Here is a 72,089-nt window from a genome sequence, read left to right on the forward strand (position 1 = left end):
CGGACAAACAGATTTCACACGCACAGATCAAAATACACATGCACAGATTTCTATACGCATTTGTGGATCTGTTTACACACACAGATCAAAATACGGACAAACAGATTTCACACGCACAGATCAAATACACATGCACAGATTTCTATACGCATTTGTGGATCTGTTTACACACACAGATCAAAATACGCACACAGATTTCACACGCACAGATCAAATACACATGCACAGATTTCTATACGCATTTGTGGATCTGTTTACACACGCACAGATCAAAATACGGACAAACAGATTTCACACGCACAGATCAAAATACACATGCACAGATTTCTATACGCATTTGTGGATCTGTTTACACACGCACAGATCAAAATACGGACAAACAGATTTCACACGCACAGATCAAAATACACATGCACAGATTTCTATACGCATTTGTGGATCTGTTTACACACACAGATCAAAATACGCACACAGATTTCACACGCACAGATCAAAATACACATGCACAGATTTCTATACGCATTTGTGGATCTGTTTACACACGCACAGATCAAAATACGGACAAACAGATTTCACACGCACAGATCAAAATACACATGCACAGATTTCTATACGCATTTGTGGATCTGTTTACACACACACAGATCAAAATACGGACAAACAGATTTCACACGCACAGATCAAAATACACATGCACAGATTTCTATACGCATTTGTGGATCTGTTTACACACACAGATCAAAATACGCACACAGATTTCACACGCACAGATCAAAATACACATGCACAGATTTCTATACGCATTTGTGGATCTGTTTACACACGCACAGATCAAAATACGGACAAACAGATTTCACACGCACAGATCAAAATACACATGCACAGATTTCTATACGCATTTGTGGATCTGTTTACACACGCACAGATCAAAATACGGACAAACAGATTTCACACGCACAGATCAAAATACACATGCACAGATTTCTATACGCATTTGTGGATCTGTTTACACACACAGATCAAAATACGCACACAGATTTCACACGCACAGATCAAAATACACATGCACAGATTTCTATACGCATTTGTGGATCTGTTTACACACGCACAGATCAAAATACGGACAAACAGATTTCACACGCACAGATCAAAATACACATGCACAGATTTCTATACGCATTTGTGGATCTGTTTACACACACAGATCAAAATACGCACACAGATTTCACACGCACAGATCAAAATACACATGCACAGATTTCTATACGCATTTGTGGATCTGTTTACACACACACAGATCAAAATACGCACACAGATTTCACACGCACAGATCAAAATACACATGCACAGATTTCTATACGCATTTGTGGAGCTGTTTACACACACAGATCAAAATACGCACACAGATTTCACACGCACAGATCAAAATACACATGCACAGATTTCTATACGCATTTGTGGAGCTGTTTACACACACAGATCAAAATACGCACACAGATTTCACACGCACAGATCAAAATACACATGCACAGATTTCTATACGCATTTGTGGAGCTGTTTACACACACAGATCAAAATACGCACACAGATTTCACACGCACAGATCAAAATACACATGCACAGATTTCTATACGCATTTGTGGATCTGTTTACACACAGATCAAAATACGCACACAGATTTCACACGCACAGATCAACATACACATGCACAGATTTCTATACGCATTTGTGGAGCTGTTTACACACACAGATCAAAATACGCACACAGATTTCACACGCACAGATCAAAATACACATGCACAGATTTCTATACGCATTTGTGGAGCTGTTTACACACACAGATCAAAATACGCACACAGATTTCACACGCACAGTTCAAAATACACATGCACAGATTTCTATACGCATTTGTGGAGCTGTTTACACACACAGATCAAAATACGCACACAGATTTCACACGCACAGATTAACATGCACATGCACAGATTTCACACGCACAGTTCAAAATACACATGCACAGATTTCTATACGCATTTGTGGAGCTGTTTACACACATAGATCAAAATACGCACACAGATTTCACACGCACAGATCAAAATACACATGCACAGATTTCTATACGCATTTGTGGATCTGTTTACACACACAGATCAAAATACGCACACAGATTTCACACGCACAGATCAACATACACATGCACAGATTTCACACGCACAGTTCAAAATACACATGCACAGATTTCTATACGCATTTGTGGAGCTGTTTACACACACAGATCAAAATACGCACACAGATTTCACACGCACAGATCAACATACACATGCACAGATTTCACACGCACAGTTCAAAATACACATGCACAGATTTCTATACGCATTTGTGGAGCTGTTTACACACACAGATCAAAATACGCACACAGATTTCACACGCACAGTTCAAAATACACATGCACAGTTTTCTACACGCGTTTGTGGATCTGTTTACACACGCACAGATCAAAATACGCACAAACAGATTTCACACGCACAGATCAAAATACACATGCAGATTTCTATACGCATTTGTGGAGCTGTTTACACACATACAGATCAAAATACACATGCATTTGTGGATCTGGTTACACACGCAGAGATCAAAATACGCATGCACAGATTGCTATACGCATCTGTTTACACATGCACAGATATCACACGCACAGATCAAAATACACATGCACAGATTGCTATACGCATCTGTTTACACACGCACAGATTTCACACGCACAGATCAAAATACGCATGCACAGATTGCTATACGCATCTGTTTACACACGCACAGATATCACACGCACAGATCAAAATACGCACGCACAGATTGCTATACGCATTTGTGGATCTGTTTACACACGCACAGATCAAAATACGCACGCACAGATTTGCTACACGCATTTGTGGATCAAAATACGCATTTGCAAATACTTTTGCTACAATAATGGCCCCATACATGTGACATACAAAGCACCATCAAATGACAAGGATCCACTCAGCCGTTATATAATATTAAATAGCTGATAGTCTGAATAACAATTTTTGGGGCCAACTTTCCTCTGTTGTGAGAAATAAATACAAAGACACTGACATCCACAAAATGTACTTTTGATAGGAAAAAACTGACTTCACTTGCCACTTAGTTTTAGCCTTAATGTAGTCAAAAACAAAACACTAATTTACACGGGGGATGTCTTTATGCCTAAAAATATGGCATAAGTGCTGCAAATATATATGTAGTTTTGAAGCTATAGCTACTGATTCACCATGCCCCGGTTTCCCCTACATCGTGTCACCTACACTTTCATCTAAATTAAAGCACTTTTTGACAGCCATAAAATGTATATATAAAATAAAGCAACTACATTGGGTCATCTTGGTTTTTATACTGCATAGTTCTGTACATTTATCAAATCAAATTTAATAACAGCTTTTAAATCCAGTGCTTTATGGTTTATAAAACAAGTCTTCGCGTGTTCAGCCAATCGGTGATTTCAGATTGCATGACGTCACTGTGTTTACCCGGAAATGAGTACTGCAGAAATCTTCCGAGCTGTGCGTCTCCGTTTTTAAATAGCGCCGACCTTCTGAGAGTTTTTAGGTCATTAACACGAATTTTAGTATGTACACCGGTCTTCTGCCCAAAGGTTTAACAGAAGCGGATCTCAGCCCTGATGAAGAGGAGGAGACGGAGGTGAAAAAGCAGAGCTGTGTTGGAGAAAGGCGTGTTTTTTCGGTGGAGGCTGTCGGTGACTCTGCTGCCTGCAGCCTGCCCGGTGTTTCACAGCAGATGTGGCAGGTAGGTGGGTTTATTTCCCTGTCAGCTCATTTATTAAACTCACACAGTTCCCTCAGCTGTCAGAACATGTGCGAAGTGTAAGTTAAACAACAATCTTCTCGGGCTATAAGCAAAAATAAAGCACATAAACTGTTCGTAGTCTTTTGTTTGTAACCCCTGTGAGATGTGATCAATGTTAAGTATTTAAATATCCCTGTTTGATCCTGCTAGCACTGTTCCAGCACCTCCATATCCCTTAATCTGACAAGTTAGGAAAACCCAAATCAGCAGCAAAGCTGTTTCAGGCCAGCACACTGGGATTTTAACTGCTGATTTTTTATTCTTAACTGTACTCACTGATCTATAACTGCAAAACCCAGCTGACTGTACCACTAACACTACTTACATAAATGGAAATGGTGTATGAAAGCTGTTAATAGTCTTTACTTGCAGAATCTCCCTTGATTGCAAATGATGTATGTGCCAGTGCATATACAGACCCTGAGCTGAATGTAACTTTTAAATATGAAATTCCTAACTTGAAATGTATGCACATTCGTAAAACATTTGTGTTCCTTTTGGTACAGACTCCGGATTAATGTTTCCGAACATTCCTGGGCAGTGTTTAGATTACCTCTGCTAATGCATAGAAGAGAGTGTAGGAAGGGGTGGGGAAAGTTGGCAGGAGTGGTTTTCAAAATAAAGGTACAGTCACTTTATCTACAAGCGACAGAGGCAAAGTGATGACTTGCGATTCATTTTCAAAGTGGGCATTTTGCAGCAGCAAGAGACAGCCGTCGCTCTGCCACCAGCTAAGTAGAGTTAAAATAGATTTGAAGTTTATTTTATGTACTTGTAAATACACAGTAACACGACATGATAATTGTCAATCCGAGTGACTAGAGGGTATGCGCGTAACTTCGTCAAACCCGGAAGCCAGCAGTATACGCCATACTGGATGGTAAACAAAGCGACAGCTGCCATGTTCGCTCGTCTGTAAACTGCACTGTCGGCTGTCACAATGTGGACGATGGGACAGTCCACATGTGACATCATGAATCAAACAGTTTTAGACTGTTTTAAGCCTGTCGGAGCTCTGTGAGGCTGTTTTATTAGTGATTGTTAAAACTGAACCAGTGTATCGTGAATGAAGGTCAGTAAAGGCACAAACTCCCACATTTGTGATAAAACAATCAGAATCATTAAAGCAAGTTACTTTGTTATGAAAAGTATTTAAGATGTATTTTGCCTGTGTGTCTTGATAAGCAAGAGGAAACATTAACAACATAAACCAGTGTGCTGTGCATGCACTGATGGCATGATTTTCCTTGGCACTATGGGAAATAAAAGGTACACAAAGCAACTCACCTTTGACATGATGAGATGATGTCACACACTAATGAACTCATCCCATCTGCTGTTAATCAGTGTAATCACCTGGTGGAGCTGGTTGTTACAAAGAAACCTGCACCCTTTTCCCTTTCTGTAGTCCGGTTGACACCTATGGACTGGTCAGAGACATTATTCTAAAATTCAATTTTTGAACAAGATAAATTTTATATTTTGCTTTCAGTCTTGATTTTGCGTCAGGATGGCTTAGCGGGAACCCTGCCTTTTGGCAGCCCAGTTGATGGAAGAACTTTAATCTCCTTATGTATTTGTGGAAGAGTCCATCGCTGAGGGGAAGGTTATATGCTAGGAATAATGTTTAAAAAGAATTTGCAAGCCAGCCAAAACAAGGGGGCGTGATCGGTTTTGAAAACCCCTGTCAAAGCAAATATCAGCATATTACATGGTAGTAGGAGTTGGGACTACCAGCATTTAGGCTTGGGTATGATTCTGGATGCATATGATTCAGGGTACCTATGTGTCCTTGGACAAGGTGTTTTATCTCTATTGTCCCAGTTCACCCAGCTGTAAATAGTGCCTGACCTTGGCTAGAGAGCAGCCTGTGATGGACTAGTATCTCATACAAATGTATTCATGGACTGTCTTATGCATCATGCTATCTCCTGGGATAAGCATGGCCCCAGCGGGCCATAGGGTCTGTGTAAAGCTACTATTTAAACACATGGCACAAATTAAATGAATGTCGACATTTTTTTGTTGAAGTTCAAACGGAGCATCTTAATTGGGATGAAAGGTAATTTAACTGACTTTGAATGAGACATGATTGCTATATGAGCTGGTTTGAGTATCTACTGGAGTTTGACCCACAACCATCTTTCCAGAAAGCAAATACATTCAATGAGTGGTGGTCCTCTGGGGAAAAAATGTTGCTGGAAAAGTTCAGGAAGGAAGGGTCAGACTTGTTGGATCATTAGAAAGACACCCTTAACTCAAATATCCGTTTGTTATAACCAAGAGATGCAGAAGAGCATCTGTCAGTATATAACATCAAAACAAATGTTAGACATGTCAAATATTGTAGCTGCATTGCAGAATACCACAACAGATGTCACTCCTGTCAGCTAAGAACAGGAAACTGAGGCACTAGTGGGCAGGCACTCACCAAATTGGCATAGTACAAGATTATATATAATGCCTAGTCTGATGATTCTCAACTTCTGCTATGAATTTGAGATAGGAGGGTCAGAATTTGTCATAAACAACAATGAAAGCATAAATCTATCTTGCTTTGCATAAACAATTCAGCCTGCTGTTGGTGGTGTAATGGTTTGGCAACTCTGAAACTCTCAAGTCTTGTCAATATGATATTGTTGATATGGTTTGACCTTGTCCCCTCACCATCTTTGAAAAATTCAAAATCCAGGTGCGATGCTGGCAACACCCTGCGAGGGAAGTAGGCCACCCACTGAACGTTGCGCGAAATCAAGTAATTTTCCTCGCAGTTGCTGTTCATAGGGTGTCACTGCCCTGTGGGATAGGACCCTAAGCAACAGCCATCGGGACAAAGGCTTTTAAGAAGACGTGAAGGTACCACAGGTCACCAAATGGCCACAGGCAATGCCAGACATATATCCAATGTTACCAGGTCAGACCCTGGGCAATCCCAACTCTCCTGGTTGTCAGTAGGACTAGGACCCAACCATATCAACCTCTGTTCTGTTGTCATTTCCTGTACTGTTGCTGTGACTGACACACACAACCCAAAGGTCACTGCAGTGTATGAATCAGTTGTGGGAAACTATTTTGGGAAACTGATGCATTTCATAATTGAGTGTACTATCTGTGTATGTTTAAGAAATTTCAAGATCTGCGGAGAAGGAATGATGAGATGAAGACTACGACTGCAACCAGAAGAAGAAATCGAAAAAGGCAGAAGAAAGGTATTAGTGATCCTTCAATGAAAATTTATTGCAAGATTACTGAACATACACAAGACAATTTCAACCCCTTGCTACCATTTAGCAGTGATTGCTAAATCTCACCTTCAAGTCTCATTTTTGTCTTAACACTTAATTTATAAGGATTTTGCCATCATTGTTTTAATTTAGCCAAATGCTGGAAAATTACAGGATAATAAAACTTTTGCTATTCATTCACATAATTGCAATGGGTGGACACGTACGTATTCAGTAACATTCGGTGATTGGACATTTTACAACCCCTGGCAAAAATTATGGAATCACCGGCCTCTGAGGATGTTCATTCAGTTGTTTAATTTTGTAGAAAAAAAGCAGATCACAGACATGACACAAACTAAAGTCATTTCAAATGGCAACTTTCTGGCTTTAAGAAACACTATAAGAAATCAGGAAAAAAAATTGTGGCAGTCAGTAACGGTTACTTTTTTAGACCAAGCAGAGGGAAAAAAATATGGACTCACTCAATTCTGAGGAATAAATTATGGAATCACCCTGTAAATTTTCATCCCCAAAACTAACACCTGCATCAAATCAGATCTGCTCGTTAGTCTGCATTTAAAAAGGAGTGATCACACCTTGGAGAGCTGTTGCACCAAGTGGACTGACATGAATCATGGGTCCAACACGAGAGATGTCAACTGAAACAAAGGAGAGGATTATCAAACTCTTAAAAGAGGGTAAATCATCACGCAATGTTGCAAAAGAAGTTGGTTGTTCACAGTCAGCCGTGTCTAAACTCTGGACCAAATACAATCAGCATGGGAAGGTTGTTAAAGGCAAACATACTGGTAGACCAGGGAAGACATCAAAGCGTCAAGACAGAAAACTTAAAGCAATATGTCTCAAAAATCGAAAATGCACAACAAAACAAATGAGGAACAAATGGGAGGAAACTGGAGTCAACGTCTGTGACCGAACTGTAAGAAACCGCCTAAAGGAAATGGGATTTACATACAGAAAAGATAAACGAAAGCCTTCATTAACACCTAAACAGAAAAAAACAAGGTTACAATGGGCTAAGGAAAAGCAATCGTGGACTATGGACGACTGGATGAAAGTCATATTCAGTGATGAATCTCGAATCTGCATTGGGCAAGGTGATGATGCTGGAACTTTTGTTTGGTGCCGTTCCAATGAGATTTATAAAGATGACTGCCTGAAGAGAACATGTAAATTTCCACAGTCATTGATGATATGGGGCTGCATGTCAGGTAAAGGCACTGGGGAGATGGTTGTCATTACATCATCAATAAATGCACAAGTTTACGTTGATATTTTGGACACTTATACCATCAATTGAAAGGATGTTTGGGGATGATGAAATCATTTTTCAAGATGATAATGCATCTTGCCATAGAGCAAAAACTGTGAAAACATTCCTTGCAAAAAGACACATAGGGTCAATGTCATGGCCTGCAAATAGTCCGGATCTTAATCCAATTGAAAATCTTTGGTGGAAGTTGAAGAAAATGGTCCATGACAAGGCTCCAACCTGCAAAGCTGATCTGGCAAGAGCAGTCAGAGAAAGTTGGAGCCAGATTGATGAAGAGTACTGTTTGTCACTCATTAAGTCCATGCCTCAGAGACTGCAAGCTGTTATAAAAGCCAGAGGAGGTGCAACAAAATGCTAGTGATGTGTTGGAGCGTTCTTTTGTTTTTCATGATTCCATAATTTTTTCCTCAGAATTGAGTGATCCCATATTTTTTTTCCCTCTGCTTGGTCTAAAAAAGTAACCGTTACTGACTGCCACAATTTTTTTTCCTGATTTCTTACAGTGTTTCTTAAAGCCAGAAAGTTGGCATTTGAAATGACGTTAGTTTTGTGTCATGTCTGTGATATGTTTTTTTTTCTAAAAAATTAAACAACTGAATGAACATCCTCCCAGGCTGGTGATTCCATAATTTTTGCCAGGGGTTGTATAAAAATATTTATTTTCTTTGTATTTAATAATGTGTCAGCCCTCCTGTATCTTCAGAAGCCTTTGAACAAAATATAATAGTATAGTATAAACTGAATCTTTCACATTTACTCTTTGTTGAAGTGACATTATTGAGCAGAAAAGGTAGTTCGGGTTTTTAATAATCAGTGGAAGCTTTTCTTTTGGTTGACTGCCTCTTTGTCCAATAGAATCACTCACTCACTCATTTTCAACTGCTTAGTCCAATTAAGGGTCGCGGGGGAGCTGGAGCCTATCCCAGCAGTCATAGGGTGTGAGGTGGGGTACACCCTGGACAGGACGCCAGTCTGTCGCAGGGCCACAGAAAGTTTGCAATCCACCGAACCTGCATGTCTTTGGATATGGGAGGAAGCCGGAGCGCCCGGAGGGAGAACATGCAAACTCCACATAGCAATAGAAACACATTTAGATCAAAATCTGATTACTGATTATTTAAGCCATTATTTCAGTTTGAAGCTATACACCTTTAAAATGTTGCATTTCAAATTTTATGGCCCATTTATGAACTGTGAAAGTATACTAAATAGGAAAGACAAATTGTATATATACACACACACACACAGGAGCATGCAACAGTTTCTGTGCTTATTAAGCTCTCTGAAACTTGCAGTGAAAATCATCTGTACAGCATGATATAAATTAACTAAAAATATCAATGCCAAAATAATGGCATGCATAATTGTGGGAACCCTTTAGCACAACGCAACTAAATCATCAATTTTACAGGCAGTTTTCTTTTGACAAGTGTGGGGATGGATACATGAAGTCACTGAATATGTCTTTAGTGCTCATACAGAGCCTGCACTGACTGTAGACTTCAAATATGATGTTCATTATTTGGTATGGGTGCATATTCTTGGTCAATTTACCAGGTGGCAGCACAGCACAATGTATCCCTTTACATGTAGACTCCAAACAATGTTGGTCTTTCTAGCTATTCTTTAGTTCTGGTTTTAAGTTCCTATTCTGGTTTATTACGTCTGCCAAGGATGTAATAAAATCATCGCCGTTTATTTATTTAGTTGTCTGTCTGTATGTTAGCAGGATTACTTCAGAACTACTTCACGGATTCTCACCAAATTTGTACCACAGATAGATATTAGGGCATGGAAGACTCCATTGAATTTTGGAGGTGATCCTGATCCAGATTCTGGATCTGGATTTCAATTAGTTTGCTTCACTTTATCAGATTTTGAGGATTACATCAAAAGTACTTCACAGATTTTCACCAACTTTTCACCACAAATTGGTGTTAGGCTTTGATAGACTCCACTAAGGTGATCTGGATCCGGATCTGGATTCTGGATCAGGATTTCACTTTGTAGACTTTTAAGGATTATGTAAAAACTACTTCACGGATATGACATCGCGATGTAAAACCAAGAACAGGAAGACACTATTTTGTTTCAGCTTGTGAACTAAATATCACATTGCAACATCTTGATCAGACGGACCATTCTGGATCAGTATGCAGTTATTGCATTGTGTTGTGGAATCTGGAGCCAGGTAAAGTCTGGGTCACGATGTGAATCACATATCTGTTAATTTGAGTCCTTGTCAACCCCTGGCGGATGTCAGAAATCTCAGATTGCTCTTGTATTTCCACTCCTAATGTCTTCCTTTCCATTTGGACTCTGGAACAGTGTTTGCAAGACAGGTGTTTTAAAGGTTTCACAGTGTTTTGAATCAGTCTTTCAAGTTTGCATTACATTATTTGGAATAACAACGTTTTAACACCGCCCCCAGTCACACATTCAAACTATTCTTTAATTCCAGTTTTATTTTGTTATTATGTTTGATATTTTTGTCTCGTATTGTATTTATCCAAATAATGGGCATCATGTTTCTCTCTGCTGTTGTAAGCTTAACTCTATTTGTTAGCTGATGCTAAAATGATGAGCAGGGAAAACATATCTAAGGTATATTACATAGGCAAAACAAAGTTTGTCTTTGGGATTGATCTAGTCCATCAAAGTTATCCACAGGATAACCACAGGGTTACCAAAGGATAGTGTCTGTTTTTGGGTTTTGATCTACACAAGCTGGCTGGGTTGGACTGTTTTAAGTGCCTGTCACACTATGACAGATTGAGGAAATGTATGAGTAATGTGTATAAAATTTTGATATCTGTTCAGGTCCATTTTAGTTCTGTAGAAGTCCTCTTCTCATTCGTTGTCTTTCCTTGTCAGATGATCTGTGGTGAGTCCAGCACAAAGTTTTGTACAGGCTTAAAACTATGTGCGGACATTATACAGAGCTTTCCCAGTGGTTACATGTTTGATTTCCATGTTGTCCTCTACTTATTTGTTACTTCTACAATAATCATGTGTTCATATCCTGTGGCGGTATGATGCTTCAGACTTGGCTTCTGATTGGACAAAACTTTATGGAATCACCGGCCTCGGAGGATGTTAATTCAGTTGTTTAATTTTGTAGAAAAAAAAGCAGATCACAGACATGACACAAAACTAAAGTCATTTCAAATGGCAACTTTCTGGTTTTAAGAAACACTATAAGAAATCAGGAAAAAAAATTGTGGCAGTCAGTAACGATTACTTTTGTAGACCAAGCAGAGGAAAAAAATATGGAATCACTCAATTCTGAGGAAAAAATTATGGAATCATGATAAACAAAAGAACGCTCCAACACATCACAGTATTTTGTTGCACCACCTCTGGCTTTTATAACAGCTTGCAGTCTCTGAGGCATGGACTTAATGAGTGACAAACAGTACTCTTCATCAATCTGGCTCCAACTTTTTCTGATTGCTGTTGCCAGATCAGCTTTGCAGGTTGGTGTCTTGTCATGGACCATTTTCTTCAACTTCCACCAAAGATTTTCAATTGGATTAAGATCCAGACTATTTGCAGGACATGACATTGACCCTATGTGTCTTTTTGCAAGGAATGTTTTCACAGTTTTTGCTCTATGGCAAGATGCATTATCATCTTGAAAAATGATTTCATCATCTCCAAACATCCTTTCAATTGATGGGATAAGAAAAGTGTCCAAAATATCAACGTAAACTTGTGCATTTATTGATGATGTATTGACAGCCATCTCCCCAGTCCCTTTACCTGACATGCAGCCCCATATCATCAATGACTGTGGAAATTTACATGTTCTCTTCAGGCAGTCATCTTTATAAATCTCATTGGAACGGCACCAAACAAAAATCACCTTGCCCAATGCAGATTCGAGATTCATCACTGAATATGACTTTCATCCAGTCAGCCACAGTCCACGATTGCTTTTCCTTAGCCCATTGTAGCCTTGTTTTTTTCTGTTTAGGTGTTAATGATGGCTTTCGTTTAGCTTTTCTGTATGTAAATCCCATTTCCTTTAGGCGGTTTCTTACAGTTCGGTCACAGACGTTGACTCCAGTTTCCTCCCATTCGTTCCTCATTTGTTTTGTTGTGCATTTTCAATTTTTGAGACATATTGCTTTAAGTTTTCTGTCTTGACGCTTTGATGTCTTCCTTGGTCTACCAGTATGTTTGCCTTTAACAACCTTCCCATGTTGTTTGTATTTGGTCCAGAGTTTAGACACAGCTGACTGTGAACAACCAACATCCTTTGCAACACTGCGTGATGATTAACCCTCTTTTAAGAGTTTGATAATCCTCTCCTTTGTTTCAATTGACATCTCTCTTGAGTGAGTCCATATTTTTTTTCCCTCTGCTTGGTCTAAAAAAGTAACCGTTACTGACTGCCACAATTTTTTTTTCTTGATTCTTATAGTGTTTCTTAAAGCCAGAAAGTTGCCATTTGAAATGACTTCAGTTTTGCGTCATGTCTGTGATCTGCTTTTTTTCTACAAAATTAAACAACTGAATGAGCATCCAAGGCCGGTGATTAAATAATTTTTGCCAGGGGTTGTATGTATATGTATATATATGTATATATATGTATATATGTGTATATATGTATATATATGTATATATATATATATATATATATATATATATATATATATATACACTCAACAAAAATATAAACACAACACTTTTGGTTTTGCTCCCATTTTGTATGAGATGAACTCAAAGATCTAAAACTTTTTCCACATACACAATATCACCATTTCCCTCAAATACTGTTCACAAACCAGTCTAAATCTGTGATAGTGAGCACTTCTCCTTTGCTGAGATAATCCATCCCACCTCACAGGTGTGCCATATCAAGATGCTGATTAGACGCCATGATTAGTGCACAGGTGTGCCTTAGACTGTCCACAATAAAAGGCCACTCTGAAAGGTGCAGTTTTGTTTTATTGGGGGGGGATACCAGTCAGTATCTGGTGTGACCACCATTTGCCTCATGCAGTGCAACACATCTCCTTCGCATAGAGTTGATCAGGTTGTCAATTGTGGCCTGTGGAATGTTGGTCCACTCCTCTTCAATGGCTGTGCGAAGTTGCTGGATATTGGCAGGAACTGGTACACGCTGTCGTATACGCCGGTCCAGAGCATCCCAAACATGATCAATGGGTGACATGTCTGGTGAATATGCCGGCCATGCAAGAACTGGGATATTTCCAGCTTCCAAGAATTGTGTACAGATCCTTGCAACATGGGGCCGTGCATTATCCTGCTGCAACATGAGGTGATGTTCTTGGATGTATGGCACAACAATGGGCCTCAGGATCTCGTCACGGTATCTCTGTGCATTCAAAATGCCATCAATAAAATGCACCTGTGTTCTTCGTCCATAACAGATGCCTGCCCATACCATAACCCCACCGCCACCATGGGCCACTCGATCCACAACACTGACATCAGAAAACCGCTCACCCACACGACGCCACACACGCTGTCTGCCATCTGCCCTGAACAGTGTGAACCGGGATTCATCCGTGAAGAGAACACCTCTCCAACGTGCCAAACGCCAGCGAATGTGAGCATTTGCCCACTCAAGTCAGTTACGACGACGAACTGGAGTCAGGTCCAGACCCTGATGAGGACGACGAGCATGCAGATGAGCTTCCCTGAGACGTTTTCTGACAGTTTGTGCAGAAATTATTTGGTTATGCAAACCGATTGTTTCAGCAGCTGTCCGAGTGGCTGGTCTCAAACGATCTTGGAGGTGAACATGCTGGATGTGGAGGTCCTGGGCTGGTGTGGTTACACATGGTCTGCGATTGTGAGGCTGGTTGGATGTACTGCCAAATTCTCTGAAACGCCTTTGGAGATGGCTTATGGTAGAGAAATGAACATTCAATACACAAGCAACAGCTCTGGTTGACATTCCTGCTGTCAGCATGCCAATTGCACGCTCCCTCAAATCTTGTGACATCTGTGGCATTGTGCTGTGTGATAAAACTGCACCTTTCAGAGTGGCCTTTTATTGTGGGCAGTCTAAGGCACACCTGTGCACTAATCATGGCGTCTAATCAGCATCTTGATATGGCACACCTGTGAGGTGGGATGGATTATCTCAGCAAAGGAGAAGTGCTCACTATCACAGATTTAGACTGGTTTGTGAACAATATTTGAGGGAAATGGTGATATTGTGTATGTGGAAAAAGTTTTAGATCTTTGAGTTCATCTCATACAAAATGGGAGCAAAACCAAAAGTGTTGCATTTATATTTTTGTTGAGTGTGTGTATGTATGTATGTATGTATGTATGTATGTATATATATATATATATATATATATATATATATATATAATTAATTAATTATACAAATAATGGATTGTAAGGAGTCCAACATAGAGAAATATTGGATGAAGAAAAGTTATATTGGATGAGGCGTAGCAAATCCAATATTTCTCTATGTTGGACTCTCTACCATCCATCAGTTGTCAAGTTAAGCAAACAAAGAGTCAAGTAAATTAGATCAATTTATTCCAACATAACCTTCTGGCACCAAGCATGCCAAAATACAGGTAAATGATGGACAGAAAGGCTAATCTGTGATTGGCTATTGCAGTCTGAGTCTGAGAACGTCTTGCTAATCACAGTATCCAGTGCTACTGTTGCTTCTGTATCATGTTGTTGAGAATTACCTTTGCTGTGACTTTAAAATCATGTGATTTTTTTTTTTTTTTTTTTTTTTTAACTAGATGCTATATTTTAAAAGTTGCATGCTGCTCTGCATTTCAAAACATGCTGCACAACCTGAAGTGCTTGTCTTGTGTCATTCCACAGGAAAAGAAAGTACAGAATCTTCACAAAAAAGGTAATCTCTTAATATTTATATTAATTTATAGCAGGTAGGTTAGTGGGATAATACATTGTACTACCAATATGTAGACCTTGGATAGGTTCTTGGTCACTCTGTCTGTGTCCTTGCTGTAAATGGATAGCAGCTTTGGCTGAGGGAGTAACCTGTGTCAGGCTGGCATCCTGTCTAGGGGAAGTCATAGACATCTGCTTCATGCTAAGAAACCTATAGAAAAGCACCTTCTTCTTATTAGTATATAAAACAAAATCCCTCTAAAGCCTAATGTATTTATTTATTTGTAATCATGATTTGAGACAAAAGAAGGATCCAGGTAGGGCTGTCTTTGAGAAGCAAAGATGTGCAGATGATCTCCAATTTGTCAACAAATTCTTGAGAAAACTGTTGAATGGTTTAAAAACAATGTTTGTCAAAGAAAGATTAGCAGGGATTTGCACGTTTCCCCCTCTACAGTGCATAATATCGTTAAATGAAAGAATTTCTGTGCCTAAAGGGCAAGGATGCAAGCCTAAGATGAACTCCTGTGATCGCCAATTCTTCAGAACACACTGCGTCAAGAACCATCTATCCATCCATAGCTGATATAATCACATGGACAATGGATTCATTTGGGAAACCTTTTCAGTCAGTACAGTGTGGAGTTACATTCACAAGTGCCACTTAAATTTGTGCAAGAAACAAGGCTAGCGTTGGCTTCTCTGGGCTTGAAGTTTGTGGGTTGGACCATCACACAGTGGAAACATGCCAAATTAAAGAACCATCAAGACTGTTATAAGCAACAGGTCCTAAAGAAAGATCCTGTCATGGTATGGGGTTGTTTTTACCCTTCCAAAGTAATTCACAATTATTTAATGGCAACATTAATGCTAAAAAGAACATTGAAATTTTAGAGCAACATATGCTGCCTTCAAGACAACATCTTTTCCAGGGACATCTATGCATTTTTGTCAACAAAACAATGTGGGGCACGATAAGAGAGCTTTCTCAATTGTTTTGTCAATTGTGTCACTTGGATGGCCCAGGGAGAGGGTCACCTCTTTGTCTGGTCTGCTTGAGGTTTCTTCCTCAAATCATCAGAGGGAGTTTTTCCTTACCACTGTCACCTGTTTGCTTGCTCTTGGGGTTGGTAAGGTTAGTCCTTACTTGTGTGATGTGCCTTTAGGCAACTTTGTTGTGATTTGGCGCTATATAAATGAAAATGAATTGAAAACCATTTTCTGTACAATTACAAAAAGCAAGGCTGTGAAAGATGTGGTTAGGGTACTGGATTGGCCTGCCTGCAGTCCTGACCTGTCCCCAATAGAGAATTTGCTGACAATTTTGAAATAAAAATGGGACAAAATGACACCTAAAACGATTCATGTCTTGGTATCCTCTATGCTAAAACCTCTTTAAGTGTTGTGTAAAGGAATAGCAAGATTACAAAGTCATAACTGTTTTAGTATCCCAACCTTTGTTGGAATGTGTTGCAGGCCTAATAGTATGTGAACCCTTAAACAACTACATGTCTGAATGTCGGGAATGGGATCAAATTTAAAAGCAAAAGTCTGGCTTCTTTATCTTTAAAATGATATCAAACACAATGTTTTTAACCATTGGACAACATCATGAACATGAGCTTAAACTGATATATGCATCAGTGTCGAAAATGCATTTTTTCCAAAGCGGAACTTAACTTCAACTGCTGATAACTCGATTACAGCTGTGATTCAAGGAGGATTATCATATTAAAATATCGACAGACATGGATGTTTTCAAAAATTCTAAGTAGCCTTTGCCACCACAAGTGGAATTTTGGCCTCTGGCACATGGACTTACCCCCCCCCCCCCCCCCCCCCCCCCGCAAAAGTAAACCTCTGGTCAGATATGAAACTACATTTTGCCCTATTAAGGCCCTGTCACACGGCGATCGCTGAACAAAGTAAATAAAAGTCTAAAAGTCACAAATCATCGAGAAAAAGTGAACGAATGAGCCTGCACTTCTCCCATCACTGAAAAGCCTGCGAGTGCAGAGCGCATAAAAGACCGAAACGAAACCGAAACTAACAAAAGAAAAAAGAATCGAATGGCCTTGATGCTGTGATCATTTGCAGTGAGTCTGTGCTCTCCACAGCCACCTGCAGCTGCGTTGTCTTAACAGGTTTGTCTTCATTCCAGCAACGTGCGCGCGCTGCGCGCATGAACATTGTAGTCAGAGACGGCTGTAACGTGCGCAAATAGTTAAAGTAGTTGATCAAACAGCTCATCGGACCTTTTGTTATTGATCCGTTCAGATATGTCAAGACAATATCCGATAGGTTGGACAACAAACAAACGCAATGCTGGCAGTACGGTAACTAGGCAAACGATTTGGAACCGTCAAGACAGAAAGCAAAATGGAATATGGACGAATTGAGGTTGTTGTCAGGATTCGTTCACATTTTTCAACAGTTTGAAAATTCTGATGAAGCACCACCTACAGGGACAAAACTGGACGACGGTTAAACAATGTCAACGTAAGTCCAGATTTCTTGTTTCGTTTTGGCTTAGGTGTCCTTCGGGGCTTTAAACAGCTACTGTGGCAAATAGAAATGTGCCACACCTTGGATTGTGTGTTGTTCTGTGCCCAGTGGAAGCTATGGCCCAATGAGGGTGTGAATGTGGTTTGTGTGGTTCACATATGGATGATTCTTAGACTACGGCACTTATTATGTCCTTTGATCATATTGTATGAAAAACAGAAAAAAGGGGAAATCCACACTTTTATAGTTATCTTTACAATGAAAGTGTGTTAAGACATTTGTTCTAGTAGTCTATGATGACTTTTTCACATTTTTTCAGCATCATTATATGCAAATATTGCAGTTTTGTGCTTGTCCCACACCCAGACTTTTGATCTTCAATGATAAAAATGAATGGTAAAGAAATGTTTTTTCTAATGTTTTAAAATATCTCTGAATAAAATATCAGTAAAATAATCAAAACATAATTGGGGTATTCAATGTCATACAACCGTTGTGATTTTTTTAAACAAAATGTTGTTGTCCCACACTATTGCTGTAATTTCCACCACAACATGTAATGTCCCTTTAAACAGTTTGTATGAAAGATTGTTTGGGTAGTTTCTATGGAGATAAACAGTGACATCAGAGCACATGTATATAGCGCCAAATCACAACAAACAGTTGCCCCAAGGCGCTTTATATTGTAAGGCAATGGTGTGGTGGAAATTACATTTACAAGGCCAATAGTGCCCGTAGTTAAAGAATCACCCATATACTGAACATTAAAACACATTTTCTCCATCAGCAGAGAACATCAGGAAGAGGGCAAGAAGCCCTGGGATGAGCTTCAGCAGTATTTTGGAGTCAATGATCGATTTCATCCCCCTGCGTTTTCCAAACCCCCTCCAAAGGTAACTAAAACTCCGAGGCTTCAGCCGATCTGCTGAGGTTTAACACTTGTTCTGTTGTAGCTGTTACGAACACATTCAGGTCCTTTTGTATTTCACTGCCAGAGTGTCCTCCCATTGTTTCATGTGATGTGACATGGATTATTTGAATCCTTAACCTGACATTGAGTAGAATATTAAGGATTAATTTCAGCTAAGTTTAGTGATAAGATTAGGATGAATCTCCTTTCTCATGCAGTTGAGATTATAGATGTAGGGCTTTACTCTGTAGGAATCCAAAAGAAAAGCTCAGTTTTGCTTGTCTGAAGGAAAGAAAAGAGTACATGATACAGACATTTAGAGTTCATGGTGAGATTATGAATATGAAGGTGCCGCTTCTGCAGTTTTCATCCCTGAAGTGGCTAAAAGTCAACTTTTGTTCATTCAAGTAGCTTGTTGTGAATTTGTTTTGTGTGGTGGGGGGCATGCAAATTGCACATGAAGCAAAATATTTGCAATACAAATGAAGCATTTGCTAACCCAGTGAATGAGCACTGTTTCCATTTCAGCTGGAAACCCTTATAATGACTGTTTGGACTGTTTTGTGCTTAATTTATCTAACAGCAGCATAAAATTGAGTTTTTACTTAAAACAAAAGTAATTAATTTGTTGAATGACACACAACTTGTCAACAACAAAATGCAACTCATTTACATATATATGTAAGGATTAAACAACTCGAAGCCCTGCATTATACAATTTGAATGCATGACGCGGAGTCTAAAACACAGGAATGTTCACACAGGAACAGGAACGTTCACAGTTCTGGAAATAAGGTTTGCCGATCAGGAATTGTTCAGAGTTCATGAATATCTTCAGAGGTCAGGTGCTGCGCATCTTGTGATGCAGTTTCAATTAAGCAGGACTTCACTTTAGAAACGACTTGGAAAGTTCTTAGTGGTTCACTATCAGAGTTCATACAGTTCTTGGAAAACAGTTTTTATTCATGCACAGTCACAAACAGGAACAGCATAGAACAGGATGTCACAACATGCAGGAATTTAACTAAAGCATGACAGAGCTACGTGCTCTGAAGCTGAGAGCCAAAGAGTTCCTAAGTGATGTAGTGGCATGGAAGCCAGGAGCATATGCGACATGGAAGCCGCGCAGGCAGGCGTCTGGAAACACCAAAAATATCAACGAGCTCTAATACAGAAATTAGAGTTGGCTAAGTTATCTTGAAAAGAGCTGCAGAAAGCTCAGACATCAGAGCACATGGCAGGAATGACGAGGTCAGAGAACATGGAATCTCATGGAGTTTTGTGGAAGCTCTTGGAAGAATCTGGCAGTAAATCAGCACAAAACCAGGGTTTAAGTAACCCGCTCCTGATGAGCCGCTCATGAACATCAGGTGCGTGTCGTTGATAAGCAGCAGGTGTTCCTCGGCTCAGAGTGCGCCATCTGGGGCAAATCAGACAAACTATACACAAGGTTAAAAAGGGAAAGGAGAGAGGCAGACAAAGGCAGCCCCTGACAATTTTACCTTAACAATATTGTAATCATCAGTAGTACCTTTGCATTGGAAACAAAATGGGATATCTTCTCAAGAGTTTCAACAAGTAGATCAAAAGCTAATATGCTGACAGACAAATAAACAAGTGAAAATTTCTGTTCATTCAGATTTGAATTTGGATATGTTACAAAGGGTTGATGTTGATGAAATTGGCTCTGTTATAAAACACAAAGTGACAAACATATTGCTGATAATGCCAGTGCAAAAATCCACAATGGCACAACCTTGGCAGAAATATATGGCCTCCCAAAGTGTCTTACCTGTTCTAAAGGTATCTCCATAATAACCATGAGCGAGCTTGGTCAAAATGCAGTTTCATTGTTCAGTGTTTCTTTTGATATACGCAAAATTAGATTTACATCTGTGTTCATGTTTGTATTTACAGTTCTTTTTTATTTTATCAAATTTATTTATTACTTCCGATTTCTATAAACTAATGACATACTGTGTATTTGGCAAATTCAAGACCAAATAAGTAGAGTTATGGAGAAAATTGTTTGAGGACCTACAGTCTATCCTATAGTATGGCTTGGCTGATTGGCTCAGCTGTAAAACTACTAGAATAATACAAAGTTCCAAACAGTAGAACATCACAGGAGAAAACAGTAACAGAGCCTCTTTCCAGTGTTTTATTCAGCATGATGAAATTTTGGTAAAATAAATCTGTTTTCTACTTCTCAGGCTCATCCTTGTAGAGCTGCCTTGCCATCAGTAACCAGGGGCTTCTTTGCGTGCGCACACACACACACACACACACATGCATGCAACCTCACTGCTTAGCCCTGTAATGGAAATGTGTAATTAAAGATTCACATTTATGTTTGGTAATCTCCTGTAGCATTTCTAAGATTTCCCCACTAATATCCAATCAAAGAGGTTTTCATTTGTGAAGGAAAATCTACATATTTGTAGTAATGGCAATCATATTAAAAATAAAGCCCTGGGGACTTCTGAAGTTCAGCTTTGATTTCACATACACCCCCCACCCCTCTTCTACCACATAAAAAGATTTTTTTTTTCTCTTCCCCCCCTCCCTTGTTCTGCAGTCCGGTCTAGAAAAGAGCATAGAGAGGGCCATAGCTGAAGGGGACATTGCAAAGGCGGAGGACATGAGCGACAGACTCGCCACTCGAGAGGTACGTTGTGCTGATAAGAGATCTTTGGGTTGCTCCCGGTGTGACAAATCAGGCTAATGGATCCGTGGCCATTTCTCCTGCAAAGACATAGGGGAACAAAAACACACGCAGCCATCCGCCATTCAGTCCTGCAGCCCTTTTTCATTGAGTTAATGGAAAGCCCTCCCCTTAGTTTTGAAGTGCTGCACTGTCTAAAGGACTTTTGGCTCTGCTTTTTAATGAAGGGTACATTGCTTTCAAGCCAACTGTTAAATCGTTCTGCAGGTAAGAGCTTCATACCTTTGAAGTGTACATGTCTCTAAACGCAGTGCCTGAAGTTTTGTAACTAACCGTCTTGGTAGGCATCAAGGATCAAGTAGTTTGAAACTAATTTAACATAAAGTGTAGCCCACACACATAATTGTGGTTTAAAAGACATACAGCTTCACTGTTGCTGCACCATCAGGCAAATTACCATATTTTGGGCATCAAAGTCAAGCTTCTTTGTTTTAAGAGGTATGTTTCTTTTAAGATTCTGTAAGACATTTAATTTAAGAATATAGTGGCACACGCTTTTTTGTGGCCATCCTGAGATTTTAATAACAATGGAACAATGGGGGACAAATGTATGACATTCTTAGTATTTGATCTGACTTGAAAAGTGTTTTCTCAAAATTACGATATTTAGAGAAAAAAGAAGTTATTAGGAACATTGTTTTTTTTTTTTTTTAAGCAAAAGTCACAAGAGCAAAGTCATATAGGGGGAAAAAGTACACCGTTCTCTTGTATATTTGTTAGAAACAAGTCATAAAAATAGATTAAAGTCATAAAATGTTGTAGACAGTGTTTGAAAAGGCTCATGACCAAACAGTGTTTCGCAAGTTTAAAGAAAAAGAGAGAGAATTTGGAAGATGTTTAGTTGTGCAGGTACTGGGAATCTTGTTAAAGTTGAAGGCTACATGGATTCCAGTCAGTATCACCAGATTCTTGAGAACAATGTTCAAGAATCAGTGACAAAGCTGAAGTTGTGCCAGGGCTGGATCTTTTGACAAGACAGCAATCCTAAGGGCCCCTTCACATATAGTGCAAAGTTTGGACGAAGTGCACACTTAGTGCGCATGATGCAGGAATCGTGTGCAAACCATATAATGTCGTCCCTGCCTCTAATGCCTCATACACCTGTTGCTACAACTATTTGCACACACAAGTGCTTCAAAGACAAAGTGTGCGCTGTGCGAAGCCATCACACCCTCTCGCGGCAGGTGTCGGCCAAATTCCAGGTGGCACGCATGAACATTTAACACCGCTCGCATGGCACTTAGAAAATGTGTGGCCATTCACACTCTTGGCACGACAGCAGACTGCAGACAATCACTTTCGCACTCACAGAGAAAGCTGTCTACATCCCACACGTGGGTGGCTTTGGTGTGTGCAGTGAGATGACAGGAGGTGTGTCATCCCACTGAAGCGTCTGTGGAAATCTGTGGATCTGTACATTCCAGCTGGACACCATGTACTGTGTTTGGACGGACATGGACAAACAACAGCCCACTGTGACGCATGTGTCTGTTTGCTGTTATCAAGTGGACATAAAGATCAGATCAGAACATGCAGCAGGCGAGCTTACTGTCACGTCACCCACGTGAGCTCTGTTACACATGACACGGTGTCCTGTGGTGCATCATCTACAAGACACGCACGCGGCTGGTCGGAGACATGCCAGCAGATGTGGACATGAATGAGACGAGCAAACTGCTTCTCATTCATGTCATTTCATGACTGTATGTCTGTGACCATGGGTCATTTACAGAGGAACAAACAGATCATATTTGTATTGCTCACTTGGTAAATGCGATCTTTTTATATGGTGTGTGATTTTAAGGTTTTTTTGTAATATTTCTATGTCCTTCCTGATATGAGGCAGATTCCCGCAACTTTCAAAGAACAGCTCCGTAGCTCAGTGATAAAGCTGCTGACTGGTAATCAGAGCTTTTGGAAGGTGCGAGGTTTGTGTCCAGTGGGTCTTTTTTTTTTTTTTTTTTTTTTCTACATAAGCAGTGCGATGTGGTCCCACAGGTACCGGCTGGTTTTTTGTATTTCCTCCACATAATCGACGCGATGTGCCTCAGCTTGCACTGTGTGTTCCTGCCCGACACTGGTGCATGCACGAACTCTCGCACTGGGTTCGTGCACGCCTGCCCGTCTGTTTTGTCGTGCGCTAATTTCGTGCTGTTTTGCCATTTTCGTCCAAACGCCATCCAAACTTCGCACTATGTGTGAACGGGCCATAAGCTGCTTTCTCATGTTGGCAGCAGAAATACCGTCACAGCAGAATTCTGTCTGCAATAGCAGACTGCAGGAGGTGATATAAGGAGCAGTCATTTTTTAATGATAACGACAAGGACAATAAGTCACTGAAACATTTTGCACAGCATTATATTAAAACAGGAGACCCTGGCTCTGATGGCAGCTTCATCAGGGGTGCCCAAATTTTGACATACCACTATATATGTGTGTGTGTGTGTGTGTATGTATGTATGTATGTATGTATGTATGTATGTATATAGAAAAGCAGAATTTGCATGTTCTCAGAGCCATAGAATTTGCTTTCATCAACCAACAGTTCAAAAAACATTTCAAACTTGTTGAATTTCTAATATAAGGGTGATTCTTAGACTACGGACACTTATTATGTCCTTTGATCATATTGTATGAAAAACAGAAAAAAAGGGGAAATTTAACACTTTTATAGTTATCTTTACAATGAAAGTGTGTTAAGAAATTTGTTCTAGTAACGGCGATGGTGATTTTTCTGTTATTAAATTTATTTATTTTTGTTTGTTTGTTTATTTCAGCATGATTGTATTCATAATGTTATATAATCTAGCATTCACAGTAAGAGGCTCCAAAAACAAGGTTCTGTTTGTAATTATAAAACAGGTGTCTGTGCTGTTCAGTGAATTAAATGCGTGGCTGAGGTATCTCCAGGATGTAATAGACATTAGTGTGCAGCAGCATCATCTTATCGTAGCCGCTAGCAGAGTGGTCAAATATGGGGAGTTAAATGAAAGCACTTGCGCTGTACTTCCAGAAAGCCTCTTAGAGTGCTGGTGGATTGGTTTAGCCTGAGCTGGGGTTGTCGCCTCCCTTGCACCTGCCTCGTTTCTTGCCAAAACCATGATGGGACCTGACAGTAGTCTGGCAGCAAAAACACTTTGTTTAGGAGTGATAACTTTATTTCACAAGAGTAGTGAGTTAACCGTTTTGAAATCCCCCAAACTAAATGGCGTAACATTCTATACCATGCTTTTTTATTTATTTATTTTTTTAGGGAGAGGGAGAGAGAGGGATGTGATTGTATTTCAGTAAGTTAGAAGGTTGGAAGGATTGTGAATCTGGTCTATCTTAAAGGGTACAGCATGTACTTGTGTGCTTGTACTGTGTGCTTCAAATAGCTTTCGGACCAACATGTTTGTTTACCACACTGCTGTTCACTTTTGACAGGAGCACTGAGACAAACATTTAGAGGATCAATAATCCCCACTGTTGCCAGAATCAATTTCAAGCTTATAATTGAGTAGCTCATTTGGCACAGAATGGCTTAGATGTTTAATTTGTTTACGGTCATAACACCACGACGTGATTGTGGCAGAAAGAATATGAACAGGTTTTTTTTTTTTTTATCAAAAACGTAAAAGCGTTCTGACAGCTGTGAAGAACTAAAGAGGCCCGTTTGTCCCTCTAGGCATTGTTTTGTAAAGAAAATGCTGCTACATGTTGGAAGACAATGTTTGTGTATTTCCATCCTTAATCTAATGGTTTCCCACTTATCTCTTCAAAGCAAAAGCTGATAGAAAGCTTACTGTCACAATCCCGCTTTTATAATACAAAAATATTTGTTTCTGTTGTTTTTCTGCTCCCTTCAAACCAATTCATTATTTCCATTGCTCTACTTTCTTCTTTTAATTTGAACATTAAAACAATTTGGGGGGGAAAGCCTGTTTTGAAGGTTCCTTACAAATTCTGTGAGATGTGCTCTTTCATCTGTCTCGCTTCTGAGACGTGCTGCTTGGATGTTACAGATTGAGGTTTTCTTCTCATTACCGTTTTAAAATGTTCCCACATTTGATGAATTCATGAAGCCTTGCTCTTTTTTTATGTTTTAACGCCCCCATAAACGGCACAAAGAAATCACGTCCCCTTTATGTAACTAAATATTCTTGTTAATGTCTCTGTTTTTTTGACAAATCTTCATAGTATATTCCTTTAAATGATTCCCTATTAGGAACCAGTATTACAGATATGGTTCTTTTCTTATAAACATGTCCGAGGATTGTTTTTCAGAAGCTTTAAAAGTCACAACGTATTGTTTAAAAATACTCCTGGTAGCTCAGTACATTAAATACTACAAGTTCTTCAATTAAAAAGATGATTGCTACATACTGTTTTGTAAGTTGCATATGGTCTAATTAACTCTGTAATTAGCTTAACGCTGAGTGACTGACGCATGCCGTCTAACCAGTTCAGTCTGTCAGTAGACACGATAACATCCAGCAACCAGGATTTCGAAAATATTCTTAGCAAATGAACCAGTACAATTAGAGTCCAACTGAAATGCGACCAGTTACCACAGTTTTTTTCATTCAATTACAGCATATAGGATTTGCTGTATAAATCCCATGTTCTGGAGAAAGTTTATTCAGAAAGAGACAAATTTGTGTATTTTTAGCTTCATAATGGCACACCATATCTGAGTATACTGACAACAAGTTCATCCAGTTCAGCATTTATATAGCGCCAAATCACAACATAAGTTGCACATTAGCCACCCCTGAGAAATCGCATTGGCAAGAGTGGTAAGAAAAAACTCTTTGTAATGTAGGAATAAATGTCAAGCAGACCAGACTCAAAGGGGTGACCATCTGCTCTGGCCATACTTACAGTAACAAATAAAGTACAACAAAGAAATGTCAAACATTCAAGGCAAAGAAGATGCAGCCAATCATCCAGTTACTCATAAGGGTATTATCTCACTGGGCTGTGGCAGCTTGTGAAAGGCATTTGCAAGGGATTTTGCAATATTTCATGCGACATTTGCTGTGTGGTGCCATCTTCTCACATGAGTTGCAGGGTGTTGCTCATGCACTGCCTGAATTTTGAACAGATTGGAGTTGGTGAAGTGACACGGGTCTTCTGAATGTAGTCCCTGCAACTCATAACATACAAGAATCGTCAGAGAACTTTGTGAGGAGATGATGACAGATAAAACTACACTGTCAATGACTAGAGACAAAAATGAGGATGCAGCATTTCACACACAAGCTGCCCTGGGAGCACGCTAAAACAGCGGAGATGATCCGAGAGAGACTGCGCTTCTAGAAGTGGCTGAAGGAGACCAGGAACTGCAGTTCATTTGCCAACCTGTGTGCATGTGTAGCCTGCGGGCTGGACACACACCTGTCCATGGTAGCTGGGATCATCTTTTTTGTTTTTTCCTAAATCGGGGCAGCTATGGGAAAATGCTGGTAACCATGAGCCACGTGTGTGCGTGGTCAGCCCGTGCACAGAGAGGTGGCCTTCAGCACAGCAGTGGACAAATATTGGCCAATCCCAAGAACCAAGGAGGATATCTGTCCACAGGAGTACGACGTGCACAATCCTTGCATGAGTGTGCCAGCCAGGAGCTCTCTGATGGCGTGGGCCGCTGGACATTGCATTTTTCATCCTGCAGGAAATCATTCCACAAGTTAGTGGGTGTCTTGTTCATAGTTTTCTTTGTTTTGTATTTTTTAATCAGTGGAGCCATGCTCGCCTTTGTTGTTGTTATTATTAATTTATTTATTATCATTTTATTGTTTATTTTATTTTAGTATTATTTACAGGGCTGTTCCTTAATGGATGCATTCAGGATTATTAAACAGTCTAATGACGTAAATAATAGCAGGATAAACCAGCTGAGCACTTTGTGGCATCTTTTTCCTTTGTTTTTGCTTGACAGATGACAAGGTCTCTGGAATTAGAAAAATATTGTTAAACCAATTAAATAGAAGTGATAATATTCTGTTGAAACTTAATTTTAAATTTAGAATGTAAATTTTATATAAAATGCATTTAGTTGAAATTGTATGTAATTCATATCAGATAAATAGGAAAAGGAAAGGATTTGAGCACTTCTGTCTTTAGGGATGAAATAAAGAAACGAACAGATCCACATCTATTACAAGTAATAAAAGAATCAATGAATGTTCCATGAAATATGCATGATTTGTGATAGCAGTATATCACAAACTGATAGAGCCATGCTGTCTGGCTGTGTAACAAACCATAAATACAAAATGCAAATTAAATTAATAATAATAAGCTGTGGATACCATACAGGAAAGATAAATGGATTGTATTCAATTGTACATTGCATTTGAACATGGGGTTCAAATGGGGACTCCATCAAATGGCAAGGAAGCTCCCACTTATTTCTACCCCATGGAGTCCCAGGGACTCCAAATTTCCAAACCTATACTGCTTTTATTTCTTCATGATTGATGAAAATGAAGTCCAAGACTTATTCACTGACTTGAAAATGTTCATGTTATCCATCCCCTGACTTGTGTCAAGAAAACTGACTATAAATATGATGACTTTAAGACTTAAATTTAGAATAAATTGCTGCAGTCCCAACTTTTTTGGAGTGTGCTGCGGGGCTTAAATGTTGGAATGGATGAATATGAACAAAATTAAATTAAATTGACCACACAAAACATCTTGGGTTTTTTGCGCTTTTCATATCATCACATCTTGTGCTGGTTTGGGGTGGTAGATTATTGCAGGCATGCACCATAAACCAGGCCAGATGCACACAACTCAGAGGTGTACCTGAAATTGGTGCAAGTACAACAATAATATATTAAGACCAGCAAAACTATTCTGTCTGCAGTCTCCACACTGATGTTCCTCACTGACTGCTGATTTTGTAAGGCTGTGATATTAAAAAAAAAAAAAATGAAAAAAAAAAAATACTGGGCGTCAAAAGATTTTTTTTTTTTGTTGTTCATTTGTTTTTTCATGCTTCTGTCTTTTCTCACCGTTTTTCAAATATGCAGAATTAGGATGGGGTGGGACTGCATCAGGACAAAACCAGTAAGAACACTGTTGTCCTGTCTTGTAGATGCAGAAATTGAATGTGTTCTCATTGTACAGGAACTTTAAAATTGCACATTCATTCTCACAAATGCACAGTTTTTCCTCAAACACTGGATTAATGTCTGTTCCATAAGTTCCATAAGGGGGTTTTAATTTGTACATTCTGAGAGTACACAAAATTAACTATTCCATTATTCTATTTCATGCAGCATAACTTTTGCAACAAATAATTATTCCCTCTCTTATTGATGTAAACAGAAAATGGAGTGTTTTGACACCATCAGGAGCTGTACTTTATATGACATATACAGTGAGTGACTATACATATATAACAACAAAAAAGACTGTCATGCTGTGTTAGGACTTACACTTTCTCCTAAGCACTCATCTCAGCTATTAGTGTAACATTACCACTTCAAAACAAACTCTATTAGTCTGTCACAACAGGGGGTTGAGTGCAATTCATAACTTCCAGGAAAAAGCAGATACCGAGCTACTGGCCTCTGTTGGATCATTGAGAATGATGTGGCTGTTTATACAAAGTAGCATGTACTTGATGGCATCAGTTAAAGCTGTAGGTAGCTTACCGTAAATTGATTGATTGATTGATTGGGTGGTTAACAGGCCCTGTCAGCTGCCAAGACAGCTTATTATTCAAATTTAATTCTTAATAATAATAGTAAGTAGGTAAATTTAATTTATAAAGCATATTTAAAAACAGCTTCCATTGACCAAAGTGATGTACAAAATGTACATAAAATAGTAAAACAAGTAAAAATATGAAATAGATTGTAGTAATAATAATAATAATAATAAAACATAAGTATAATAATATTATTATTCAAAATGCGCAAGCTATTCCTGTTTTTTTTAGGACATAACTTTTTCTATAATAGGGAAGAGGATGTTAGAAATAAAATGTTTCAGCCTTTTGTAGGTATGACAGGAAGTCCTCTAGAATCATTTGACATGACTGATGTATTCAACATTATTTCCATAGAAAATTACCGAAAGTGTTTCTTTTTTTTTTTTTTGACTATTACTAATGGCTTGTAAAGATCTCTTCATTATTTGGACTTTGAGTTGAGTATTATTAATTTATCTCCCCCCCCCCACCTTCATTTGAATGGGAATGTGTGTGTGTCCAAGCCTTTGATGGTACTGTATAAGAATCACCCTTTCTGTACATGTATCTGTCTGTCCATGAATCTTAAAAGTGCAACTCCTAAACCTGGTCTTGTCTGTTTAAGTCACTCTTATGCTTTTTAAAAGTCCTTCACACTCCTCTTAACAGTTTTTGCACCTTAAGGTACCTTGACAACTGTGCGTGAGCTGTGTGCGGATGCATGCAAGTGCACAAAGACAATTTTTGAAATGTCCAAAATCTCTGGCACACATTCATTTTGTGAACTAGATGTGAACATTGTGCAATCTATTCGAAAACACTGTTTGTCAATGCTGGTCAAGGTGTGTCACTGCCACAGTGCATCTGAATGAATTTGACGAGATGTTACATCCTCAATAAACATAATTTTACAGATACATTAACAAAGTCATAAGAAGGAATGAAAATGAAACTGTTTTACGAAGCCATTACAATATAAATATTATACATAATTACCCTTGAGATGATTCCAAATGTGTCCTCGACCTCATGAAGCACACGAGAAAAGCTGAGCTGTAGATAATTTATCTGTGAATCCAGGAGCAATGAGAGATGGTTTCATCAGCCAAATTCCGATGGTAAATGCGTGATCCGCTAGGAACTAATTATTTTATATAATGCACTGTCCAGTGGCACAAAGCGTGGCATTCACCAAGACAAAGCAGGTCGCATTGGCACAACAAATTGCGTGGCAGTGTGGGGATTAAATTTGTGCAAGTGTCGAGGTGACTTCAGGAGCTCTCTTAAGGCCTAAGATGCTTTGTGAATAACTTTTATCTTACCAAAGGAAAATTCTCAGAAATGTCTAAGAATTCAAGGAATTCTAAGATTTCCTAAGAATGATGACACTAAGAGCTGCTTTTAGCCTTTGGATGCATTGTGAATACGGGCCCAGGTGTCCTCCAGCAAAATGCCTTGCCACCTTTTATTTTACAGTTGGTGAATGTTGGTTGATGATGTTGCACTATGATGATACTGCAACTCCTCCTTGATGTGTTTGTGGATTTGTGATTTTTATGTTTAAAGCCGGTTTCCTGTTGTCAATTTTTGACACCCGATTGAACATTTTTTTGGTATGAAAAACCAATCTGATACCCAATCAAGGCCTAAAGATTTGTGCAATTTGTGGTAATAATAGAGTTGTACAATATTGTGACCAATCGGAAAGCTTATAAACACGTTCAAAGAAATTGTGAGCCACAAAATTGGATGTAATCTGTGCATATAAATTGTAATATGTGTCTTTAATTTTACAGACTGCTTTGGCTTTTGCATCTTGAAATAAATTATTTCTGCTTGAATGTGGATTTGTCTCCTCAGTCATTTTGATTTCAAATTACAGTTAAAGGTTAAAATGAAAATACAAAGCAGAAATTCTGTTTTGAAGAGTGCAATTTCAGTGACTGGAACAGGCAATGATCGTGCACAGCGGTGTACACAGTGGCGCTGTGCTGAGGCGCACTGTGTCACTCATTGCTCTGCAGATTAGCACATTGGCTTTATGGAATGTTGCCTGAGTTGCGTCGTCATTTAGTTGACAGTCATAGAGTCTAATAAACATTTCAGGCAGCAAAACATGTCCTGCGATTTAAATGCTTGAAGACCGTATACATGTTGATATACAGTAGTGTTCAGAATAATAGTAGTGCTATGTGAATAAAAAGATTAATCCAGGTTTTGACTATATTTCTTATTGTTACATGGGAAATAAGGTACCAGTAGATTCTCACAAATCCAACAAGACCAAGCATTCATGATATGCACACTCTTAGGCTATGAAATTGGACTATTAGTAAAAAAAAAGTAGAAAAGGGGGTGTTCACAATAATAGTAGCATCTGCTGTTGACGCTACAAACTCAAAACTATTATGTTCAAACTGCTTTTTTAGCAATCCTGTGAATCACTAAATTAGTATTTAGTTGTATAACCACAGTTTTTCATAATTTCTTCACATCTGCAAGGCATTAATTTTGTTGGTTTGGAACCAAGATTTTGCTCGTTTACTAGTGTGGGTCATTGTCTTGTTGAAATACCCATTTCAAGGTCATGTCCGCTTCAGCATAAGACAACATGACCTCTTCAAGTATTTTGACATATCCAAACTGATCCATGATACCTGGTATGCGATATATAGGCCCAACACCATAGTAGGAGAAACATGCCCATATCATGATGCTTGCACCACCATGCTTCACTGTCTTCAATGTGAACTGTGGCTTGAATTCAGAGTTTGGGGTCGTCTCACAAACTGTCTGTGGCCCTTGGACCCAGAAAGAACAGTTTTACTCTCATCAGTCCACAAAATATTCCTCCATTTCTCTTTAGGCCAGTTGATGTGTTCTTTGGCAAATTGTAACCTCTTCTGCACATGTCTTTTATTTAACAGAGGGACTTTGCGGGGGATTCTTGCAAATAAATTAGCTTCACACAGGTGTCTTCTAACTGTCACAGCACTTACAGGTAACTCCAGACTATCTTTGATCATCCTGGAGCTGATCAATGGGTGAGCCTTTGCCATTCTGCTTATTCTTCTATCCATTTTGATGGTTGTTTTCCGTTTCCTTCCATGCGTCTCTGGTTTTTTTTTGTCCATTTTAAAGCATTGGAGATCATTGTAGATGAACAGCCTATAATTTTTTGCACCTGCGTATATGTTTTCCCCTCTCCAATCAACTTTTTAATCAAACTACGCTGTTCTTCTGAACAATATCTTGAACGTCCCATTTTCCTCAGGCTTTCAAAGAGAAAAGCATGTTCAACAGGTGCTGGCTTCATCCTTAAATAGGGGACACCTGATTCACACCTGTTTGTTCCACAAAATTGACAAATTCACTGACCGAATGCCACACTACTATTATTGTGAACACCCCCTTTTCTACTTTTTTTTTTTTTTACTAATAGCTTAATTTCATAGCCTTAAGAGTGTGCATATCATGAATGCTTGGTCTGGTTGGATTTCTGAGAATCTCCTGAATCTACTGGTACCTTGTTTCCCATGTAACAATAAGAAATATACTCAAAACCTGGATTAATCTTTTTAGTCACATAGCACTACTATTATTGTGAACACTACTGTATTATGAATAGAATGTTAAACTCTATAAGGAGATGTTTGGTGTTAAAAACTGAGCTTGGCCAGCAAAAGCAATCATGATTGGTCATCCCTGGTCTGTGTTCTGAAAGTATTTAGATTCATTAATATGTAATAATTTACCAGATGAATATGTATGAATCATAATATGTATTTATCATTCAGTGTCTGAACCTTGTGGATGGTGCTAATATCCTTCATTATGTTCGAGCTCCAATTTCAAAAGAGCCAGCAGCTGAAAGGAAAACCCCACCGTCCTTGAAATGTACCATTTGGAAAGCCTCGCTTAAACGCTGTGAAACAAAGGTGGCAACGGGATTTTATTGGGGGAGACCTGGTGGCTTAGTCGAGACAAAGAGCTGACCTAAAAGTGTTGCATGATATTTAACCTTTTTTCTTCTTGGCACCTTTTTCCCCGTCATGCCCGTGTTTGTAATCAAAACGTAATGAGCAGTGCTTTTGTGGAATGTGGCTTTTATCAGATTTTGAGTTTGCCCACCCCGCGTCAGAATGTGAGGCTGACTCCGTCTCCCTCTGCAAGCCCTCCAGGCCACCGTGCAAACAGTTTGGGGAAACTCTCCTCTTTGTTCTTTTTTCCTTCAGCATATGCAATTTATCACTGAATGAACTTTTATTGTATCTCCGGATGACTCACATTAAATTTTTGCCCATTAATTTTCAAATGGATTTTGAAATGGGGACTAAGCTTTTATCAAATGCCTGGGAATCTCATTTGGATTATTGTATTTCATTAATTGCTTGATAGACAAAGCACACTTTTCAATGTAGATTTGTGTGCTGTTTAATTAATTAGCATGTTTTCTATTTTAATTGAAGCTGGGGTTTTTTTTTTCTCCCTAAATTAAAGCCCACAGCAAAACACATATATAATTTGTTTGTAATTAGCCCTTAATTGGTGGTAGTGCAAGCTTAGCACCCTCGCTTTCTTTTTTATTGCCATTTTATTTCCAGTCACTCATTAATTAAACTGTTTTTTTTTTTTCTAATTAGCTCATAAAACTGTTGATGACATATTATTGTAAGTGTGAGTTCAAAGCTTGCTAATAACTCTGCCCTACTCAGAAGAGGCGAGATAATAGAACGTGCACAAAGCAGCTGAAGTTTCACATTTTAAATTATTTTTTGGTCTGCTCCGTAATGATGGGATGTCATGGATCTAGCATCAGATTACTGAGAGAAACTTGCGACATGTGTTACCTCTGGCTGTGCCTTGCCAGGAGTGGGTGTTTTTTTTTTTTTTTTTTTTTTTTTTTTTTTTTTTTGCTTGCATGCCATGTAATTCTGTTTGTCAGAGTAGTGGAAAGATTACAAAAACCCTCTTATGAGCAACTCCGCTGTCGTACTCCATTTTATTACATCCACCATCACATTTTTTCATCCATCTGTTTGCACTATTACTTGAAAAATTAACTAGTTTTTATGCAACTTTGGAAATAACCCACATTAATTAGTTGTTTTTCCAGTGACCTCCAAGAACACACCTCTGACCTACGATGTCACAGCTAGTGCTTCATGTAACAGGATTGGTTAAGGAGGGAGGCACCATACAAATTGTTTTCCAATTTCTGGTGAAGAATTTTTGAAATATGAATATGAAACGCAGTAGTTTTTACATATATTTATCAGATACTAATACAATTCAAGACTTTTGATTTTTCAATTTAGTGTTGATTTAAAACTTAAAGTATCTGTCTCCACCACTTGAAAGAAATTGTGCTTTTATACCAGGCCACGACTACTTTTACCTCAATGTTTTGATTGTAATGGTTCATTATTAACAAAAAAAATAAATAATAATAAAAATACAAACACGTGGGTGTCCCCTTGGTCTTCTCCAGCTACTGGAGTCCTCAACACTCAGGCACTTGTGCTCTGGATCATGCACAGGGAATGTGCCACATGGCTAAAATGTCGAAGCTGACACTTTCTCACAGTGCAAGTGATACTACTCATCGTAGTCTCCCTCAGGAACTGCTGGTTTGAAACCAGAATCATTCCAGCGGTACCCGAGGATCCTCCGAAGAGACCTATGACCAAGACATCCAGTGACCGCCTTCGCATCCACGTCTCACAACTATACAGCAAGACAGGTAGCACCAGGACCCTAAAGACTTGGACCTCCATTCTCCTTCAGCGATGTCGACATTGCCAAACGCCTTTGTCCAGTGACCTCATGACTCCATAAGCTCTTTCCAAGCACCTCTCAATCTCAAAGGCTGAGGATCCCAAGACATGTATGTCACTGCCGAGATAAGCGAATCTCTGTACAAGTTCAACCCTTTCACCACATATAGATACACTTCTGATGGCTAAGTTCAGTAGGTTAAAAGCTTGGATCTTAGTCTTGATCCAGGGTAATCACAAACCCGGACACTCTAATTCCTCAGTCATCTTCTCAAGTGCTGCAATCAGAGTAACCATTGATTCTGCAAAGTCAAGGTCAGTAAACCTTTGCCCACCAACAAAAGCACCTACGTAACTCACTGGTTTCCTCAACTCTACCCAACACCCAGTCCATGCAAGCATTGAACAGTATAGGACCTAGAATATATCCCTGACAAACACTAGTTTTCATTGGGAAAACTAGTGGTCCATACAGCACTTAGAGTATCTGTGTATAGGCTGTCCATGATCTATAATATGTTCTTGAGATCCTAGAAATTCTCAGCATGTCCCAGTGAGCAGTCCTATCAACTGAATCAAATGCTTTGTGAAAATCAACACAGGCTGTGAAGAAGTACTGACAATATTCACTTTTGCATTCTATTAGTACATGTAGGGCTAGAATACCGTCGATGGATGACTTTGGCATGAAACCAGACCGTTCCAGTTGCTGAGCAGCATGTAGCTGGAACTGAATCCTGTTAATAATCCTTGCTAGCACCTTCCCTGGCACAGAGTGCAGTGTCATACCCCTGTAGTTGTTACAATCCATACTATCACCCTTTCCTTTCCAGACTGGGACACGAAGTCCTTTCTTCCAGGCTGCAGCGAAGATATCTGTATCCCAGCTTGAAACAAAGATTGTTGCAATGTCATGAAAACAGTATATCTGCCTGCCTGGAAGAGCTCAGCTCCAGTGCCACAGATCCCCAGTGCTTTCTGTGCCCTCAGCTGTTTCATAGCCTTTGCAGTCTTAGCAATATTTGGTGATTCACAATTGACTGGAGAATCACCTGCAAGAATCCTGACACCAGAAATATCTAACATCCCAGCCTGATGCAACTGCTCAAAGTAGTTGGTGTGACATCAGCAGAGACATCTGTCAGGACTGAACTGTTTTTTTTTTTGTTTTTTTTTTGTCATAGCTACAGTTGGATGAGCTGTACATTTGGAAGAACAAAGCACTTTAATCCCTCTGTAAGCAGATCGAGGGTCACTAGACCACAGATGGTGTGTCACTTGATCAGTGTCGTCTAATAAATGCCTCGTTGCCAGGGCCTTCACAGTGTGATTTCTTAGCTCCCTGTACAATTTCAATTTATTTTCATTTATGTAGCGGCAAATCACAACAGAGTTGCCTCAAGGCACTTCACACAAGTAAGGTCAGAAGAATAGTACAGCCTAAGATTTCCATCAAGCTGTACACTACTACTTCTCTGGGTGATATTTAGCCTGACCTCACATTTGGAACACCTCCTCCTATGGATATGAGTGGCTCCAGTACAGTCCTCAGCAATTTTCTGTGTCTGGTTGTGGAAAAACACCAACAGTGCATTCGGATCACCAGTTGTGTCCATGCCTTCAAGTCGTTCAGCCAAATTGCATGCAAATTCCTGAAAAGTAGTCTGATCTTGATGTCTGGCCACAATTAATCTTGGGCACTGAGAGGGCAGTAGCCTATGATTGACCATTTCCCACAAGGACATGGTCAGTCACAGCCTGGTATTAGAATACCATGTCCAGTGATGTGCATCTGGGCACTGAAACCAGGATCCACCAAGTCATAGTCCTCAGCTTTTTGCAAAGTCAAGGAGCATTATGCAATTTTCACCATGGTTACCTGTTCTGTGTGGAACAGCCCTGTCAGTGTCAGTGATTGCATTAAAATCACCCATGACCATTAAAGTGTCACTTCTGTGGCAGTCATCAGACACACAGTGAAGCTGAAAATAAAAAGTCTCTCTCACAGAGACATTGCTCATTGCAGTCAGAGCATAGACTGATGCAACAGACACAACACTGAGTGAATGAATCCATCCACAGAGACTAGGCCTCTTCCAGCGCACTTCAAACAGTGCAGCCACTGCAATGTGTAGTTTTCCAACCTCCCTTGATAGCAGTGGAGGATGGTCATCCATGCTGAAACCTGTAAATAAAAGTTTATTTAGGATGTAAAAGGGCAGCACGATGGCTGTGTGGTTAGCACTGTTTCCTTACAGCAAGAAGGTCATGGGATCGCTTCCCACATGGTTCTTTCTGTGTGGAGTTTGCATGTTCTCCCCATGTTTGCGTGGGTACCCCCAAGGGGTTCTGGCTTCCACTCACTTCCAAAGACATATAAATGAGGTGAATTGGAAACCTTGAATTGACAGTAGGTGTGAATGTGTTTTTCTGTCTATGTAGCCCTGCGATAGATTAGCATCCTGTCCAGGGTGTACCCGCCTCTCACCCAATGACCACTTGGAATAGACTAATTGGCATAAGTGGGTACAGAAAATGTATGTATGAATAAGGATGTAAATGTGCATTCTCCATATTTGCTTAAATACACATGAGATGTCAAAACAGCAGGGATGGTGGCCAGGTTGTTAGTGCGCTTGGTTTCTGTGCAGAAGGTTCCCAATTCAAACCCCACCCCTGCCACATTTCTCCATGTAAGGTGGAGTTGTGTTTGGAAGGGCATCCTGCATAAAACTTGTGCCAAATCAACATGCAGATCCACCTCAGACCTACTGTGGTGACCCAGAGTGAAAACAAGAGAATGCAGGAGTTGAATGAACCTTTGTTTACTTTTACAACGACATGGGTGGCACTGGTTGACCTCTTGCTTTTTTGACTTTTCTAACACTGAACCTTCTTCCTTTGGAATCATGTTTTTTTTTTTCTCCTACAACTCCGTTCAGAGAAATTATACTGCAATAACGCACAAGCTGCCTAATCTGATATTCATTCCTTTCTTATATTGCCCTGCTTTTCAAAGTTGACTAAGGCCACATTATTTAGGCATTAAGGTAGCGTGATAAGGGAATTAGGCTGGTCATTAATCGTTTACACGTCAAATGCAGCAGAGCAGCTCGGGGAGGTGATTTAGCGAGGCAAAGCCATATAGCCCCCGTTAATCCACCTCTCACACGTTTTAATTGGAAGAGGCTTCCTGGATAGGACATTTATGAATGGGTTTAAGGCTATTTCTTCCTTAAAGCCATCATTTATTTCACATTGTTAATAGGAGCTTTAACACTTTATCCACATAGAGACATATTTTTCTCATCCTTCATTTGGCTATTGTCTTTTTGCACTTACTCGTTAATTGCTACTGTGTTGATGTTCTGCATTGTAAATTAAGGACTTCTTAATGTCTGCTTTTATTTACCAAATAAGAAACCTGAAGGGCATTTATTTTGCGTGCATGGCTCTGCCAGTACCCTCTGTGTACCTTCTTACAATGGTTCAAAAAATAAAGAGTCAAAACTTGGTCTTTATCTGGGTCTGCCCAAAAAATGTATCGACCACTATTCCAAGCTAGACCAAACCTTTTCCAGAGGTTTTCCCTGCTCCTTTTAAAGCTCTTGGCTCTGCACCTTTATCCGGATCAGCCCCATAATGTAATAGGACCTTTTCCAGGATAGACCAAAACCATTTCACCAAAAATCATGAAAATTATTTAACATATCCTTTTTTTGCAATTACCCCCACAACCAAAGTCATGGTTCTGCTGCTTTTTGGAGATCCTACACCAACCCAACCTGTTCATTAAAAAAAAAAAAAAATCTTTTCATTTGTTGATGAGTAATTCTAGGTACAATCCAACCAAAATGAAAATGTAAATTTGCTGGCAGGGCTAAAGACACGTTATCAAAGCTGTTTTTGGCTAGATTTAGTTTTGTGGTGTGTGGCTAACATTTTTATAAAAATTTAATTTAATTACTTGGATTGGAACCCCGTGTTTAAGTCTCATCCTCTATGACGACCCAAACAGGAATGAACAGAAAATGGTACTATTGACTTAACCCTCCTCGTGGCCTTAAGCCGATGCTGCTGCAGTGCTTGCTTTGTGGACAAAGATTTTTTTTTCTTTTCTCCAAGTCTTGCAAAGGTCAGGTCACGAGAGAGAGAGAGAGCGAGAGAGAGAGACAGAGAGAGACATGGCTGGGAGGGATGCTTAATCGTTCATTAATATGTTATGTTGTGGGGATGCTTAATCGTTCATTAATATGTTATGTTGTGGGGATGCTTAATCGTTCATTAATATGTTATGTTGTGGGGATGCTTAATCGTTCATTAATATGTTGTGGGTAGAAGAGCACCAAAAAACAAAGAATACAGGAGGTTACCTTTCCTCTGCCATTATCCCAGCTTTGTAATTTTTCTTTTTCTTTTTTTTTTTTTAAACCAGCTCCTGATATGAAAGGTTTTGGCACTAAGATGCATGCAAGGCAGCTTGGGGGGGGGGGGGGATACTAAAAAGTGGATCAAAAAAGTAAATGAAAAATAATGTCATATTACTGAAAATATGAGAGGCTAATTTGTGCCGACTTTTTGCTAATTTTATTCTCGCCACAGAAAGAGGAGCCGTCACCTGCTCAGCGCCACAGCGCTGACAGTGCCAGTGATCCATGAAATAAGCTGCCGCTGGCTTTGTTCAGATAAGAATGAACAAATCTGCACAATGTACTGCTCTCGGAATCTCATTTTCATACTTGCATGCAGGCTAAAAGAAATAAGCTGTTTGCAGGCTTGATTAATCAGACATTTGAGGGCTTTTTTTTGTCACTTTGATCTGTTTGGTCTCCTAGGTAACTTGGTTGACATTAATGTTGAGCCCCAGTAAAGACAATCAGGTACTGTCAACTAAAATGTTTTAAAAAAGGGTGAAAATGAGGACCTTTAATGTTTTAAATATGGAAAAGGTTATGTTCATAATTTGTAAGAGTAAAAGAGGGTCTTTACAATTCATCTCTACAATTCAGCCTCCACCCTCATGTAGGTAATCCATGTATGGGGGGGAGAAGAAAAATTTCTGTCTCTAAATCTCCAAATGAGCCCGTTAAGCACCAAGATGTTTCATCTGATGTACTTGCACAGTGAGGCATTGTCAGAGTGAGGCCTTATTTTCTGGGAATAAAGAGCGAGAAGAACCGGTTCTCACATTGTTGTCAACAATTCAATCAACATCATCTTGATGATCTCAATGCACATTGTAACCACTCACGGTATGGCACCTCTATCAGTCCGGCATGGAGCTAGGAATGTTTTGGCATGGCGTTACCCACTCGGAAATCTGCTGCAAATCAGAATTTTATGTGTCTGTTCTTCCAGTGTTTGAGTAGAAAATACGATTTGTGGAATTTAAAGCCTCTAAAATAGCAAAGAAGTGGAGAACTGTCATAGTACGTGCGCTTCAGGTTATGCAGACGCTTTGAGAAATCTTGCAGTGACTGTATAGATGAATGCCTTGAGGGCCCAGCCGGAGCCCAGGACTTGCAGCCAGCTGAAGCCCTTATCATAAATCCAAGCAAAGTACCATTAATCTTTTTGAAAGACCTTTATGGCTTTTAATGTATCCCAAATTAGAACATTTTACACCCTTGGTTCCTGAAATATGGTGATAAAAAGCCTTTAGAGTTTAATTTTTTCTGCCTGCTCGCTCTGACCTGCTTAATCCCAGCATGCATTAGGAGATATTTTAGTTTCAGTCTTTCTAATAAAGTTTATCCCACTTAATTATAATTGAAACATTTTTTTTTTCCCAGCAGATCCTTTTTTTCCAAGTGGCACAGTGGTGGCATATTTCTTCATTACCTTAAGACTTTCTTCCCTCCGATTATGCTCTGAATATTACAGAGAATTAGTCAAAGGTTTGGTGAAATTGTTCCAAGTTGTTTATCAAAAGTTTTCCTTTGCTTGAATAATAAACCTATCTCAGAAGTGACAGAGGAGGCAGGATTTTTCTCTTTGTTTCCCGTGCCTCTGTGTGACTGGGGTTATTGGGATTATTCTGCTTCACAATACACACACGTCTTCTGTGGGATTTGAATGTTTGCCTCTTGCAGTCACGGTCATTCTCTTCACTTCTGATTTCAGCGACTGTCGGCAGTATTCCAAACAGAAATGCTCTTTTACAGTGGTGACGACGGCAGAATGCAATCACAGTGTTTTTAAGTTCAACAAAAATGACCAACGTGCTGAACAATGTTTGCTGCCGATTATTTAGTTTTTCATCCTTTTCCTTTGTAACATGGGAAAAAAAAGAATTCTCAAAAAAGCTAATCTGAAAGAGTTAGACTATCAACAAGATAATAATTGATAGTTATTTTGATAACAGCTACCCAACATGGTCTAGTTAAATTTTATGGGTGTTTGGTGCTTTTTATGTTTTATATCAAATAAACGGAATATCTTTTGGTGGTGCACTTGTGATAAGATGAAACAAGAATACACTCTTGGAAATTGTTGTTATTGAGCTGTAATGTAGCTAATATTCTATGTCTTTAGTCTCCTCTGGTTTCTGCCTAAATGTATATATACATCTCATAGGACTGCACTATTTAGGGTCTGTTCCTTTCTCTGCCCCTGACCAAGGCAGCATCACTACATCTAAACTTGGTCCCCGGGTGCTAGACTGTGGCTGCCCACTGCTCCTAGTGGTTGGATTGTGTCTAACTATAATTAGGAAGGGTTAAATGCAGAGGACAAATTTTGTTGTATGTATGTACAATGACAACAAAGGCCCTTCTTCTGTACATTAAAAACACTGAAGAAATCTGTCTTATGCAGAAAACCTTGTTTGTTACATGTAAATGCTTAAACATCTACATATTGTGTGAACTGAAATGCATTTGTTTGTGGTGGCAAAGTCAAACCACCAGGGACCTCACATACGAAGGCTCCGTATGCACAAAAACATGGCGTACTTCCGTCTCCACACTAACGTTCAGATGTATCAAATGCAAAATGGCCGTGTGCCATACCAAAATCATGGCTGCCGTACGAACGTTTCTACAACTATTGTTCCACTGTCGACACATAGGTGATGCTGGGAAACTGTTAATAGTGTGAAAACAAGTCATCAGAGTGATGTGCACAACAGAGACACACTGATGAGCAATTAACACACCCCGTGTTTGGAGTTATATGGGTGGATATAAAAACATGCGCAAATTGATGAAGAAAACGAGATTAACAATGGCTGTGTTAGCGTTGTTAGAGGGCCTTGCAAATGGTGCAATGCAACCCGAGCGAGTATTCGGGAAACGCAAGGATTTACTTGCAAATGAAAATAATTACCTCATAAGCCGATTTCAATTACCAAAGCCACTGTTACTGGAGTTGCGTGCAGAACTGCAGCCAGACTGGAGCGCAATACGTCAAGGAGCCAAGAGGTGTCTGTGCCCACAGACGTGCTGATCACGATGGGCTTCCTGGCAACACAGACATTCCAGCAGGAGTTGGCCAATTGGCCAGGAGTGTGCTAGTCAAACTTGAGCTGAGCAATGCCAGCTGTGTGGAATCGATCATCTGAGTGTCATCCAGGTACATCACATTCCAACATTAAAGCACAACTTGCAGCGAGACCTAGTTTCCCTAATGTAATCGGAGCTATTGACTACACACATATTGCTATGAAGGTGCCATCACATGATGAATTTGTTTTTGTTGATAGGAGACAATTTCATTCCATTAGTGTAAAAATCATACGTGATGCTCAAGTGCATTGGGTTGGGTTTGGAACAGGCTAGGGGCTGGCATGGTGCGCAATGGATGGTTACTTCATGAGTATATAGTTTATTCGTGTAATTGTTCCAAATGAAAACCAACGTGGACACATTTGGGCATGTGCGCATTCAAATATATTTTTTGTTATTATAATGAATGTGTTTTCTTTTTCTTGATGGTGAAACGAGAGGTGGGGCACTTCTTAACAGGCACTCAGTTGTCTTCTTGTGTTCAGTATTTGTTAAACACTTGTGTAAATGTTGTGTGAATGTCACACACTGTCAGCCACGGCACAACTTATTTGTTTTAACTTCAGTGTGTGTGCACTGCTCTGAGCCCACAGTTATTACGGCCTCACACACACGTTCCTGCTAAGTTTATTTCCATGTCATGTTAATTCCATTTGACAGGGACCCAAATAAACTATCCCTGTGTGTCTCCACATCATTTGTAGCTCACACTCAGTATAATTTCTTTTCTGTATTCATGTAGAATTATCGGACAGAGGAGATTTACATGAATTTACATATTTAAATAGGGGTGTGGAGGGGGAGGAGTTTGGTACATCTGCATGTGCGCTCAAGTCCACCTTCAGTGGGATGTACAAACAGAAGATGATTGGTTCCATGCGTACGCACACTTTGATACATCTGGATATTTTTGTGCTTACGCCAGTTTCTGGATTTTAGCGTATGCCACATTTCAGTAGGAAATACACAAGTCTGTACATGAGGCCCCAGGTGTCTCAAAGAGAACAGCTTTATCTGTTGCAACAACTGAAAAGCAAAAGGAGCAACATTAAACAAACAGAACACCTTCCTGGTTTTCTGATATACAGTAAAAAAAATAAAAATACCACTGGATAACAAAACCCAGGACACGCTGGAGGGATTACATTTCCCAGCTGGCTTGGGAATGCCTCAGAATCCCCCATGAAGAGGACTTGTCCAGTGATAGGGAAATATGGGATGAGATGCTTAGTCTGCACCCAGAGAAGCAGCAGAAAATGAACGAATAACAAAACAGTTTTGAAATGTGTTAATGGACTGAAATTGATTGAAATAACAGTTGATAAATAGCCAACAAGATTGTTTAACAGTTGCTAATTAATTGTTTTTAGAGGCTGCACATTTGTTTGCATCCAGACAAACTATCAAGAAAAACACGTTTTAGTTCTGATAATTTTACAAAAATATCAACACATTTTTTGGTTATTAAGATATGTTACATTATGTGATTTTGTCAAACTGTTTGTCTGAAATGTTTCTTTTAATATGGGCATTACTCATTAACACTTAATGTGGTGTTTTTTTGCAAAGTTATGTACTTGAAGTATTCTTTCAAAAAGACAAATCATACATTTAAAATATATCAGCTTTATGTGGTAACTTCAGAGTCACAGCACAACCTGCAACATCACCAAAAAGAGCCACAGACTTAATATCACAAACCATTTTAACTTTAAAGGGACACTTAGTAATGGTGAAGTGGTTTTGATGACATCTAGTGGTGTTTCATATTTAAGCCCGTCTGGCGGACGATCACCTACGTATGTTTATATAGGTTGGACATGCATATATTCCTATGTTCCCCCTTTTTTTATAGTAGAGTCAATGATGTTTTTTCAGATAACAAAATGGATATAGCTAAGTCACCTAGCACCAAGAAGGGTGTGCCCAATACCAGAAGTCAAAGAAACTAAATGTGTAAGTAGCAGTATAATTTACAATTCTTCAAAAGCAGCCTAATTCCATGTTAAACTGCAGACTTGGCAACACAGCTCCCCACACCACAATAATGGAGTAAGGAACATCTTATTACTAACTTTATGGATAATTTTGAGAGGATTTCAGCCTTGATGACCGCTTGTTAATAAATGCAATGAGGGATTTATCAGTATATCATGCTGAACATGTTTTCTGGAGGCACCAGATGAGGGACACCATCTTTTGTGGCTTTGCTTGCTGGCAGTAATTCACGTTCATCAATAAGGCCAGATTTCCACATTCTATGTTTGAATCCTCCATACTGTTTTGTAATGGGGGATTTTCAAGATCCCGCTAGACAGCGCCTACGTGCATGCGTGATGATGTCACAACTCTATTTGGTTAGGGAGACAGGGTTTCTTTCAATAACAAGAACTGTCAAGAAACTTTCTCGTGTGTGGTTGGTGTTGTGTGGTGGTAGGAATAGCCTTTTGAATGCTTGAATAACGATGTCAGTCGCACAAAGAAATCAAATAATAGTGAAAAGATGTTCATTGCACCCAGAATGTTGGTATTTTGGTCGTTGAACTTTCCTAGCAATGAAGCCCCGGTCACATGATACTACTGAAGGACACTGAAGCAAAAACGAAACAATACATCTGGACTTACGTTGACTTTCAGAGACATCATTTAACCGTCGCCCATCTTCATTCCTGTACGAATCTCGACAACTTCAAGTCGTCCGTATTCCGTTTTGCTTTCTGTCTTGACAGTTCCTCATTGTTTGCATAATTGTCATACTGTCAGCATTCCGTTTGGCAGTTGTCCAACTTCCTCCAACCCCCATGTCCAACGATTGCACAAACATTGTAAATGATGTATCTGAAAGTCAACGTAAGTACAGAGTTCTTGTTTCATTTTGGCTTCAGTGTCCTTCGTTAGTGTCATGTGACCAGGGCTTTGGAACAATATTCACACCACTGCAGCACTCCTTCTCATTCCTTGTAGGTTAACAACAACAATGACAACAAAATTACTTTCCGATGTGGAGTGGAATTCACCTCCAGTGGCCATTTCACTCCCTGGAAATCTAACAGCTGAGCAGGTGTTTCTAATGACACCAAACACGTGAGCAGGAGGCTCACTAAGCGGAACTCTCAATTTCAAGATGGCAGCGGATCTTGAAAATCCCACACTGAGACCCCAGACCCTTTCTTAAACCAGCTGTTGTCAAAAGACTGAGCTATTCAAGTAGTAGGGTGATTCTTTAACTACGGGCACTATTGGCCTTGTAAATGTAATTTCCACCACACCATTGCCTTACAATATAAAGCGCCTTGGGGCAACTGTTTGTTGTGATTTGGCGCTATATACATGTGCTGTGATGTCACTGTTTATCACCATAGAAACTACCCAAACAATCTTTCATGCAAACTGTTTAAAGGGACATTACAGTGTTGTGGTGGAAATTACGGCAATAGTGTGGGACAACTACATCTTGTTTAAAAAAAATCACAACAGTTGTATGACATTGAATACCCCAATTATGTTTTGATTATTTTACTGATATTTTATTCAGAGATATTTTAAAACATTAGAAAAAACGTTTCTTTACCATTCATTTTTATCATTGAAGATCAAAAGTCTGGGTGTGGGACAAGCACAAAATGGCAATATTTGCATATAATGATGCTGAAAAAAGGTGAAAAAGTCATCATAGACTACTAGAACAAATTTCTTAACACACTTTCATTGTAAAGATAACTATAAAAGTGTGAAATTTCCCCTTTTTTCTGTTTTTCATACAATATGATCAAAGGACATAAGTGCCTGTAGTCTAAGAATCACCCAGTAATGTGAGAGCTGTGCCTCAGGGACGATAGTGATCATGCTACATACATACACCTTCAAATGTGCATAGGTGTCTGAGTTGTTACCTTTAGAGGTGGGGATGGACAAGTTGATTTCCTAGGTGGTACCATCCAAGACCCAGGGGATTCCATGGTGTTGTGCATGTAGCGAGGCTCAGCATCATTGCAGGGTCCCAGACTTGGCTCGACTCTCCGTGGTGTTCAGGTCAGGCGAGTTGACTTGGCCAGTCACCTGCACGAATACCATGGTCAGCAAAGAAGTCACTAATAGTTTTGGCACTGTGGGCAGCTGCCAAGTCCTGTTGGAAAAGGAAATCGGCATCTCCATAAACCTTGTCAGCAGCTGGAAGCATGAAGTGCTCTAAGGCCCCGTTCAGACTGGGGTTGGTAATCCAATTTGAGCAGGATTCAGGCCACATCTGGCTTGACCCAGATAGGTTTTTTCCTGAATTTGAAAGGCACAAGTCAGATTTAAGCTGAATATGAGATTTGCCAAGGTCTGAATGCAAATGTGGCTAGAATCCAGATAGCATGACATCAAACTTCCTCACTATGTCCATGCACCCACCACTTCCTCTCCACTGTGGCACCACTTGGTGTGGCTGCAGTGTTGAGTACAGCAAACAATCTGACAAGAGGACTTTGGACCACAGAGTATTTGATTCAGTTCTTTTTCTGTTTAGCCCAGGTAAGATTCTATTGACATTGTCTGTGGTTCAGGAGTGGTCTGACGCTTGTCTCCCATTTCCTGGACGCATCTATATGTGGTGGCTCTTGATGCAATGAATCCAGCCTCAGTCCACTCCTTGTGAGCCTCCCCCACGTTCTTGAATCAGCTTTGCATGATAATCGTCTCAAGGCTGTTGCTTGTGCATCTTTTCCGACCAAAGTCAACGTTCCATGAATATGCTTTGATACAGCACTCTGTCAGTGTCCAGCCCTTTCACCCATGACCTCCTGTGAATTAACCTCCCTGTTGAGGGTGTCAGTGAATGTCTTTTGGACAATCATCAAGTCAGTAGTCTTGCCCATGTTTGTTGCTGTGTGTACTGAACCAGACTTAAAGAGTCATGGTATTTATTCCTTAAATAGCAAGTTATTTAAACTTGAAACGAAGTCTAACATTTTTGTGATATGGGGGGCTTTTCAAATTTAAATTTGAAAAAAATGATTGAAACATTGTAGTTTATATGTAATAAGTCTAGAATATATACATTTTTAACTTCCTAAAATAACTAAAAATATTGAACGTTTTCACAGTATTCAGATGCTTTTAGATACACTTGTAACAGGTGTTAAATGATGCAATATTCACATACATGTTAATCCAAACGTCACAGCAATTTATTGCATGTGCAAGTGTGCATGCTTGCGCTGTCTGTGCAGATCTGTTTCCTGACCAGAAATCCTCTCTGTGCCATTTACATACAGAGATCCTGTTTCAAAGAGATGACTGTGATGGATTAGTTTGATGGGACAACAGAGCAACCACAGTATGCACTTAAATAAGATAGCAATGTGTACTCACACATGCCGCAAATGGATTTTCATTATGAGCACATTCTGTAGCACCCTAATATGTTTTTATTTCTCCGCCTTACTAACGAACAAGAACACAGCTTTGTTTGAACCAGATGAACAACTAAATATTTCCCAAGCAAAAAGGATGCTCCTTAATCTGCAGACTAGTTGATTAGATTGTCTGTCTGTTGTAGGACCTGAAGAGCTTCAAATCTTAGATAACTGTGGATGGTGGTTTAAAACACCTGTCTGTCCAACATCTATGGTACATTAGCAGAGTGTTTAAGCAAATTGAAGTTCAGCACAAATAATGAACATGATGAACTGTTCTTTCAACACTTACCCACCTTCATTTCAGAATAACTTTATCTTTCCTCGGTGCTGTAAAATGGGATGTCTTCCTACAGCTTGCCAGTGTTGAATATCTTGTGGTATACTCTGTGTATTAGTAGTGGTGATTCTTCTTTTGATGGCTGATTTTGACAGACTCACTTTCTGCCATGAGGGTGTTCATGATCTGGCCAAATTACTGGTCAACCAGCTCATGTATCAGTTGTATTCTGTTTGTTTTGGTGCTCCTGATCTGAACTGGTCATTCTTTTTGGAGTTCATATTGACAGTTAACAGAAACATTTTCAAATTGCTAATTTAATTTGTCTATGATGTTTTACCTGCTGTCCTGCAATTTAAATAATGAGGAAAAAACCCACACCTTGGCCAGTTTAGTGCAACAGTTAACTGAAACAATCCTGTAAATGGTGATACAAGCACCAGAGTCGGCACAAATACTCCTTAGACATTACTCTTTTGAAAAAAAAAAAATGACTAGCCACTTGAATTTTCAATAGGCGACCAGGTAGGGGTCAGTTGAAGAATTACACTGGGGTCAAAATGAAAAATGCTCCAATCAAATTGAAAACTACACTACAATATTTGTCTGATTATAACAATTCCAAAAAGGTATAGTTTGGACTATCTATGACTGAATATGCAGGAGTTATGGGGTAAAAACAGCAAAAATAGTGACAGGTCATTTTCAGTTTGTACAGGGGTCCAAAGTTAAATTTGCTCAATTTTGGTAAAAAGTGAGGCAAATTATTGGTTGGACTAATGGGATTAATAAATGGAATAGTTTTAACTGTGTTGAATGCTTGGTCTCCAAAGTAAAGGTCAAACAAGGTCAACATCATTGGATTCTATGACATGTGACATATGTTACCCTGTAACATGATAACTAAGCATGATACATTTTTTTTTTTTTTTTTAAACTCTGTCAACTCAACTAATAATTTGCATAATTTTTTTTACCAAAATTGGAGCAACTTGTCCATACTATACCTTTTTGGAATGCTTGTGATCAGACAAATAATGTAGTGTAGTTTTCAATTTGATTGGAGCATTTTTAATTTTGACCCCTGTGTAATTCTTCAGTTGACCCCTACCTGGCTGCCTATTGAAAATTCAAGTGGCTAGTCATTTCTTTTTTCAAAAGAGTAATGTCTAAGGAGTAGTTGTGCCAAATTTGATGCTTGTATTACCATTTGCAGGATTTTGCTCTAAATATTCCATTAGCTGCTGCACTAGTTTGCAAGATAACTTCCCAATTGCTTTTGGGAACGTAAAATGTTTTAAAGATTTATTTATTTATTTATTTTTTAATCTGCAGAAGTAAAAGCCGGTTCGGCTTAATAAAGATGCCAGTCATAATATTGTACTGGATGCCTTCAATAACAAAAACATTGTCAGTGGCTAAATACCTGCAGAACTAAGTGTTTAGTCTGATTTCACAAGTATCCCACAAACGTACAGAACTGTGAAGAAGTTGTAATCACATTTATTGTGTTTATTTAACCATATTTTGAAAAGGATTTTATTTTTGAGTGATTATCAGCAGCTGGTTTTGTTTTTTCATGTTTTCATGTTTGATTTTTGTTTGAGTAGACATGTTTGAATATTTCATTTGAGGCATATCCATCCATAAATTTTCTGAACCAGCTTATTCCAGTTAAGGGTCACGGGGGTGCTAGAACATTTCCCAGTGGTCATTGGGTGAAGGATGGTGTACACCCGGACAGGCTGACACATATAGACAGACAAACTACATTTATGGATGTGGCAGTGTGTACTTTTTATATATCTTTAATACATTGGGTACAACTCAGAAACCATCCCCACTTTTATGTCTGTAAAGTATGTAAAGCATGTATGTTATTTACTTATGTATGAGGTGCATGCAAAAAGTATCCAACCTTATTTTAACACACAAACACAAATGTAGTGTGCCAGTTATCGTTTGGTGGGGAGGTGTAGGGAACCTTCTTGCGCATGCATTTTTTCCCACCCGCAGAGTGCATCAGTCACTAGCACTCAGCCTTAGAGTGAACACATGTACTTAGCACCTGTCAGATTCTTCTTTACTACAACATGACTGAATGACTTGAACAAAAGTTTTGCATCAAATTTTGCTAAAAGCTTTATTATGGCCAGCCGAAGGCACGCCTGTGCACTAATCATGGTGTCTAATCAGCATCTTGATATGCCACACCTGTGACGTGGGATGGATTATCTCGGTAAAGGAGAAGTGGTCACTAACACAGATTTAGACAGATTTGTGAGCAATATTTGAGAGAAATGGGTTTTTGTGTCTATAGAAAATGTTTTAGATCTTTGAGTTCAGCTCATGAAAAATGGGAGCAAAAACAATAAGGGATGTGTTTATATTTTTGTTCACTGTATATACACTCAACAAAAATATAAACGCAACACTTTTGGTTTTGCTCCCATTTTGTATGAGATGAACTCAAAGATCTAAAACTTTTTCTACATACACAATATCACCATTTCTCTCAAATATTGTTCACAGACCAGTCTAAATCTGTGATAGTGAGCACTTCTCCTTTGCTGAGATAATCCATCCCACCTCACAGGTGTGGCATATCAAGATGCTGATTAGACACCATGATTAGTGCACAGGTGTGCCTTAGACTGCCCACAATAAAAGGCCACTCTGAAAGGTGCAGTTTTGTTTTATTGGGGGGGGATACCAGTCAGTATCTGGTGTGACCACCATTTGCCTCATGCAGTGCAACACATCTAATTCGCATAGAGTTGATCAGGTTGTCATTTGTGGCCTGTGGAATGTTGGTCCACTCCTCTTCAATGGCTGTGCGAAGTTGCTGGATATTGGCAGGAACTTGTACACGCTGTCGTATACGCCGGTCCAGAGCATCCCAAACATGCTCAATGGGTGACATGTCCGGTGAGTATGCTGGCCATGCAAGAACTGGGACATTTTCAGCTTCCAAGAATTGTGTACAGATCCTTGCAACATGGGGCTGTGCATTATCCTGCTGCAACATGAGGTGATGTTCTTGGATGTATGGCACAACAATGGGCCTCAGGATCTTGTCACGGTATCTCTGTGCATTCAAAATGCCATCAATAAAATGCACCTGTGTTCTTCGTCCATAACAGACGCCTGCCCATACCATAACCCCACCGCCACCATGGGCCACTCGATCCACAACATTGACATCAGAAAACCGCTCACCCACACGACGCCACACACGCTGTCTGCCATCTGCCCTGAACAGTGTGAACCGGGATTCATCCGTGAAGAGAACACCTCTCCAACGTGCCAAACGCCAGCGAATGTGAGCATTTGCCCACTCAAGTTGGTTACAACGACGAACTGGAGTCAGGTCGAGACCCCGATGAGGACGACGAGCATGCAGATGAGCTTCCCTGAGACGGTTTCTGACAGTTAATGCAGAAATTCTTTGGTTATGCAAACCGATTGTTTCAGCAGCTGTCCGAGTGGCTGGTCTCAGACGATCTTGGAGGTGAACATGCTGGATGTGGAGGTCCTGGGCTGGTGTGGTTACACGTGGTCTGCGGTTGTGAGGCTGGTTGGATGTACTGCCAAATTCTCTGAAAGCCTTTGGAGACGGCTTATGGTAGAGAAATGAACATTCAATACACGAGCAACAGCTCTGGTTGACATTCCTGCTGTCAGCATGCCAATTACACACTCCCTCAAATCTTGCGACATCTGTGGCATTGTGCTGTGTGATAAAACTGCACCTTTCAGAGTGGCCTTTTATTGTGGGCAGTCTAAGGCACACCTGTGCACTAATCATGGTGTCTAATCAGCATCTTGATATGGCACACCTGTGAGGTGGGATGGATTATCTCAGCAAAGGAGAAGTGCTCACTATCACAGATTTAGACTGGTTTGTGAACAATATTTGAGAGAAATGGTGATATTGTGTATGTAGAAAAAGTTTTAGATCTTTGAGTTCATCTCATACAAAATGGGAGCAAAACCAAAAGTGTTGCGTTTATATTTTTGTTGAGTGTATATATATATATATGTATATATATATATATATATATGTGTGTGTGTGTGTGTGTGTATATATGTATATATATATGTATATGTATGTATGGGGTATAAATACTCATAATGTATAATGTCACTACATTTAACTGTACAAAATGAGAATCAATTTTTAAATTCCATAATAGATATAATTCAAAATCACTGCCTGGTTGAAATGAGGTGGATGTGTAGTACTACTATCATTCAGCAGAGTGCGCACAGAATTAGAGACTTAATTCGAGTATTGTGTCACCTCTGTACTAAACAGACATAAGAAAAAATAATGGCAGACTGTGAGAAATTTCCCCAGAAATCAAATTGAGCACCCAGAGCAAAAATGAAGGATGGGGCAAGTCTTTACTTATGTGTTGACGAGCCAGTTGTGTGATGGAGTCAGGCGGGGAGTTGAGCAGCTATGGCACCGTCTCTGTCAGCTGGCTGCTCCACTCAGAACAGCCTGCTGATCTGGATGAAGTGCTCACTTCAGTGGCGCAACAAAATGTCCATTTTTTACTTCAACACAGAAGAAATGAATTGAACATAGCAAAAAGAGTTACTTTTTTAATGTGCTTTGGCAGATATGTTAATATACCAACTAAGGAAACATTTCCCAGTCCTAATAAGCATTTCTTTTTTTCTTTTTTTTTTTTACCAGTCAGGTGTTAATGATACATTGACAGACAGGCAGTTTACTTCAGGAAGCATTTAAATTATTTAAATGCCACATATGCTCTATAGTTCTCCTGGGAGGGGGGGAGAAAAATCTTGAACGTGGTGTGTAGTGATATTTAATTGTCCCCGTGGTCTAGTGTTCCAAAACCCAAAGCAAAATCACAATATATTGTCATATTAAATTGCATTTCTTATGTGTTGTGTGATAAACATCAACTCTGGAGATAAGTGTAAAGTTGCTGCAATAGAAATGGGAAGTTTATTAATATAAATTTATATTAAGTGCTGAGCAATCAAGACTAAACAAAACAAATATATTGTGTGACTAACTTTTATCTTTTAAAGAGCATTGTTGTGGGGGCGACTATCCCACAGGTTCACGAGAACACGATCAATTCATTACTTGATTACAAATTGCTTTGTTGTCACCATACAATGGACGGTCAGCCTATAAAGTAGTCAGGATTTTATTCATAAGAAATAGCTTTCTTTATTCCAGGTAATTTACTTTTGTCCACCAGATTTAATATTTGGTAATTAGTATGTCACTAAAAGACTGCTATAGACATTTCTAAACAAGGAAAAGGCACATTTATGGAGGAAGACTGTGGTGCTGTTTTTTGCATATTTTTCTCTGTTCTTAGAATAGTTAGCATAATTAGCATAAGGTTGTGCTAAATCATTGTGAGGTTTTATTTTGACTGTCAGTTTATGGCCCTTTGTAAACCCTTGTCAAAGTCATAGTGCTGTAGTACAGCACAGGATTCCCCTGTTGTGCAACTCGATAGCAGTTTTCGGAGATGGGCGGCGGTGTGGAGGAGCAGAGACGCGAACAAGAAGCCACTCTGACACACCAGCGGCACAGACTGATTTCCATTCTCCTCTGTCTGCCTCCAAATAGCTGGCTGTGAAAATCACTGAAGCCGCCGACTGCCGTGACTTTGTGCGAAGGAAACAGGAAGAGGAAGATTTGAGGGCTGCCCAGAAAAGGAAGAAACAAATCGCCTGGGGGTATGATGTCAGTCTTTCTGTTGGCGCTTTTTGCATCTGCATGTGCGACTCCATTATCTGTTGTAAAGCCACTGCTCCAGGTGGACTTTAAGATGCAGCTCTGTTGTCTTCCAGTCATTGTACAAAAGCTGGAAATGGACCTTTGCGTCATTACGTGTGAAATCATCAGGTGCCTCCCGGGTCACCGAATCGGATTCTCGTGTTTTTTTTTTGTCTGATGAACACATGCAAAATATTTCTGCTTAATTCCAAGTAGTTTATATATATATATATATATATATATATATATATATATATATATATATATATATATATATATATATATATATATATATATATATATATATATATATATATTTTTTTTTTTTTTTTTTTTTTAATAAGGTACCCACAATCCCATTTTTCACTCTTGAATGCATTTTGAGCTTTTTTCATTTTTAAAAGGCATTATCTCAGCTAAAAATGCAGATATAAAGCTTAAATTTGGAATACACCCTATTTGGGGACCCCAGATACAGTAGTAAATTTCAAAAATGGGATACAAAGCTTATTTTTTATTCTGTAGCATCACAAAAATGCCTGTTTGTCCATTCTTGCAAAAAAATACTAAATTTCAAAGAGCTGTACTAAAGAAGGGATTCGATGGATAATCTTCATATTGTAGAATACACATATCTGGGGTACTAGTTATATGTTTGTAAAACATTGTGGTCATAACTTGAAGGGTTTTTGAATTACTGACTCTTGAAAATTGGACTTGATCGTAGAATTTCAAAAATACGCCTCCAGTCTCTTTATGATTTGACCATGTGGGCAAGTGCTCAGCCACTTCATAATTTTTTTGTGGAGAGCATATTGATATACCAACTTTATATCAATTTTTTTAATCTAGCTCAAATGCCTTCATGGTGAAAAAAGTTTGAAAAGTAGTGTCCCGTAACATGGCACGAACCAATTTTGAACCTGTATTTGCATATTCAGAAAGCAATATATCAGCTCTGAATAGAAGCATAAAACTCATATTTGGTATTTACAATATTTTGCACCCCAAAAATAATGGATCAATTTTGAAAGACAGATTAATGATCTTATTTTTTCTTTCATTGCATCATAAATTTAGCAATTAAGTCATCAACGCAATTCCGAGAGTAAATTGAGAGATAATTTTGATTTTTCAGAATTTACTTTCTCTACATAAAATATATTTATGCATAAGAACTGCATAAGCTGTAATTAATTACTCCAAACAAAGCAATGCATGCACTCCTCACTGATACAATATATACACTGGCAAGTGATCAGGTGACTCCAATTTCTTTATGTGCAGCAGCTGATGACATCATCAGCCACATTTAAAACAATGAGCAGTTACTCTTGATATCAGATCTATTTTTAAACTGCGTGACTCGTGATCAGCTTGTCTAAAATTGTTATAACACCAATTCCCTTGCCATATTAATGCCTCTGATGAAATGAACAGATTAAGAAAAATACATATTGTCTTAGTTGTTTTAGCTACTGAACTAAGCACTATTAATATAATACTAGGCTAAGTATACACTTTACTGCACCATGCAAGATTTCACCTGCTTTGAGAGAGAAACCCCCATCCTGATAAATATATTTTACCTTTAGTACAGCTCTTTGAAATTTAGTAATTTTTTTGCAAGAATAGACAAACTGCCATTTTTGTTATGCTACAGAATGAAACATTATCTTTGTATCCCATGTTTGAAATAGGCTACTGTATCTGGGGTGCCCAAATAGGGTGTATTCCAAATCTGAGCTTCGTATCTGCATTTTTAGCTGCGATAATGCCTTTTAAAAATGAAAAAAAAAAAGCTCAAAATGCATTTGCGAGTGTGAATAGGATTGTGGGTACCCTGATTAAAAAAAAAATTATATATAAAAAAAAACACTTGGAATTAAGCAGAAATATTTTGCATGGGTTCATCAGACATGTGGGTACTTGCAAAAAAAAAAAAAAAAAAACATGAGAATCCGAGTCGGTGACCCGGGAAGATTTTGGAAAATCTGATGATTTCACACAGAATGACCCCTTTTATAATGTCTTTCTCAGTAACAGCATTCTAAGATTTGCTATTTTTGTGTCTTACAGGTTTGAGGCTAAAAAACGCTGGGAAACCAAAAGCAACATGGGTTACATGTGACTCCAACCAAGCCTATTTTTTAAGTGACCTTGATAAGTTGTGCTTTTATACAGCAGTCTTTCTTCTCTTTTACCCCGTGTATTCTGAAGAGGTCACAGCAGTAGATTATGAGCGGGAAAAAGTCACACTATTGGTGAGAAGGAAAAGAAACATCCATGCGAGTATGAGGCAGAGGAAAATTATGGAGTGTTCAGATTAATTCCTAAGGCACCCAGTGGTGTCTGCATTGTGTTATTTTCATTACATTTCAGTGATTTGAGCATTCTGGCCCCGCTTTTTTTTTTCTTTCTCTCTCTGTCTCTCTCCTTCAAATTAAATCTGGTGTACATTACTGGATGATGCGTTTATTTATTGCTGTAAAGTGGGTTAATCATGAAGGTGCTCCTTTCTTCTTCTGAGGAAGAGAAAGGAAAGATTAGGGTTCTAATGCAATGTACAGGATAATATGCGATAGGATTTGTGGGAAGCAAATGAATTTTGGCCACTGTAAACTGTTGTGAGCAGTCGTAAAGTGGAGTTAGAGTGAGACATGAAACGGAGGCTTTGCCGTTGGCCCTCGCGCATCCGGTGAGACGTGCTATTGTTTCTCCGCCCAAACAAGAGGCGGGTGGTGTTTCTCGAAGCCTACGCTCGCTGCTCGTTGTCTAACGAGCTCTCGCCAGCATCTGTAAATTCGCCTACTTTGATCTTTTCAAATCTGAAGCGTTTGCCTCTGCAGCTACGCAGATGTCTGAAATATGCTTTAATTTAACAATAAAAAAAGCAAGACCGATAATTTTCTTCAAACTGCTTGCTTATTTTTTTCTGCCACAAAAAATGATTAGCTTTGCTTCAAGGTAGTAAGAAATTAAATGAATCCACACAAATTGTTGCATTGCACATATTAAAGTATTTTGTCCCCTGGTGAGTTGCATGTCTCTTTGCTTTGCTTGGTGGGCCGACACAGTGCAAAGAAAAATTAACAATACATCAGCAAACTCTGTATAACTGGGGAATTTGTTTTTTTTTTTTTTTGTTGTTGTTTTTCTTTTGAGGATGGGGAACCTCCTAATAAAAATCAACCTCCACTTGTTGAGCTTTCTTGTGTAACTGGAAACATTAGGTACAAATAGATAAGATGAAATACTGTAACCAAACAGCAACAATCTGTGGTGCAAATTTGGTGAGAATCTGTGATATAGTTTTGGCATAATCCTTCAAAGCCTGTATAAAGTGAAATTTTGATCCCTCCAAATTTCAGTAGAGTCTTCCATACCCTAATGTGTATCTGTGCTGAAAATGTCATCAAAATCTGTGCAGTAGTTTTGACATAATCCTGCTAACAGTAATCCCTCAAAGCCAGTATAAAGTAAAAGTTGATCCAGAATCCAGATCCAGATCTGGATCACCTCCAAAAATTTAATGGAGTCTTCCATGCCCTAATATGTATTGGTGCTGAAAATTTCGTCAAAATCCGCGCAGTACTTGTCACGTAATGCCACTAACAGTAATCCTTCAAAGTCTATATAAAGTGAAGCTTGATCCAGATCTGGACCACCTCCAAAATTTAATGGAGTATTCCACGGCCTAATATCTGTCGGTGGTGAAAATTTCGTCAAAATCCGTGCAGTAGTTTTGAGGTAATCCTGCTAACAAACAGACAGACAAATAAATAAATAAACACAGATGATTTTATTATGTCCTTGGCAGATGTAATAAGTGAGTTTTAAATTCAAAGGATTATATACAATTATTGACTTTTAATTTCAGTGATCCCGTGATTATGCAGACCTGGTCAGGATGGGGTTCACTGAGGCCGGTGAACCCCATCCTGACCAGGTCCACATAATCACAGGTACACCAAAATCAAAAGTCTATAACTGCTTTATTAAAGTTTTGCAAACATCTTGATTGTTTTAACCCATCTAAGTAACCTAAAAGGGGTTGGATTTTTTTTTGGGGGGGGGGGGGCAGCAGTGGTGGTCTTACCTCTTCTACCTTTGCTGAGATCTAAGCAAAAATAATAGTAATAATTTTAAAAAATGCATTTGGAATTTATTGTTAAAAAACACTAAACAACCACTTACTAACATAGATGCTAATTATTTGTCTATACGTAATTAACATTTCAGCTGTAAATAAGCTAACGTTTACATACAACAAGGAGGAAAAAAAAACCCGGAGCAGTGCTCCTCTATCAATCAATCAATCAACTTTTTTCTTGTATAGCGCCAAATCACAACAAACAGTTGCCCCAAGGCGCTCCACATTGCAAGGCAAGGCCATACAATAATTATGAAACACAGTCTACGTCTAAAGCAACATAACCAAGGGATGGTCCAGGGTCACCCGATCCAGCCCTAACTATAAGCCTTAGCGAAAAGGAAAGTTTTAAGCCTAATCTTAAAAGTAGAGAGGGTATCTGTCTCCCTGATCTGAATTGGGAGCTGGTTCCACAGGAGAGGAGCCTGAAAGCTGAAGGCTCTGCCTCCCATTCTACTCTTACAAACCCTAGGAACTACAAGTAAGCCCGCAGTCTGAGAGCGAAGCGCTCTAATGGGGTAATATGGTACTATGAGGTCCCTAAGATAGGATGGGACCTGATTATTCAAAACCTTATAAGTAAGAAGAAGAATTTTAAATTCTATTCTAGCATTAACAGGAAGCCAATGAAGGGAGGCCAACACGGGTGAGATATGCTCTCTCCTGCTAGTCCCCGTCAGTACTCTAGCTGCAGCATTCTGAACCAACTGAAGGCTTTTTAGGGAACTTTTAGGACAACCTGATAATAATGAATTACAATAGTCCAGCCTAGAGGAAACAAATGCATGAATTAGTTTTTCAGCATCACTCTGAGACAAGACCTTTCTGATTTTAGAGATATTGCGTAAATGCAAAAAGGCAGTCCTACATATTTGTTTAATATGCGCTTTGAATGACATATCCTGATCAAAAATAACTCCAAGATTTCTCACAGTATTACCAGAGATCAGGGAAATGCCATCCAGAGTAACGATCTGGTTAGACACCATGCTTCTAAGATTTGTGGGGCCAAGTACAATAACTTCAGTTTTATCTGAGTTTAAAAGCAGGAAATTAGAGGTCATCCATGTCTTTATGTCTGTAAGACAATCCTGCAGTTTAGCTAATTGGTGAGTATCCTCTGGCTTCATGGATAGATAAAGCTGGGTATCATCTGCGTAACAATGAAAATTTAAGCAATACCGTCTAATAATACTGCCCAAGGGAAGCATGTATAAAGTGAATAAAATTGGTCCTAGCACAGAACCTTGTGGAACTCCATAATTAACTTTAGTCTGTGAAGAAGATTCCCCATTTACATGAACAAACTGTAATCTATTAGACAAATATGATTCAAACCACCGCAGCGCAATGCCTTTAATACCTATGACATGCTCTAATCTCTGTAATAAAATTTTATGGTCAACAGTATCAAAAGCAGCACTGAGGTCCAACAGAACAAGCACAGAGATAAGTCCACTGTCCGAAGCCATAAGAAGATCATTTGTAACCTTCACTAATGCTGTTTCTGTACTATGATGAATTCTAAAACCTGACTGAAACTCTTCAAATAGACCATTCCTCTGCAGGTGATCAGTTAGCTGTTTTACAACTACCCTCTCAAGAATCTTTGAGAGAAAAGGAAGGTTGGAGATTGGCCTATAATTAGCTAAGATAGCTGGGTCAAGTGATGGCTTTTTAAGTAATGGTTTAATTACTGCCACCTTAAAGGCCTGTGGTACATAACCAACTAACAAAGATAGATTGATCATATTTAAGATTGAAGCATTAAATAATGGTAGGACTTCCTTGAGTAGCCTGGCAGGAATGGGGTCTAATAAGCATGTTGATGGTTTGGATGAAGTAACTAATGAAAATAACTCAGACAGAACAATCGGAGAGAAAGAGTCTAACCAAATACCGGCATCACTGAAAGCAGCCAAAGATAACGATACATCTTTGGGATGGTTATGAGTAATTTTTTCTCTAATAGTCAAAATTTTGTTAGCAAAGAAAGTCATGAAGTCATTACTAGTTAAAGTTAATGGAATACTCAGCTCAATAGAGCTCTGACTCTTTGTCAGCCTGGCTACAGTGCTGAAAAGAAACCTGGGGTTGTTCTTATTTTCTTCAATTAGTGATGAGTAGAAAGATGTCCTAGCTTCACGAAGGGCTTTCTTATAGAGCAACAAACTCTTTTTCCAGGCTAAGTGAAGATCTTCTAAATTAGTGAGACGCCATTTCCTCTCCAACTTACGGGTTATCTGCTTTAAGCTACGAGTTTGTGAGTTATACCACGGAGTCAGACACTTCTGATTTAAAGCTCTCTTTTTCAGAGGAGCTACAGCATCCAAAGTTGTCTTCAATGAGGATGTAAAACTATTGACAAGATACTCTAACTCCCTTACAGAGTTTAGGTAGCTACTCTGCTCTGTGTTGGTATATGACATTAGAGAACATAAAGAAGGAATCATATCCTTAAACCTAGTTACAGCGCTTTCTGAAAGACTTCTAGTGTAATGAAACTTATTCCCCACTGCAGGGTAGTCCATCAGGGTAAATGTAAATGTTATTAAAAAATGATCAGACAAAAGGGAGTTTTCAGGGAATACTGTTAAGTCTTCTATTTCCATACCATAAGTCAGAACAAGATCTAAAATATGATTAAAGTGGTGGGTGGACTCATTTACTTTTTGAGCAAAGCCGATAGAGTCTAATAATAGATTAAATGCAGTGTTGAGGCTGTCATTCTCAGCATCTGTGTGGATGTTAAAGTCGCCCACTATAATTATCTTATCTGAGCTAAGCACTAAGTCAGACAAAAGGTCTGAAAATTCACAGAGAAACTCACAGTAACGACCAGGTGGACGATAGATAATAACAAATAAAACTGGTTTTTGGGACTTCCAATTTGGATGGACAAGACTAAGATACAAGCTTTCAAATGAATTAAAGCTCTGTCTAGGTTTTTGATTAATTAATAAGCTGGAATGGAAGATTGCTGCTAATCCTCCGCCCCGGCCCGTGCTACGAGCATTCTGACAGTTAGTGTGACTCGGGGGTGTTGACTCATTTAAACTAACATATTCATCCTGCTGTAACCAAGTTTCTGTTAGGCAGAATAAATCAATACGTTGATCAATTATTATATCATTTACCAACAGGGACTTAGAAGAAAGAGACCTAATGTTTAATAGACCACATTTAACTGTTTTAGTCTGTGGTGCAATTGAAGGTGCTATATTATTTTTTCTTTTTGAATTTTATGCTTAAATAGATTTTTGCTAGTTATTGGTGGTCTGGGAGCAGGCACCGTCTCTATGGGGATGGGGCAACGAGGGGATGGCAGGGGGAGAGAAGCTGCAGAGAGGTGTATAAGACCACAGCTCTGCCTCCTGGTCCCAACGCTAGACAGTCACAGTTTGGAGGATCCCAAAAAATTGGCCAGATTTCTAGAAATGAGAGCTGCTCCCTCTAAAGTGGGATGGATGCCGTCTCTCCTAACAAGACCAGGTTTTCCCCAGAAGCTTTGCCAATTATCAATGAAGCCCACCTCATTTTTTGGACACCACTCAGACAGCCAGCAATTCAAGGAGAACATGCGGCTAAACATGTCACTCCCGGTCTGATTGGGGAGGGGCCCAGAGAAAACAACAGAGTCCGACATTGTTTTTGCAAAGTTACACACCGATTCAATGTTAATTTTAGTGACCTCCGATTGGCGTAACCGAGTGTCATTACTGCCGACGTGAATTACAATTTTACCAAATTTACGCTTAGCCTTAGCCAGCAATTTCAAATGTCCTTCGATGTCGCCTGCTCTGGCCCCCGGAAGACAATTGACAATGGTTGCTGGTGTCGCTAACTTCACATTTCTCAAAACAGAGTCGCCAATAACCAGAGTTTGATCCTCGGCGAGTGTATCGTCGAGTGGGGAAAAACGGTTAGAGATGTGAACGGGTTGACGGTGTACACGGGGCTTCTGTTTAGGGCTACGCTTCCTCCTCACAGTCACCCAGTCAGCCTGCCTTCCCGACTGCACGGGGTCTGCCAGGGGGGAACTAACGGCGGCTAAGCTACCTTGGTCCGCACCGACTACAGGGGCCTGGTTAGCTGTAGAATTTTCCACGGTGCGGAGCCGAGCCTCCAATTCGCCCAGCCTGGCCTCCAAAGCTACGAATAAGCTGCACTTATTACAAGTACCGTTACTGCTAAAAGAGGCCGAGGAATAACTAAACATTTCACACCCAGAGCAGAAAAGTGCAGGAGAGACAGGAGAAGCCGCCATGCTAAAACGGCTAAGAGCTAGTAGCTATGCTAAGCTAGCGGATTCCCAAACAGGGAATCCGACACTAGACAGGCTGTGGAGCAGCACAGGTAACGCACAACAACAGTGCTAAAAAATAAAATAAAAATAAAAATCCACTGGACAGGCTGTGGAGCAGCACAGGCAACGCACGACAACAGTGCTAAAACAAAATAAAAATCCACTAGACAGGCTGTGGAGCAGCACAGGTAACGCACGACAACAGTGCTAAAATAAAATAAAAATCCACTAGACAGGCTGTGGAGCAGCACAGGTAACGCACAACAACAGTGCTAAAATAAAATAAAAATCAACTAGACAGGCTGTGGAGCAGCACAGGTAACGCACGACAACAGTGCTAAAATAAAATAAAAATCCACTAGACAGGCTGTGGAGCAGCACAGGTAACGCACAACAACAGTGCTAAAAAATAAAATAAAAATAAAAATCCACTGGACAGGCTGTGGAGCAGCACAGGTAACGCACAACAACAGTGCTAAAAATAAAATAAAAATAAAAATCCACTAGACAGGCTGTGGAGCAGCACAGGTAACGCACGACAACAGTGCTAAAACAAAATAAAAATCCACTAGACAGGCTGTGGAGCAGCACAGGTAACGCACAACAACAGTGCTAAAACAAAATAAAAATCCACTAGACAGGCTGTGGAGCAGCACAGGTAACGCACGACAACAGTGCTAAAACAAAATAAAAATCCACTAGACAGGCTGTGGAGCAGCACAGGTAACGCACAACAACAGTGCTAAAACAAAATAAAAATCCACTAGACAGGCTGTGGAGCAGCACAGGTAACGCACGACAACAGTGCTAAAACAAAATAAAAATCCACTAGACAGGCTGTGGAGCAGCACAGGTAACGCACGACAACAGTGCTAAAACAAAATAAAAATCCACTAGACAGGCTGTGGAGCAGCACAGGTAACGCACGACAACAGCGCTAAATAAAAATCCACTGGACAGGCTGTGGAGCAGCACAGGTAACGCACGACAACAGCGCCCAAAAAAATAAAATCAAAATCAAAATCCACTGGACAGGCTGTGGAGCAGCACAGGTAACACACGACAACAGTGGTAAAAAATAAAATAAAAATCCACTGGACAGGCTGTGGAGCAGCACAGGTAACGCATGACAACAGTGCTAAAAAATAAAATAAAAATCCACTAGACAGGCTGTGGAGCAGCACAGGTAACGCACAACAACAGTGCTAAAACAAAATAAAAATCCACTAGACAGGCTGTGGAGCAGCACAGGTAACGCACGACAACAGTGCTAAAACAAAATAAAAATCCACTAGACAGGCTGTGGAGCAGCACAGGTAACGCACGACAACAGTGCTAAAACAAAATAAAAATCCACTAGACAGGCTGTGGAGCAGCACAGGTAACGCACGACAACAGCGCTAAATAAAAATCCACTGGACAGGCTGTGGAGCAGCACAGGTAACGCACGACAACAGCGCCCAAAAAAATAAAATCAAAATCAAAATCCACTGGACAGGCTGTGGAGCAGCACAGGTAACACACGACAACAGTGGTAAAAAATAAAATAAAAATCCACTGGACAGGCTGTGGAGCAGCACAGGTAACGCATGACAACAGTGCTAAAAAATAAAATAAAAATCCACTGGACAGGCTGTGGAGCAGCACAGGTAACGCACGACAACAGTGCTAAAAAAAATAAATAAATAAATAAAATAAAATAATAAAATAAAAATCCACTGGACAGGCTGCGGAGCAGCACAGGTAACACACGACAACAGTGGTAAAAAATAAAATAAAAATCCACTAGACAGGCTGTGGAGCAGCACAGGTAACACACGACAACAGTGCCAAAAAAAATAAAATCAAAATCAAAATCCACTGGACAGGCTGTGGAGCAGCACAGGCAACGCACGACAACAGTGCTAAAACAAAATAAAAATCCACTAGACAGGCTGTGGAGCAGCACAGGTAACGCACGACAACAGTGCTAAAATAAAATAAAAATCCACTAGACAGGCTGTGGAGCAGCACAGGTAACACACGACAACAGTGCTAAAAATAAAATAAAAATAAAAATCCACTGGACAGGCTGTGGAGCAGCACAGGCAACGCACGACAACAGTGCTAAAACAAAATAAAAATCCACTAGACAGGCTGTGGAGCAGCACAGGTAACGCACGACAACAGCGCTAAATAAAAATCCACTGGACAGGCTGTGGAGCAGCACAGGTAACGCACGACAACAGCGCCCAAAAAAATAAAATCAAAATCAAAATCCACTGGACAGGCTGTGGAGCAGCACAGGTAACGCACGACAACAGTGCTAAAAAACAAAATAAAAATCCACTGTACAGGCTGTGGAGCAGCACAGGTAACACACGACAACAGTGGTAAAAAATAAAATAAAAATCCACTGAACAGGCTGTGGAGCAGCACAGGTAACACACGACAACAGTGGTAAAAAATAAAATAAAAATCCACTGAACAGGCTGTGGAGCAGCACAGGTAACGCACGACAACAGTGCTAAAAAAAATAAATAAATAAATTAAAAAAAAAATAAAAATAAAAATCCACTGGACAGGCTGCGGAGCAGCACAGGTAACACACGACAACAGTGGTAAAAAATAAAATAAAAATCCACTGTACAGGCTGTGGAGCAGCACAGGTAACACACGACAACAGTGGTAAAAAATAAAATAAAAATCCACTGAACAGGCTGTAGAGCAGCACAGGTAACACACGACAACAGTGGCAAAAAATAAAATAAAAATCCACTGAACAGGCTGTAGAGCAGCACAGATAACACACGACAACAGTGGCAAAAAATAAAATAAAAATCCACTGAACAGGCTGTAGAGCAGCACAGGTAACACACGACAACAGTGGCAAAAAATAAAATAAAAATCCACTGAACAGGCTGTAGAGCAGCACAGGTAACGCACGACAACAGTGCTAAAAATAAAATAAAAATCCACTGGACAGGCTGTAGAGCAGCACAGGTAACGCACGACAACAGTGCTAAAATAAAATAAAAATCCACTAGGCAGGCTGTGGAGCAGCACGACAACAGTGCTAAAAAATAAAATAAAAATAAAAACGAAAGCGTTAGCAAGCTTGCCAACGCTGATGAAGGTTAGCTGATAAAAGAGCTCCGTCGCGATGCTTCGACCGTTAGAGGTCTTCTTTAGGCGTTGGAGCACGGTGAAAAAGTAAAAAAAAAAAAAAAAAGTAAAAAAGTCTTGAAAAAGAAACGTTTCCTCTAGAAACGTTCGTTTTGAGAACAGAGATTTCTCAATTCTGATCCCTGACAGACTGGAAAATCCTCAAGTTGCTCCCCCTACAGTTGCACACCTTACATTGCAGCACGCTGACATTCAGTGCATGAGTGTATGTTTGAGTGGGTGAATGTGAGGCATCACTGTAAAGTGCTTTGAGTGTGATTCAGAAAAGTGTTATAAAGTGCAGACCATTTATTTAACCTTTAAGTGTTCTCTGTGTTGCATTAATGTAACTACTGTTAACATCTAAAAACATTCAAATGTGAAGGAACCATATACAGTACGATTTACAGCCCCTGGCAAAAATTATGGAATCACTGGCCTCGGAGGATGTTCATTCAGTTGTTTAATTTTGTAGAAAAAAAGCAGATCACAGACATGACACAAAACTAAAGTCATTTCAAATGGCAACTTTCTGGCTTTAAGAAACACTATAAGAAATCAAGAAAAAAAGATTGTGGCAGTCAGTAACGGTTACTTTTTTAGACCAAGCAGAGGAAAAAATTATGGACTCACTCAATTCTGAGGAAAAAATTATGGAATCACCCTGTAAATTTTCATCCCCCAAATTAACACCTGCATCAAATCAGATCTGCTCATTGACATTGACCCTATGTGTCTTTTTGCAAGGAATGTTTTTGCAGTTTTTGCTCTATGGTAAGATGCATTATCATCTTCCCCAAACATCCTTTCAATTGTCCAAAATCTCAACATAAACTTGTGCATTTATTGATGATGTAATGACAGCCATCTCCCCAGTGCCTTTACCTGACATGCAGCCCCATATCATCAATGACTGTGGAAATTTACATGTTCTCTTCAGGCAGTCATCTTTATAAATCTCATTGGAAAGGCACCAAACAAAAGTTCCAGCATCATCACCTTGCCCAATGCAGATTCGAGATTCATCACTGAATATGACTTTCATCCAGTCATCCACAGTCCACAATTGCTTTTCCTTAGCCCATTGTAACCTTGTTTTATTCTGTTTAGGTGTTAATGATGCCTTTCGTTTAGCTTTTCTGTATGTAAGTCCCATTTCCTTTAGGCGGTTTCTTACAGTTCGGTCACAGACGTTGACTCCAGTTTCCTCCCATTCGTTCCTCATTTGTTGTGTTGTACATTTTTCGATTTTTGAGACATATTGCTTTAAGTTTTCTGTCTTGACGCTTTGATGTCTTCCTTGGTCTACCAGTATGTTTGCCTTTAACTTTCTTTGCTAACAAAATTTTAACTATTAGAGAAAAAATTACTCATAACCATCCCAAAGACGTATCGTTATCTTTGGCTGCTTTCAGTGATGCCGGTATTTGGTTAGACTCTTTCTCTCCGATTGTTCTGTCTGAGTTATTTTCATTAGTTACTTCATCCAAACCATCAACATGTTTATTAGACCCCATTCCTACCAGGCTGCTCAAGGAAGCCCTACCATTATTTAATGCTTCGATCTTAAATATGATCAATCTATCTTTGTTAGTTGGCTATGTACCACAGGCTTTTAAGGTGGCAGTAATTAAACCATTACTTAAAAAGCCATCACTTGACCCAGTTATCTTAGCTAATTATAGGCCAATCTCCAACCTTCCTTTTCTCTCAAAAATTCTTGAAAGGGTAGTTGTAAAACAGCTAACTGATCATCTGCAGAGGAATGGTCTATTTGAAGAGTTTCAGTCAGGTTTTAGAATTCATCATAGTACAGAAACAGCATTAGTGAAGGTTACAAATGATCTTCTTATGGCCTCGGACAGTGGACTCATCTCTGTGCTTGTTCTGTTAGACCTCAGTGCTGCTTTTGATACTGTTGACCATAAAATTTTATTACAGAGATTAGAGCATGCCATAGGTATTAAAGGCACTGCGCTGCGGTGGTTTGAATCATATTTGTCTAATAGATTACAATTTGTTCATGTAAATGGGGAATCTTCTTCACAGACTAAAGTTAATTATGGAGTTCCACAAGGTTCTGTGCTAGGACCAATTTTATTCACTTTATACATGCTTCCCCTAGGCAGTATTATTAGACGGTATTGCTTGAATTTTCATTGTTACGCAGATGATACCCAGCTTTATCTATCCATGAAGCCAGAGGACACACACCAATTAGCTAAACTGCAGGATTGTCTTACAGACATAAAGACATGGATGACCTCTAATTTCCTGCTTTTAAACTCAGATAAAACTTAAGTTATTGTACTTGGCCCCACAAATCTTAGAAACATGGTGTCTAACCAGATCCTTACTCTGGATGGCATTACCCTGAGCTCTAGTAATACTGTGAGAAATCTTGGAGTCATTTTTGATCAGGATATGTCATTCAAAGCGCATATTAAACAAATATGTAGGACTGCTTTTTTGCATTTACGCAATATCTCTAAAATCAGAAAGGTCTTGTCTCAGAGTGATGCTGAAAAACTAATTCATGCATTTATTTCCTCTAGGCTGGACTATTGTAATTCATTATTATCAGGTTGTCCTAAAAGTTCCCTAAAAAGCCTTCAGTTAATTCAAAATGCTGCAGCTAGAGTACTGACGGGGACTAGAAGGAGAGAGCATATCTCACCCATATTGGCCTCTCTTCATTGGCTTCCTGTTAATTCTAGAATAGAATTTAAAATTCTTCTTCTTACTTATAAGGTTTTGAATAATCAGGTCCCATCTTATCTTAGGGACCTCGTAGTACCATATCACCCCAATAGAGCGCTTCGCTCTCAGACTGCAGGCTTACTTGTAGTTCCTAGGGTTTGTAAGAGTAGAATGGGAGGCAGAGCCTTCAGCTTTCAGGCTCCTCTCCTGTGGAACCAGCTCCCAATTCAGATCAGGGAGACAGACACCCTCTCTACTTTTAAGATTAGGCTTAAAACTTTCCTTTTTGCTAAAGCTTATAGTTAGGGCTGGATCAGTTGACCCTGAACCATCCCTTAGTTATGCTGCTATAGACGTAGACTGCTGGGGGGTTCCCATGATGCATTGTTTCTTTCTCTTTTTGCTCTGTATGCACCACTCTGCATTTAATCATTAGTGATCGATCTCTGCTCCCCTCCACAGCATGTCTTTTTCCTGGTTCTCTCCCTCAGCCCCAACCAGTCCCAGCAGAAGACTGCCCCTCCCTGAGCCTGGTTCTGCTGGAGGTTTCTTCCTGTTAAAAGGGAGTTTTTCCTTCCCACTGTAGCCAAGTGCTTGCTCACAGGGGGTCGTTTTGACCGTTGGGGTTTTACATAATTATTGTATGGCCTTGCCTTACAATATAAAGCGCCTTGGGGCAACTGTTTGTTGTGATTTGGCGCTATATAAAAAAATTGATTGATTGATTGAAAGCCAGAAAGTTGCCATTTGAAATGACTTTAGTTTTGTGTCATGTCTGTGATCTGCTTTTTTTCTACAAAATTAAACAACTGAATGAACATCCTCCGAGGCCGGTGATTCCATAATTTTTGCCAGGGGTTGTACTTAAAGTGAGGAATTTTTCATCATTTTTTACACCCACAATAACTTCACAAACCTGACGATTTATCTTATCAGCCTTTATGTTGGTTGGTGACATCCAGTTATGTATCGGAGTATAAATACCTTAAAATAAAAATCTGCTTTTTATGTCAGTCACATGACTGTGTGTATGTGAGACTGTCAGTTGCTGAGAATTGGTGCTAATGAAACTATTAATTATCTCTGTAATGAGACACTAGAAGTGTATTAAGCACATCAAAGAACAACATGGGATTTCTTCACTTTGATGACTGCTTTGAAAAATGTATCTTGACTGACGAGTGAGGAAACATCAGAGATGGTTTATTAACGGTTTCTCAAATTATGTATAACTCCTCAAGCATAATGTAGGTCTAGTTTCATTTCCAGAGTACTATGGACTTCAGCTGAAGGCAGGGCCTGGCTGATTATTGTGGTGTATTTCATCACGGCCGCCTCTCAGATAATAGCTTTTCAACATGCCTGTATTCTGCCTTTGCATTTAGTGTCCACAAGAAAATACTTTTCATACATGTGGGGGTGAAAAAAGCAGCTAACCGAGAGCACTCAAAGCAGAAATCATCAGTGAATACATTTTCCATATGTAAAATCCATGTCTTCCGTTTTTTTCAAAGTAGTAGTTGTCAGTGAACATGACCAGCGCTGATCCGAGAGCAGCGTGGCGCCGTATCAATAACATCTCACTTTATTAATCTCTTTGAACACAGGATAATGCCTTGAGCAGAGATGATTCTGCTTTTAAGCTGGAAAATCCACTTTTCCCTCTCGTCATGTTAAGGAGCCGTTTTGAATAGTCTGTTACCGCAGGCCAGTCTTAGCCTCTGACCTAGGCTGATTTGTTGTGAAACATAAAGACGCGTTCCTTGGGCACACGTCAAACCACTTCGAGGAAAAGTCTTGTGGAGGGTAGAGTTTAAAAGAATCACTACAACAATCCTATTAAATGGTTGGAAAGCTGCTCTTGTATGAAAGGAAACGTGTTGCTGGTAAGAAGACATCGTTACTATCGCCTGCCGTTATCGGTGGCTCCAAGAGGATTAACGTAAAGGAGCAATCTCTGTATGATGACACTGATAAAGGCTCATGATGTTCCAGCTCACACCTAACAGTGTTTTTCAGTGTGACACATACGCCTTTGTTCCACACTGTTCTTACCAGACATATAAAATCCCTTACTTGTGTAGAGAAGCAGCCTTAGAACCTTAAGATACCAGGGGCCCCCTAACATCTCATAAATATGATCAAGAAAGTCATTTATCTTTTATTCATTAATTTTCTGCCACTTATCCGAGTCTGCGTTGTGGTGGCAAGTAGCTCATCTCAGTTCCCCATCCTCGGTCAAGTCCTGTAATTCTTCCCGGGAATCCTGAGGCGTTCCCAATGCAGCTGGGAATATAATCCCTCAACTGTGTCCTAGGTGTTCGCCAGGGCCTCCTCCTATAGTGCAGCGGCTAAGAGAATATTTACAGCAAAATCGTGCAAATGGTGATACAAGCACCAAAGTTGGCACAAATACTCCTTAGACATTACTCTTTTGAACAAACTGACTGGCCACTTGAATTTTCAATAGGTGGCCAGGTAGGGGTCAATTGAAGAATTACACAGGGGTCATAACTAAAAATGCTCAAATCATTTTGAAAACTATACCACATTATTTGCCTGATCATAAAGATTCCAAAAAGATATAGTTTGGACTATCTATGACTGAATTCTATAGAGTCATGGGGTAAAAACCTTAAGAATGGTGACAAAGTTCAGTTTCAGTTTGTACAGCGGTCAAAAGTTAGAGTTGCTCCAGTTTTGTTCAAAGGTGATGCAAATTATTGGTTGAGTTAATAGGGTTTCAAAAAAGAATAGTTGGCACCATGTGTCATGCTTAGTTATCACGTTACGGGGTAACATATGTCATTGTTGTGGGCTGGGGTGTTTGGCTGGCTTGGTTTTTGTTTTCTGTTTCTCCCACCAGGTGGTATGCATTCAGGACTGAGTGGCTGAGCATTAGGACCGCACCCTGAACACCTGAGGCTTGTTATCACGTGCAGGTCATCAGGACTCACAGCTGTGGTGTATTTTGTCTTGATCAGAGATTGCTGCATTTAAACCTTGAATGCACAGTGTGTGATTGCCAGAGACTCGACCTTGTGAGCAGACGTGTGAGATCGACGTCAGGAGAACAATCTCACCCTCACGGACGCAGAGACCGCTCCAGGTTTGACGCCACAGTCTGTGAAGGAGGATTGGGTGAGGTCTCACGCTCTTCAGCACACTTCCTGAGGTAATTTGGTTTTGGTGACTTTTATGAAGTAATGACAGTGGATTTGGTGTCCCTCACACCTTGTGTTAGTGAGCTGTCACGTTATGCTAATTGTCTAATCAGCTTCTGCTGCAGTGGAGATTTGAACTGAGTTGTTCTGTGCCTGCAGGGTGAGAAGCTGATGTATAGATTTAAGCCAGGAAGTGTTTGCTGATTGCGTGCACCTTTGAGTTGTGTCTCTGTGTGGAGTTGGACTCACCTCATGTTTTCTTTCTTCACAGACTTGGTTTGTAGCGGCCACCTGGGGGGTGTCGGCGGGGTCCCTGGGTCCGAACTGCTGTGGCTCCGGACCGTTTGCGCTGTTGAGAGCGCGCCGTGTTTCCACCTCACCAGACCGTGGACTTTTTGGTTGTTTAGCACTTCACCCACTGTTATGTTTATTAAATTCTGTTACCTTTTGAACCGTGCTCTGCTTATTTATGCTGGGTCCTTTCAAACGCTGGGTCGGTGCTCCGACCGCGTCCGAAACATAACATGTCATATGTCATAGAATTCAATGGACGCCAACATTATTTGACCTTTACTTTAGAGACCAAGCATTCAACACAATCAAAACTATTCTATTTATTAATCTAAGTAGCTCATTCAACAATTTGCACCATTTTTTACTAAAATTAGAGCAACTTTAACTTTTGACCCCTGTACAAACTGAAACTGACCTTTGTCACCATTCTTAAGGTTTTTACCCCATAACTCCATAACATTCAGTCGTAGATAGTCCAAACTACACCTTTTTGGAATCTT

At 39.5% G+C, this 72,089-nt stretch overlaps 1 protein-coding gene across 3 annotated transcripts; it reads left to right on the forward strand.

Annotated features, from left to right (window-relative positions):
• Window positions 1-3,567: 3,567 nt before the first annotated feature.
• On the forward strand, window positions 3,568-56,729 carry fam204a (family with sequence similarity 204 member A). 3 transcript variants are annotated; one of them, XM_034184996.1, is made up of 7 exons: window positions 3,568-3,825; window positions 7,013-7,094; window positions 15,241-15,271; window positions 18,563-18,668; window positions 21,264-21,353; window positions 53,679-53,788; window positions 55,908-56,729. In XM_034184996.1, the coding sequence occupies exons 1-7, from the start codon at window positions 3,649-3,651 to the stop codon at window positions 55,957-55,959; spliced, it is 648 nt and encodes a 215-aa protein (XP_034040887.1). In that variant the 5' UTR covers window positions 3,568-3,648; the 3' UTR covers window positions 55,960-56,729. The 3 variants fall into 3 exon arrangements, with proteins under 3 accessions (XP_034040887.1, XP_034040886.1, XP_034040885.1); XM_034184995.1 differs by having other exon boundaries at window positions 3,572-3,825; window positions 7,010-7,094; window positions 18,566-18,668; XM_034184994.1 differs by having other exon boundaries at window positions 3,573-3,825; window positions 7,010-7,094.
• Window positions 56,730-72,089: the final 15,360 nt, after the last annotated feature.

The sequence above is a fragment of the Thalassophryne amazonica genome, chromosome 13 (genome assembly GCF_902500255.1).
Source record: "Thalassophryne amazonica chromosome 13, fThaAma1.1, whole genome shotgun sequence".
In the NCBI taxonomy this organism is placed as follows: domain Eukaryota; kingdom Metazoa; phylum Chordata; class Actinopteri; order Batrachoidiformes; family Batrachoididae; genus Thalassophryne; species Thalassophryne amazonica.

Excerpts from the sequence above, each read along its gene's own strand:
- fam204a (XM_034184994.1), top strand. The coding sequence starts at position 3,649 with ATGTACACCGGTCTTCTGCCCAAAGGTTTAACAGAAGCGGATCTCAGC. Across the intron at positions 3,826-7,009 it reads TTTCACAGCAGATGTGGCAG|AAATTTCAAGATCTGCGGAG; the intron begins GTAGGTGGGTTT and ends TGTATGTTTAAG. Across the intron at positions 7,095-15,240 it reads TCGAAAAAGGCAGAAGAAAG|GAAAAGAAAGTACAGAATCT; the intron begins GTATTAGTGATC and ends GTCATTCCACAG.